Source organism: Sorex fumeus, unplaced genomic scaffold (genome assembly GCF_029834395.1).
Source record: "Sorex fumeus unplaced genomic scaffold, SorFum_2.1 ptg000019l, whole genome shotgun sequence".
Taxonomy (NCBI): Eukaryota; Metazoa; Chordata; class Mammalia; order Eulipotyphla; family Soricidae; genus Sorex; species Sorex fumeus.
In genome coordinates, this window is record NW_026606076.1 from 3,596,673 (window position 1) to 3,668,761 (window position 72,089).

A 72,089-nucleotide genomic window follows, 5' to 3' on the forward strand; every position below is an offset into this window, starting at 1 on the left:
GCCTGCCAGGAGTGGTCCATGAGTTCAGAGTCAGGAGTAAGTCCTGAGCACAACCAGGTGTTGCCCAACATTAACATAAGACAAAAAAACAAGTCAACAAATAAAAAACTATTTAAAGAATGGATAAACAGGAAAGAGTCTGCTATAACCCTAAGAAGTTACAGTATTAGACATGAAATTTGCCACAAAATAAAATACAGATAGGGCTGATAGAAAATGTTGTAAGAAGTATGAAGCCAGCTCTTATATCAAGCTTTACTCTACAAGCATTTCACTTCTTCATTCACTATAAATTAAGTTCCCAATGATAGAACGCAGAGATTCAATTGTTTTCATTTTTAAAGCATGTTTCTTTTGATCCTTAGTATGATCTGGCAATGGGAGAATGAGCGACAGTAAAGCGAGTAGGGTGTTCACACCTTGCAGGCGGCCAATGCAGGATTGAAGTACGGCATCCCATTTCGTCACCTGAGCAATGCCATTCCTGAGTGCAGAGCCAGAAGAAACCCCTTATCATCGTCAGCTGTGACCCCAAAATAGCCAAAAATATAAATTAAAAATTAAATTTATATATATATATATATATATATATATATATATATATATATATATATGGTCCCAGGACCCGCATGCCTTTGTTCCTCTGCCAGCATTTGCGGCCGCATGACATCTTACTATCTAATTCCTACTTTGGACAAACTGGCAGGCTACCAAATGTAGCCTGCCCACACGGCAGAGTCTGGCAAACTCCCCATGGCATACCCAATATGCCAAATACCAGTAACAATGATGAGTCTCATTCTCCTAACTCTGAAAGAGCCTTGAATATGGCACTTTATAAAAAAAACCCTCAGGGCTAGGACAAAGGAGATGTTACTGGGGCCTGCTCGAGGCAATCGACGATTAACAGGATGGTCGTGATTGTGATATATATGGTGTCCAGTGATCCAATTAAAATTCAGGATGATAGTTTTTATCATTAAGAATTATCATTTCTGCATACTGAAAGTAGACGATAGGTCAAACATGATGGTCACTTACTACATATATAGCAAATGATAACAGCCAAAACGAGAGAGTGAGTAAAAGGGTCTGTGCTTGTCATAGAAGCAGGGGCCAGGGGAATAGGGTGCGGGTGGCAGGAGGGGTAATGAGAACATTGGTGGTGGTAAATGGGCACTGGTGGAGGGTTGGGTACTCGATCATTATATGAGTGAAACTCAAACATGAAACCTTTGTAAGTCTGTAACTGTATCTCAAGGTGATTCATTAAAATTTTTTTTGAAATTTTAAAAAAGAATTATCAGGGGCTGGAGAGATAGCACAGCGGGTAGGGCATTTGCCTTGCACGCGGCTGACCCGGGTTCAATTCCAAGCATCCCCTATGGTCCCCTGAGCACCACCAGGAGTAATTCCTGAGTCCATGAGCCAGGAGTAACCCCTATGCATCACCGGCTGTAACCAAAAAAAAGCAAAAAAAATATCATTTATAATTCTTCTTTTCCTAAGTCAATTCAGACTTGGATGTTCCACAATAAACCCCAAATTGAGAGAAGCCTTAGAGAGAAGCAATTACTCTCCAAAAGTTGTCAGGGCTATTTGATCCGCTATGGGAACTTTTGATTTCTCTGCGAGAAGCCAATTATCCCCAAGTTTAATATCTGCTGTGCTCCTGCAGAACTCTGCGGACTCAGGCTGATGAAATGGGAACGTTTCTGAAGTTAACACCTGAGGGGACTTTGATTAAAAACTTTTCTAAATTGATCCATTTGCAACCCAGGCAGTAATTTGTAGTCCACGGATAGATCAGAAAGTTCCCTGAGCTCAAAGTATCGGGGTCTCTAGGGACCAAGTCACCGGTGTGTTTTGATAGCCCTGGATTAATACACAGGCATTCACCCGCAGCCTGGCTGAATGTCCCATCAACTTCACCAACCTCAGACTCAGTAAATATCTCCTGTTTCTGCTCCTGCTTGAAGAAAGAGACAGGGATTTTTCTTCAGGATTTTCTGCATGATGGTGGGGCTGTATCGAGAGCCAGAGAAAGAGCCAGAGGCTTGTGCCTGCAAGCCAAGAGCATTAACCGTCCTGCTCCCGCTGCAGCGACCCAAGCAGCTTGCTTGATCGTTAATGACCTTATATCAAACATTGAAGCAAAGAAATGGGCTGTAAATCTTAAGCGTGGGAAAAGTCGGGCAGCGGTAGTTCCGCCGAAATGCCACGAGATGGCGCTGTGGACGTTTCTGTTCCTCTCCACGCTCCTTTCTCTAAGAATTTTCCACCCTTGGGTTTGCTTCAGGGTTCAGTATGGGGTAATTAAGGATCAAGCAATCAGTTTCCACGGTTGCTTGTCTTTCACTTGAGTAATCTGGGTTTGATCCCAGTCTTCAGATATTTGTGGGGTGGATAGCTGAATCTCCTCGGGGATCGAGTGGGTTTCCCTACCTTTGTCTCTAAACCTCGAGGGGTGCAGCAAATTGAACTGATATTGTCTTACATTTATTGTTCTTTTCTCTCTGTACCAAAAAAGTTCTGAACGCACCTTATGATGCCTGTGACCATGACCTTTGAGGGTTTCCTGTTATGGGCAAGCCACACCCCATCATTCCACATTATGAGGGTACTCTAATCGTTTTGTACACCGACGTGGGGAATGGAAGAATAAACAGTTCTGACACCCTCAAGTCGGGGTGAGGGAATTCGCCATCAAGGAAATGAAGCTCTGTGTTTTACGTTTTTTCTTGTTTATTCCGTTATGGTTGTGGCCATACCCGGATATGTTCAGGGCCTTCTGGCTCTGCACTCAGTAATGAGTGATTGAAGAACCGTCTGGGAAGCCTATGAATATACCTGGGTCCTATGGATGCAAGGCAAAACCACTATCCACTCTGCTCCCGTTGCAGCGGCCCGAGCTGCGTGCTGGATCCTTAATGACCCCATTTAAGCAAATAGAAGGGCTGAAAATCTTAAACGTGGGAAAATTTGGACCATGCAAGTTATGCTGAAACGCCACAATATGGGGTTGTGGGCGTTTCCGTTCTCTCCATGCCCATTTCTCTAAGAATTTTCCACCCTTAACTTTGTTTCTGTGTTAAGTATAGTGTAATTAAAGATCAAGCACAGAACTTCAAAAGGGCGTGGTAGGAGAGCCTTGAGGTTGCTAGTTTTTCACACAGGTAACCAGCATTCGATTCCCGCCTACAGATCTTGTGGGGGACATAGCTGAATCACCTTGGGGGTCAAGTACGCTGCTCCCTCTTTGCCTCTGGACCACGACAGGTGCAGAGGATTGACCCTGACGTGGACACAGCAAGCAAAGCTGCAAGGCTGGAGCCATAGCACAGCGGGTAGGGCATTTGCCTTGCATGCGGCCGACATGGCCAACCCGAGTTTGATTCCTCCACCACTGTCGGCAAGCTACCGAGAGTATCTTGCCTAAAACGCAAAGCCTGCCAAGCTACCCATGACGTATTCGATATGCAAAACACAGTAACAAGTCTCACAATGTTACTGGGCCTGCTCGAGCAAATCGATGAAAAATGGGAGGAAAGTGACAGTGACAGTCTGAGCTGAAAAACATCAGAAGCCACTTTGTTATGTCTGTGACCAGACCATTTAGAAGTATTTTCTGCTATGGGTAACCCACACCTCATCACCCCCGTTCTGAGGGTACCCAACCCTCTTCTAGGAGGAAGAGGCAGCATGGATGCAGCAAGATACAGCTCAGAAACACCCATGATGTGGTGAGCTAATCCTTCAATAAGGGACTGAGGCTGTTTTGGTTTTATTTGGTTTGTTCATGGTTTGGGAGCCACAAATCCAGAAACGTGCAGAGGTTCTCCTGGCTCTGCACTCAGCAAACACTCGGGCATGATCCTGGGGCTGTATAGAGAGCCAAAGGATGCAAGTGCTTTCTTTCACTTGGGTAACCTGGGTTCGATTCCAGCATTCAGATATTGTGGGGTACATAACTGGACTCACTATAAACAGTGCTCCTCTCCCACAGGCCAGGAGCTTCTCTCCTGGGGTGGTTTGTGTTCATGAACTGAGCAGAACGTCTCCAAGTAGCTTTTCCCAGGGGAGCTCTTGTTTGCAGCATGGGCACTCATTTCCTACTGGTAACCCACAGAAGACATCCCACCTGTCTTGGCGTCCTCATGGGGCTGAGGGCATAACTGCTCACTCGAAATTTTGTCACAGTGTGCATGACCAGAAGAATTCCACCTGGGCTGTTGCTACCCGAGGAACAGCAGAGAAGGATTCCAATTACTGTGCTGTGCCTGATAGTCTTCTCGTCAAAAAAATTCTAGACCTGCAGGTTGGTTTCTAACATTTGCCCGATTCGGTTGCAATTCTGACACGTGGATCGAATTTCCAGGCAACGACCTGACATTTCAGCAAGATGGACAAGCAAAATAGACAGACAGCAGGTCACATAGCTGTGTAATTTTTTTCCAACTCAAAGAACAGACACAGTAAGTGAAAATAACTCCCTCTGCAGAAAATTGAAGCACCAGTTTAGAGGGAAAATAAAAGGGGAACGAGACTGGGTTTGGTACTAGCTTAGTGTGGAGCTTAGTGGGATAGCTTAGTGGGATACACGTGCGAAGACAATAATGCATCCCCACACAGCCGAGACAGACCTTTGAAAACATCTCACCTGAAGCAGATTCCTCTCGAGGATCAATGAGTTTTCTGTTATCTTGTTCTATTTACTTAGGTGGGGAGAGGGTCACACCAGCATTGCTCAGGGATTCCTGCTGCTGGGACTCTCGGGGCCGAGAGAGATAACCACGAAAAACCGACTTTCTTTGAACACTCTTGAATTTATTCGCCACCGTGGCTTGCACATGCCTCAGGCAACCGCAATGAACGTCCGAGCTCACAAAACAATGCAGAGAAGCCATCAAGGATGACCTAAAAGACAGGAGAACAGCGATGCTGGTAGATGTGGCAGAAGCCAGGAAAAGCATTCGTAATGCCTGCCTGTCCTTCACCAACTACAAGACAAAGATGACTGCTCTCCGACATCCTGATGGATCTATCACACCTTCCAGAAGAGCAATGGAGAAGATTATTCATGACTTCTATGCATATCACTTTAATAGCCACGTCCACTTGCCCACATACCACATTCCGCAAGATGGATATGTCGCTCCCAATGTTCTCCCTTCTGAAATTCAACACGCCATCTCGTTGGTAAAGAAACAAAGAGCACCTAGCCCAGACAAGATCAGTCCTGAACACCTGAAGAACTTACCATAAGTACTCATCAATACACTGCCTTGGCTCTTCACACGCTACCTACTGAATGCAAGGTTCCATCCCAATGGAAAACCAGCAAAACAGTACTACTATACAAGAAGGGAGACATTCACAGCATTGGCAACTATCACCCAAACTGCTTATTGTCTGTCATCTACAAACTGTTCACTCGAGTCATCCTGAATAGGATTAGCAGAACACTAGATGAAGAACAACCATATGAACAAGCCAGGTTCCGAAAAGGATTAAGTACCACCGACCATATCCACACGATTACTAAGCTCATTGAGGATTCTCATGAGTTCAAGATGCTGTTCTATCTAACGTTCATTGATTTAAAGAAGGCCTTTGATTCTGTTGAGAGAGAAGCGGTCATAGAAGCCCAAACCAATCAGGGTGTACAAACTCAATACATCAGGATCCTCCGTGAGCTCTATTACGGATTCACTACCAGGATCTCACCATTATAAAAAGAAGTAATCATCCATGTCAAGAGAGGGGTTCGGCAGGGTGATACCATTTCACCAAAACTCTTCAGTGCCACCCTCAAGAACATCATGCGACGACTGCAATGGGAAGAAATGGGAGTAAAGATAGATGGTCGGCAACTACACCAACTCCGCTTTGCTAATGACATCGTTCTAATAACACCAAACATCTGCCAAGCGGCACAAATGCTGACCTACTTCGACCGTAAGTGTTGAAAGGTCGGACTACAGCTGAATCTTACGAAGACAATGTTTATGAGAAACAGCCTCGTTCCTGATGCTCCATTCGCTTTCAATGGAACCACCATCTCTGAATGCAACAGTTATATATACCTAGTTCGAGAAATCAACATGAAGAATGACCTGGCACCTGAGTTGCGCAGGAGGAAGAGAGCGGCTTGGAATGCCTTCAAAAGAGTTGAAGAAATAACTAAGAGGACAAAGAACCTCCAGCTACGAGCACATCTCTTCAATTCCACTGTTCTTCATTCATTAACGTATCACTCAGAGACCTGGGCCCTACAAAAACAGGATGAGAACGCTACTCGGGTCTCTCAGAGAGAAAGCAAAAGAGCTATGCTTGGAATATCATGCATCACTCAAATGAGAGATAGAATCCGGAGTTCTGATCTCCGTCCACGGTCAAGAATCAGGGATGCTCTTTCATCTGCCAAGGAATCAAAAATCAGATGGGCTGGACACATAATGAGGTTTACAGACAACCACTGGCCTAGAGCATTACTGACTGGATTCTACGGGACGTCAAAAGATTGCATGGACGCCCACCTACAAGATGGTCAGACTTCTTCGTCAAGATCCTGAATGATCGGTTTGAGGCTCTGCATGTTCCTAGAACGAACAGATGCCATTGGGCTACAGTAGCACGCAACAGGCATGCATGGAGACGTTACTGGCATGCACGCGAATAAATTGATGAATAAAGGGGGATCAAGTGATCAAGTGATATATTTTTTAGGTTTTAGAATTACTGCTTTTATGCAGCAACATGGTTGGAACTGGAAGATACCGTCTTGAGTGAAGTTAGCCCGAAAAAGAAACAAAAACAGGATGATGTTCACTCATCTGTGGAATACCGAACAGTGGATGTGGAAATACTGTAAAGGGACTGCTTTAATCATCCCTGATTCCAGTGTTTAGAGAGAAGCCGGACAAAGAAGGAAAGAAATTTGGGGCGGAAGAGAAACAGAAGTTTACAGGGATCAGGGATTCATTTATGCCAGTGACATGAGTGGGGGGTGTAGCCATTTACCCAAAACACAGATGCAACAGAACTGAAAACAAGAGATCTAAGCTGTAACCACTGAAAACTAGTCATGTGCTTGTCCAGATGACAGGCGGGGGTAGAGTTGGGACTGGGATGGGGAGGGAATACGGGAACACGGGTGGAGGGAAGCTGATGCAGGGATCTGTGTTCAATTACTGTATGCCTAAAGACAACTATCAATAACTTTGAAAATCCTGGCACTTTAATGAAAACTTTAAAAAACAATACAATACATTTCCAGATTTCAGCACCCACTGAGGGTAAAGACCCTCTAGTCCCAGCATTAGGCTCCGATATTTTTCCTGTGATGTTGAGACCATAGATGTTGTTGTGAGGATGGAGCCGGACCCCACCTTTCAAGTCGTATGCTCGGTCCACTGAGCACTCTAATGGCATAATAGTTTCAACAAGAGAATCTTACAGCACACTTGTATGCAATACCCCTGTTCTCTAAAGAAATTGCTGTAATTCCACATCCTGAACCTGTGATTTGAGTTCTGAAATCAAACAAAATGCACAATGAGAATTAGTCCAATGTTGAATGGAATGCAGTTGAATGACCAAGCACGTGGAGGACATCTCCATAGTTCTAATAGTCCAAGCAAGCCTACAGAAATGGAAAATCTACAGGAAGTGTTGCTGGGAGGAGCTCGGCAATCACCCAAAACATCCTTTTGGGTTTTGTTTTTAATAAGACCCAGTGATGCTTGGGATACCATAGGGGATGCTGGACATCGAAGGTAGGCGGCATCTGTAAGGCGAGCACCCTCCGTGATGCACTGCTGTTGTGGTTCGAATTAGCTTCACGATGGGCTCACAGTCACAATTTAACATACACACAATAAAACAATTTTTGGTGCGTACAAGCGTACAGCAGGTAGGCATTTGCCTTGCACGAGGCTGACAGGGGTTGATCCTTGAACACTGTCAAAAGCAACTTACGAGAACCACCAGGAATAACTGCTCAGCATCCCCAGGCCCCAAAACAAAAGAAAACTAAATTTCTTCCCATATTCAAAAAACCATTGCAATGATCCAAAGGCAAAGATATGCATGGTGTCAGATTGACTGAGAGAAGTCCAGAAAGGGCACCCGACCCTTTAGGTGTACAGTCAAGCTAGTTATACAGCCGGGAACAGAAGAACTACTTGACATATCTGACAGATAAGGAAAAATGACAACAACGTCAAGAAAGCAAAGCACAGGATCTATCTGAAATGAACAGCTCCGGAAAGAAGACACCCCTACCCCATGCCACACCTCCACATCGCATGTTCTAGGGATGAGAAGGGGATACTCAATGTTCAATGAGCAACTCAAAGATGTTGTGGATTGGAGGACTCCTGGGTTGGCCACATGCAAGGCAAGCATCCTACTTGCCCTACTATTGCTCTGGCCATTTCTAAATAAATGGGAGAAAACAGGAAAAATGGAAGAGCAATTATAAAGCTTTCAGGTTTAATTCTCGGTCATTCAATGAAACACCCATCCCTTCACCGTGCCCATTTCCCACCACTAAAACCCCAAGTATACCGCCATTCCACAGTCTCCCCCTACCTGTGGGGCAGATAATTTCCACATTCTTCTCTCTACTTTGATTACATTCAATATTTTGACACGAGATCCACCATTATTATTTGAGATTTTACCCCAGCACTCAGATGTGGCGAAAACACAACAGTAGACAATTATTTTTTGATTCCTGGTTAAAAATAACATATGATTTTGGAATTCTGAAATTTTAACAACTAAATCTGCAGGGATATTCTGCCAAAACCTGCTGGGTTCCGAGATTTGTTCCTGAGTCTCTGGGACTATGGCCATTAAACAGCTTTACCACGAGCCAGAGAGGCAGTTCGTGGCAATGACATAGGCTCATCTTTGGGAGGGGAGGAATTGGCCGGCTCCACCCCATCCTGATAAGCCCCACGTATCTTCCTGAGTGTGGGCCCAAACCTGACTTTCCAAAGGCCTTGGAGGATGGAGGCCACCGATCCACCAAGTGGGAGCAGTTGTGGGGACAGCACCAATTCCCTCTGGGGTGGACCAGGGACAGTAACCTACTGCAGGGTCCAGATGCATTTCTGCTAAAAGGCGCTGGGTTTCGAGATTTTTCTCTGAATCTCTGATCATAGCCATTACGCACCTTGATCACGAGCCAGAGAGGTCAATCATAGGTGCCAGACAACTCGGGGTTTCCTTGGGGTGGGGAGAAAAGGGCCGGCTCCACCACCATCCAGTTAGGCCCTGCATGTCTCCTCACAGCAGTCCCAAACCTAACCGTCCAGAAGCCATAAGAGATGGCAGCCACTGAGCCACCAGGCACGAAACCTATTGCCACCTGAAATACCCAGCTTTAGTAACCTACTGTGTGGACCAGACACATTTCTGCTGCAAGCCGCTGGGTTCTGAGATTTGTTACTGAAACTCTGGGATCATGGCCGAGTGATCAAGAGCCAGAGAGTCCGTACATGGGCAGCGACTCGGGGTCTCATTGAGGTGGGGAGGAAAGGGCAGAGTCCACCCCAATCCCATGAGGCCCTGCATGTCTTGTCACTGCAGACCCAAACCTGTCTGTCCAATGGCCTCTGGAAGATGGTGGCCACTGATCCACAAAGTGGGATCAGGCAGAGACACACCCTTTCCCCCTTGTGGTGGTCTGTCACTGGTAGCTCATTGCGGGAACCGGGAGCATCTCTGCAAAAAGCTTCTGGGTTCCGAGATTTGCCTCTGAGTTCTGGGATCATAGCCTTTAAGCAGTTTGATCAGGAACCAGAGAACTTGCCTCCAATTATATAGCTGTGCCGGAAATGGTTTGTTGGTGTGTCACGCACATACCTAAGTTTGGCCGTTTACTTTCTTGGAAGACTTTGCCCAAAGTTTTTGTTGTCTGGCCAAAGGCACAGCATCAATTTCGGTGTATCTGGAAGTCTGACTGTGCCATCAGGCAGCTGATGCACTCGCCTTACAGGCACAGATTGACCTGCTGGTGGTACCATACACGCAGAAAGTAGAAAATCTATATATGAAAAAAACACCAATATTGGGGTTGGACTCACTGTAAAGCGAGTAGGATGCTTGCCTTGCTGGTAAAGGTAAAGGTAAACGTAAAGGTAAAGGCCCTCCCGTTGTTCGTCGATTTGCTCGAGCGTTCCTTGCTGATCCAGGTCAAACGTCCCCATCCCATAGTAATCCAGAAACACCACAGAATAATTCCTGAGATGCAGAACCAGAAGTAACCTTGAGCATCAAAGAATCCCTTCCAACTCCCCTGAATAAAAAAGCTATTAAAATTAATCCAAAGAGTGGCTGAAGTGATAGCAGAGCGGATAGGGTGTTTGACTTGCACGTGACCAACCCAGGTTCAAATTCCAGGAACAATATGGTCCCCTGAGCTTTACCAGGAGTAATTCCTGAATGCATAAGCCAGGAGTAACCCCATGTGCAATGCTGTGTGTGACCCAAGAAGCAAAAAAAAAAAATAATCCGAAGAGTAAATTTTCAGAGGCAAATACCTCTCACTTGTCCAAACCACAGCACAGAAGCCAATGAAAATGACCGACCGCAAAAGTGTCCCTTTCCTTTGTGGGCTGCCCATGAACATATCTGGAGTTTCGATAAGTGTTATGTCTAGTCCAAAGCCTCAAAACAGGGTCCTGCAGAGTCTCGAGTAGGGAGGAATGAGATGATCAAGACCCCCACTCTCTTCAGGCTCCTCACACCAAGGCCTGGAATCCATGTTCCCACCCTCCAGTACCATCTTGGACCTGGATGCAATTGTGGCTGCACGGGACCTCAGGATAACGCACCCTCACCCATGACACCTGCGCCACAGAACAGCCTCCAATGCACCCCTTAAAAGCTCGACATCCCCTAAAGCCTGGATGTCTGGAACAAGTAAAAAAGCGTGAAAGTGCCCTACAAGCTGGTGTGACCTGCCCCTCAAGTTCCCAAACCGGGATTTCCAGGGGGCTCAAGCATGCCAAAACCTCACACAGGAAAGACTGAAGAATGGAGGTTTTCCTGTTTTTCCATTTTCAAAGTATTCAATGCTGCATCTTGGTTGATTTCTGCCATAACTCCCGCTAACCAGCCCCTCCGGGCCAAGCCAGAAGCATAGCAAACTATAACAGAGTAGTGAGCCATAACAGCTCTGAGCAGGGAGATGTTTCTGTACCTGTTTATTCAGTCACCTTCCTCCTTATTTTCATCACCAGGACCCATTATTGACAAGTTAACACACAAACAATTCCAAGCACTAGAATACTGGCATAGGTGCAGCCCGGGTGAAAATCAGCAGGTACCTTTCATTGACATGAGGAGAAGCCTGTTCCAAACGGGCAGGCTTACTTCCCTCTTAACTGCACTTTTTTAACACCCTTGACCATAGTGTCCAAAGGAAACTTGCTTGACTGACTTGTTCTGTTCTGTCCTTAGAGACTGTTATTAAGGGATAAAATCATTCAGTATGAACTTTTATGTTTATTAAGGTGTGAGGGTTACATGAAGCCCTTCCCACATTACCGATATATATGCAGTTTGTCTCCAGAATGAATTCTCACATAATGAGTTAGAGAATAGCAGCAAATGAAGGCCTTCCCACAAGTCTGACACTGATAAGGTTTCCCGCAACTGTGAATTTTCCTCTGCTTAGAAAGGATTCAGAATGGCAGAAGGGCTTCCCACATTCCTCGCATATATAAGGTTTTTCTCTGGCACGAATGCTCCTATGTACACTAAATCTGAGGCTTCTCATAAGGCCTTTCTACATTTATTACAAGTATATGGTTCCTCTCCAGTGTGTATTCTCCTATGTACATAAGTATTGAGGCCATATATACGCCTTTCCACATTCCTTACATATACAGTTTCTCTCCAGTGTGAATTTTCGCTGGAGCGATAGCACAGCGGGTAGGGCGTTCGCCTTACAAGCGGCCAACATGGCCAACCCGAGTTCGATTCCTCCGCCCCTCTCGGAGAGCCTGGCAAGCTACCGAGAGTATTCGATATGCCAGACACAGTAACAACAAAGTCTCCCATGGAGACGTTACTGGGCCCGCTCGAGCAAATCGACGATCAACGGGAGGGCCTTTACCTTTACCTTTACCTCTCCACTATACGAATTCTCCTATGTACAGTCAATTGTTAAGATGGAGTAAAGGTCTTTCCACACTCCAGACATGTCTAAGGCTTCTCTCCAGTATGAATTCTCATGTGTAGAGTAAGGGAAGAGAACCGTGTGAATTCCTTCCCACATGTCTGACATTGAGGAGGTTTCTCTCTGAGATGAATTTTCATATGTGTAGTAAGTCTTGATGCTCCAGCAAAGGCCTTCCCACATTCTGTACATATATATGGTTTCTCTCCAGTGTGAATTCTCCTATGTACACTAAGTCTTGAGGCTCTAGCAAAGGCCTTCCCACATTCCTTACATATATATGGTTTCTCCCCAGTGTGAATTTTCCTATGTTCCCTAAGAGTTGAGGCTACAGCAAAGGCCTTCCCACATTCCGTACATATATGCGGTTTCTCACCAGTGTGAATTCTCCTATGTACACTAAGTCTTGAGGCTACAGCAAAGGCCTTCCCACATTCCTTACATATATAAGGTTTCTCTCCAGTGTGAATTTTCCTATGTTCCCTAAATGCTGATGCCCAAGCAAAGGCCTTTCCACATTCCTTACATATATATGGTCTTTCTCCAGTGTGAATATTCCTGTGTTTCCTAAGTGTTGAGGCTGCAGCAAAGACCTTCCCACATTCCTTACATATATATGGTTTCTCTCCAGTGTGAATTTTCATATGTTCACTAAATGTTGAGGCCCAAGCAAAGGCCATTCCACACTCCTTACATATATATGGTCCTTCTCCAGTGTGAATGTTCCTATGTTTACTAAGTCTTGAGGCTGTAGCAAAGGCCTTCCCACATTCCTTACATATATACGGTTTCTCTCCAGTGTGAATTCTCCTATGTACACTAAGCCTTGAGGCTACAACAAAGGCCTTTCCACATTCCTTACATATATATGGTTTCACTCCAGTGTGAATGTTCCTATGTTTACTAAGTCTTGAGGCTGTAGCAAAGGCCTTCCCACATTCCTTACATATATACGGTTTCTCTCCAGTGTGAATTCTCCTATGTATACTAAGGCTTGAGGCTTCAATAAAGGCCTTCCCACATTCCTTACATATATATGGTTTCTCTCCAGTGTGAATTCTTCTATGTACAGTAAGTTTTGAGGCTGTAACAAAGGCCTTCCCACATTCCTTACATATATGCGGTTTCTCTCCAGTGTGAATTCTCCTATGTATACTGAGGCCTGAGGAATGAGTAAAGGTCTTTCCACACTCCTTACATTTGTACGGTTTCTCTCCAGTGTGAATTCTCCTATGTATACTGAGGCCTGAGGATTGAGTAAAGGCATTACCACACTCCTGACATATATAAGGCTTCTCTCCACTATGAGTTTTCATATGTGTCTTAAGACTAGACATGTGAATAAAGGTCTTCCCACATGTCTGACATTCATGAGTTTTCTCTCCTGTATGAATTCTCCTATGCATAATAAGATGTGATGAGTGATCGAAGGCCTTCCCACATGCTTCACATGCAACAGGTTTCGCTCCTGAATTTATAATCATATGGTCATGATGGAGTAACCCTTGACTCACACTTTGTTCTTTGGACAGACTTTTCTGGGGATTCTGTCCACTGTGGTTTTCTAAGGGAACACCACAGTGCTGAGAACATGGGGAGGCTCCCCTGCATTCCTTACATGTAGAGGGGTTCTGCTCACGGTGACTGTGGTTGAGGGTATGTTGCTGTGAGGGACTCACTATAAACAGTGCTCCTCTCCCTAGCAGCTTCTGCACTGGGGGATTTTGTGCCTGTGAACTGAGAATAACACACTCCAAGGAACTTTTTCCAGGAGAGGGCTTCTTCTGAGTGAGGTAGCTCTCACCATTCTGATCACCCTCAGAAGACATCCCGCCTGTCTCGGAGTCCTCATGGGGCTGAGGGCAGGATTGCTCACTGGAGACATTGTCATACAGTGCAGGATCAGAGACATTCCACTCGGGGTGGCAGTTTTCCTGTAGAACAACAGAGGATTCTAATTATTGACTTATTCACTGAGTCTTTCTATCAAAAAACTGAGCCCTTCAGATGTGGTTTCACACATATGCACCACACAAATGCAATTAGCGACATATGGATTGTCTTACTATAGAATAACATCATGTTACTATAAGTTGGACGCACAAAATTGATGGATGCAGAGTCAGTAAATGCTGTGACTTCCCCCCCTTTAAATTAATGAAGGAATACAACTGGAAACAATTCTTTCTGTAGAAAACGGACGCATCCATTTCAAGAGAAAATGAAATACAACCTCATGTGGGTTTTGTTAAAGCTTAGTGTGGAACCTGTGATGCAGGGGTGAAGACAACGCTGCATCGTCACACAGCTGAGACAGACCGCGTGGCCATTGCAAAGCTCTCAACACAAGGGATGCCTTTCAGGATCAATGACGTTCTTTGTTCTTTCTGTTTTGTAGTTTCTATTTATTGGGGGTTGTATGGGTGGAGGGGCACACCATGCAGTCTCTAGGATCAGCTCTGTGGGTCTATGGTGTCTAAAAGGCGTGCTGGGTAAGGACCATCTATCCCTGAGCAAAGCAAGTATATTTTTCACTGCACCATCTCTTGGGCACACAAATTAGCTTTCTAAACAACTACCACTGTCAAGCAAATCAAAACTCACAGTATTTTTCTACATGGTTGATTTCAGCACCTAATAAAGCTAAGGGTCCTCTACTCCAAGCCTCAGGCTTCGGAATTCCTCACTGCCATTCCCAGCCCTCCACCTTATCAATCACATACTTGGTCCACTCCTGCTGGCATAATAATATTTATTCTCAATTAGCGAATCTTACCAACTCACTCGTACTTGCTGACCCCATTCCCAAAATAAAGTGCTGTAATGGCAAATCCTGAAGTCGCGGTTTCAGTTCTAAAACTGAACAAAACATAAGTCAAGCACTTGTCCAAAAATGTAGCAAAATGATGCCATGTAGATAAGAGTACATCTCTGTGGTTCTCAAAGTACAAAGACCCCACACTAAAGAAAAGATTTGAATAGTGGAAAACTGTGAGGATCTTGGTAATTCTACACTAGGGTTTGTTTTTGTTTTTGAGCAGACCTGGTAATGTTTGGGGAAAAAGGCTATTGAACAAATTATTGAACAGGTCATCTTCAGGCACTGCAAGGCACTCCCTGCTGTACTATCATTAAGATCCAAACTAGCTCTGTTATGGTCTTACTTATTCGAAAGCCATGGAAGCAAATCACAGGATCATTCTGTGACTGACAGTCCAGGGGAATGAAGAGCAGCGTGAGTGCGGCACAGACCCAGGGATCCAGGAGACCAAGGCCCCGGTCTCAGCAGCGTGTTTCATACATGCTCAGGGCACCCATACACTGCACAGGGCCTGAGCCAGGAAGGGTCCTCAAACACTCACCCGCACACACGCCTCTACTCCCCGACCTCAGGGCTCCTCCTTCCAGCCAGGAGATCACCGCAGGCTTCCTCCCAGAGTGCCCTGCCCCGACAGAGACAGAGGCATGGATAAATGACATGGAAAAGGTGACAGGTAAATCCCCATGTTTTCCTGATATAACTGGGCAAATATCTGAAAGGCATGAACAGAATGTCCATTTCCAAAATGCCACATATTTCTAGTTATTCAAGAGGTAAGACCCAAGAAAATACCACAAATACTCTAGACATGGCCATGTATATGGCCGACAGGGGGTTGATCAGCACAGTATGTTGTTGGTTTTTGTCTTGTTTGGGGTCTCCCCTGGCAATGCTCCGGGGTGACTCCTGACTCTCTATTCAGAAATCACTGCCTGTGGAGCTCAGGGATGACATGGCATGCCAGGGATTTAACCCACATGCACTGCTTGCAAGAAAATCACTTTCCTCCGTGTACTATCTCTCTAGGCCCAGCAGCATATGGAGTTTCCTGAGCCCCTCATGAAATTGTCACGGAATTCAGTAAAACTACGTGCATAATAAATCTGGAAATGGCCAAGGGTGGCCAGAGACCCTTATTTTTTAAGCTGAAAAATATGTCCAGAAAGAGAGCACAGCAGGAGTTTCTCACGGCCAATCCAGTTGTGATACCCGATATCACCTAGGGTCCCTCATGCCGCCAGGAGAGATCTCTGAGTGCAGAGTCCAGGAGCAAACCTTAAGTCCTGCTGAAGTCTCACAAGAACCATTAGAAGTAAATCCAAGCACTGATATAGGGCAGCGTCAAATGAGTTGAGAGATGAGATATCAAATCCCCTGTAGTGGGAGATAGATAGTACAGCACATAGGACAGAAGCGCTGCACACACATGTGGGTTTGATCCCAGGCAGCCCATATGGTCTTGAAGCAAGGCCAGGTGTGGATCCTGAATACACAGGCAGGAATAATCACTAATCTCTAAGGAGAAAATAAAATGCAAAAACCGTCTGACTTTAGTAACTGGTGCAAAAGTACTGGGGGTGAGGCACCAACATTTTAAGTTGCCAAGAGGTTTCAGTCCACGGTACCCCATGGCGCCTGAGCACTCTTAGGAGTCATCCTTTAGCACAGAGCCAGGAGAACTGTGGACTGTGCCCCCCAAACAAAGGCAACAGCAAAACCAATTAAACACACAAAAGTTCGTGTAGTACACAAAGTAAATTGATGCACCAATGGATGGATCTATTTAAAGGGACCTGAGCAATAACTGGGCAGATAGGGATCTTCCCATGGACACAGTCGAAACGGGTTGATATGAATCACCCCATAGGATCTGGCGACCCCACAAGAGTAATTCCTGAGGAGAAAGCTGAGAGTAAGCCCTGAGTATCCACAGGTGAACCCTTAAAAAAAAAAACGAGGGAGGGAACAGATACCGCACAGCTAACCAACATCCCAGCCCATCACAGAGGTACTATTGGACACATAGCTGCCTCCCAACCCCAGGGAGCCCACACGGTCGGTTCAGACACCGTTGGCTCCACACTGCTCTCACCGACAGCCTGCAGATGCTGGTAGGTCTCCAGCATCACGTCCCTGTAGAGCTTCCGCTGAGAGGCGTCCAGATATGACCATTCCTCCGGGGTGAAGTTCACAGCCACGTCATGGAAGGTCACTGCATCCTGAGTCAGCACACGGAGAGGGTGGGGGTCAGAGTCTATCTTAGCCTCATTGCCACTACTGTGAGGCCAGGACTCAGGGTCCTATATTGTCGCTGGGCCTCTCCGCTCCGAATGAACCAGCCTCCATGCACATGCATTGTTGACGGGCCCCAGAAATCACATAAGGCAGCTGGATCTGCTAAAGTGGGAGGACGTTATACAGAAGGTTCTTGGATGTATCTAAATTTCCTGGTAACCCCAGGGCCAATTCGAGCACCACTGGTGCAGTGAGCACTGTAGAGAGGATCACTTGAACACAGACTTGTACTTTCCAAAAGACTATCGCTGAGTGTAGCAAAAACCACTGCACGCTCACCACTGCACCCCCAGAGCTCATGACCAGTAGGATTGAGAACTTGGCAGTCCATATAGACAACTACTCACAGCGGTGCATGGCATGTGCGCATGTAGTAACTCACTGCTCAGGACCACCCCAAATCCCGCTCAAAGAAGGTAGAAATTTCTGGACCCCAACATCTCTACTGGCCTCAGAGATCCTTGGCTCTTTATCCTTGGGATTGGTGCATGCCCAGAAATCCACACACAAGATTATGTGAATGTAAGACTATATGACCTAACAGGTAGTGTTCCCAAAGTTGGAAGGACAAAACAGGAGAAAAGCAAGTCTGGGGGCCCAAGTCACTGTATTTGCCAGGGAGCAAACGGGGCCAGCACACCCCAGGGTGCTCTGAGGTCCATCAGTTGTGAATCCAGAGCACAAAGTCAAGAGGACAGTTGATGACAAAAACAATGCAAAAGAAACCGAAGCAGCAGGTCGGCGTAACAGGACAGCTGTTCCGGGGACAGCACATAGGACTGGCGATACCCAATATCCCATATGGTCCCACAGGCACTGCCAGGGGCAATGCCAGAGTGCAGCACAAGGAATGATCCTCTCTCTGCCTCCCCAAATAAAACATAAAACCCAAGATGACCTGCAGCATGCTGGACCTCCAGCATTCCATTTGTCACCTAGACCTGTCAGGAATGAGCATTGAGCACTGAGCTTTGAGTACTCCTCATGCACCACTGGGTCAGCCCCAAATCCAATTAAAACAAAACAAACATAAACAAAAGCAGCTTCAACAGGCAGAATGGCACGGTCCGATCGGAAGTCTCATCTTGGAATCCGTCCAAAAGAAACTCAAAACAGGTGGCCCAGGAAGCCTAGGCACACCTCGTACTACCTCATGTCATTCTATCCGTCTACCCCTACCTTGGTATGGTTTATCAGAAGCCGCATCACCATCTTCTCCTGTCACTGTTGTTCTAAGGATCAGCAGGAAGCTCCGAGCAAAGATCTGGAGAAGTAAGAACAGTGAGCACCTGAGAGCAGCACCTCCTCCCACTTCTGAGCTCAGACCAGCCACATCCTCGGGCATAGCCTCAGAATTCCACCTCTGGGAGACAATGGCAAAAGCTCCTGTCTCCAATGTGGATGCAAATTTTGTTGGCATCTGTGCTGCACTTCAGGAGAGGAGACTGGGCCCAGGCTACAGGGGAGGAAAAGACAGCCTTCTCTGATCCCCGGATTACTCTCTGGCTCCCACAGAAGAGTCCCCGTAGGACCTTCCAGGGGCCGACACTCAGGCCAGGAGCTCCCGAATACTAGCGCGCCCCTGCAGGCTGGCAGCAGTGCGGCCCCGTGGGTACTGTAGCCTGGAATGTGGCTCCACCATGTGACTTAGCGTGAACAAACCTTCGACACTCTCTTGCAGGGTAGACAAGGACATGCACCTGGGCACTCTGTCCTGGGGACCTCAGTATTTACCACAATGGCAGGTGTCATCTGCTCAGGGTAAGATGAAGGGTCGGGGGTGCTTTGCAGCTTGATGTGAGGGAGCTGAAATTCATGAACCAGAAAAAGATACAGCGGTATTGTGGTTAGAAGGCAACAATGTGAACTGGGTGGTTGACTAGATGAACTGATCAATCCTTGGCATCCCATGTGGCCCCCAGTAGCGCCAGGGATAATACCTGAACTTAGAAACTCGAGTAAGTAATGAGCATCTCCATGTATGTGTTCTCTATCCCCCCTAAAATATAAAGAACCAAAAATAGCCCCCGAAATACATTTTCATTGGCAAACCTCAGCCACCTGCTGGCCCCCTCCCCCCCACATACCCCACATGATCGCGGCAATCACGGCAGACAATGAAGATGACCAGCAATAGGTCTCCTGCCAATAGGTGGAGGGGCTGAAGCTCTGCCCCTCAAATCTGGAGATTCTACAGAAGCGAGCTTAGGGCTGATGGTTCAAACATTGGACTGCTGGGACGGTTGGAATAGCCAAGCCCTTGGATGATTCCCGCATTCACCCACTGTTGCCCCATCCTGGAGCTGGAGACGATCGTGGCCAAAGAGGCACCCCATAATCACGAACTCACAACTGTCACTACTGAACCCAAAGACAGCCCCCACTGCACCCACAAAGTTCTGTGTCCCCCTAAAACCTCCATCACTCCTCAGGATCCACCTGGATGTTGGCGAACAAGTAAAAAACCAGCGCAAAACTGCCCCCCAAGTTCGCTCGGCCCCTCGGCTCAGAGTGTGGAAACAGGAAGGCGCGGGGTGTTCACAGGAGGTTGCTCGAGTCCTGCAACTAAATCCTTCTTCAGAGACCCCCTTCCAGGATGGGGCGCAAATTTACTTGTCCTTTGCCAAGTGAGCAACAGCCCCAGTGTCTGAGTCAGGGACGGAAAATGAACCGTGACATTTATGACATCACTTATGACATCACTTCCGTTTCCATTAGGTACCTAAAAGAGCCAGAGTCTAGGCACTGAGAACATTTTTGCCACCCAGGTGAATCTGTGCTGCAAGGGGGATGGACTCGAATAAAGGAGTGGAGAGGCAAATGCTGGACTGTTCGGTCACACACTGGGGTCCTGGGGGTAAGGAGAAGTCCCCTGATCCTGCATTGTCAACTAACATCGAACCAATGATATCTAAACACAGAATGTTACCCTGACACTTGTCAAATGATCCCTTAGCTCAGAGACAAGAGTAAACACTGAACACTGTAGGCTGTGGTGAATAATATAACAAGAAAAAAGGCAAATTCTACTGAAGGGGGTAAAAATGATGTACAAAGACAAATTTTAAAGTGAAACATTAAAAGAGTCAAATTTCTGGTCCTTACAAATCCCCTATTCTTGGGGCTGGAGAGATAGCACAGCGGGTAGGGCTTTTGCCTTGCACGCAGCCAACCGGGTTCGATTTCCAGCATCCCATACGGTCCCCTGAGCAGAGCCAGGAGTAATCCCTGTGCATTTCCAGGCGTGATCCAAAAAAAGAAAAAAAATCCCCTACTTATGATCTATCCCTGCTACAGAAACTCACACATTCTGCTGAATCCCTATTGTTCTCTCACCATTGTTCATGCATGTATATGTGTATATATAAGTGTCACTTTGTATGATTCTTGTTTCTTGGCCACAACCAGCAGATTCAGGGATTACTCCTAGCTGTACACGCAGGAATCAATCTGGGACAGACCAGATGGGATGCAGGGGATAGAACCTGGGTTAATTCCTTGGATGGTTAAGTCCTTACCCACTGTACTATGGCTCTGTCCCTATAAGTAAATGTGCTCCTAGCACACCCAGTGGGATTCCTGAGCAAATGTCCTCACTCCTGAAAACCAGAACTTTCTTGCTTAAAAAAACCCTTTACCCTGGCTGGATTCTAGTTCTAAACAATGTAGCTTTAACATTGGTTCATCATTTCTCCTCTGCTACAAGGAGCTGAGGCTTACTGAGTAACACCCATCCCAATCACTCCCATTTCCTTAGTATTCATCTTTAACATCCCTGTGTTCTGCTTCCACTATACGTCAATCACCCATTTCCCATAACCACAACATGTGAATTGTAAAGTCAGACTCTTCAGAGATCTCTGGATTTTGTATTTGGAAATGAAATTTTGACTTTCTCTTTCCTTTATATCCTCTACAGTTTACTTTAGACAAATATCCTTTTTTTGCTCCTGAACAAGGACCAGTGCAGTCCCAGGTTGGGAGGATTGTGCTAGGAGCATTGGGATGGCCATGCCCCCATCCCTCAGCTTTGTATAGACAAAGGAAGGCAATATTATGCTTTTGTAACTTCAGAGATAATTGACTGCAGATACTATATACTCTTGGGCATTTCATGTTTATGAGATTAAGCCTCAGCTGCCCTTTGTTCTTAGCACCCTAAAAGCAAGAGACTGGATGGACCCAGGATAGCTGTGAGATACTCTGGCATCAAAAAGGGACAGATAAACACCATAACATAGGAGTGACTGATCATTTACGCAGATAAACATTTGGAAGAGGAAATTCTCATGGGGAGATTCACCCAAGGATACACTCTGTCTCCCAGGGAAATCTATATTGCTTTTATCTTTTCCTCTAGTTGTATAAGTTATCAACACTTGTAGTTGTTTGAATAAACACAGTAAGAGGCAAAGATCCCAACACTTAGTTCTCTGGGCTTTGACAGCAAATAAGGATTTTTTTTGCTTTTTTGGTTCACACGCAGTGATACAAGGGGTTACTTCTGGCTCTGTACTCAGGAGTTACTCCTGGTGTTGCTCAGGGGACCACATGGGATGCTGGGAATCGAACCCAGGTAGGCCGCGTGCAAGGCAAACACCCTACCCGCTGTGCTATCTCTCCAGCACCCAGAGTAAATAAGGCTTTTAACACTTACTTCTCTGGGCTCTGAGAGCAAGCAAGGCTTTTACTGTAAATCCCAGACTAAGTCTTCAGGCCAGTTCACCTTGTATTTCCCCATGGGGATCCTGTCTCTAACGTTGTAACAGTTTCATCAAAACCATGCACACTTGCTTTCTAGAATGTTCCATTTTGAAGCTGGGGTAGTTTTGCCAATTGCCCCAGGTCCATCCAAGTCCCACGGCAGAACGTCCCTGTTGGGGTGTTAGGAACTACAGCAACTGAAGCCCGAGTCAAGTAATGATCACCAAGCAATTATGCCCTGGAGTAGATGACGTCAGAGTCAATCAACTCCCAAATATTAGGAGCATAGCATTGATGGTCTTACTCTGTTTAACCAAAGAACATTCTGTATAGTAAAATTATAAATAATCTATTGGGGAAATAGAAAAGCAGGTACAAATACACAACCCTTCAACAACAAAGCAGTACAAATACAAACTTGAGAATTACCAGAAAGTTATAGTTTATAAATATACAAGACTGACTTGGGGAACTGAGACAACACAAGGGAAAATACAAAGGAAATGTTTAAGGTAATCTTTAACTAAATTAGGGGTGGTAGCAAGGACATGATAAGCTTCTCTGGGAGGAGGAAAAGGGGCAATTCACAGATGAAGCCTAAAACACTTTGGGTTAATATCCAGCAGATCACCAACAGCCTGGCCCCTGTTTCCTTCTTCGATCCTCTGTCACCCTTCACCGGCCAGGGTGGGGAGACCAATCATGGCCACCAAATGCATGCAGCACATGCACAGACATTATTTCAACTCAACTCTCAGTACTCAGTGTAATACCGAGTTTTGCCTGATCAGGGAGAGAGGAAGACTCGGGTGCAATTTTCAAGTTGATTTTAGGATACAGAAATTCTCCGTTAGAAAAAACAACAATGTGGAGTCAGAGACAGTAAGCTGGGAGGGGCGCTTCCCATGCTGACCCTGATTGATATTCAGCATCTCATATGACCCAGAAAGAACTGAAAAAAGAGAAAAAGAATTCCAGAGTGCTGCTCCCAAAGTAATTCCACATATGTGCCCAAAATACAACCAAAAATAGGTTGTAAATTTTCATTTTCAAACCGCAACCACCCCAAGAACCTCGCCCAAGGGATGGTCTGGAAATCAAGGGTACTAATGAATAGTGACCGAGGGCTACAGTGTCATTTGCCGTTAGGGATCTGCCCCCCCCCCCCACTGAAAACTGAACAGTCCTTTTATAGTTTTGGAGGCAGCACCTGCGATATGGATGAGGAAATTGACTCTGCGCTCAGGCACCCGTCCTGCTCGAGCTCGGAGATCGATCTTGGGTGGGTCAGGTGCAAAGCAAACGCCCTAACCCTGTGCTATCTCTCCGGTCCTCTAAGTGAATCTGCAGGTTTTGCAGCAGGGAGGTCCGGGCCAAAGCGTCCAGGACAGGGCCCAGCTCAGTCCCGTGCTGGGAGGGTCAGGACGGCCCAGCCCAGACGCTCTGCAGCCCCCGCGCTCAGCCCCGCGCCCACCCGCCACCGCCCCACGGCGGAGCTGCAGGGGATCCCCAGAACCACGCACTCACCCCCGCGACCCCTGCGCCCCGGCACAACCCCCACTGCCCTCACCAAAGCTCCGCGTCTGCCACCAAACTCTGGCAGGCTCAGGAACCACCTGGATATTGGTTGAAAAGGGGGCTTAAAAGTGTCTTTAGGGCTGGCTTGGCCCCGCCCCTCAGTGCAGACACCGGGAGGCGCAGGGCCGGGCGCTCACGGGAGGCCGCTAGTGACCTGCCACGAAACCGGCTTTTACAGACCCCTTGGACGGGGTCAGCCTCTTCCCCCTTCACCTGCGTAACAAACGGTTGCCAGATCCAGCGGCTTGCACGCAAACACGGAAATCCCCTGCTATGACGTCACTTCCGCTTTTGCAAGCAGCCTTAAAGGGCCAGACACTAGCTCCGCAGAGAACAACTAGGAAAGAGCAGGTAAATGCTGGTTGGCTGGAGCGAAAGCACGGTGGAAGGGCGTTTGCCTTGAACGCAGCACACCCAGGTTCAATCATCTGGATTCTATATGGTCCCATTTTGGTGTATAACACATTGTTAGGATTTTACTGCTTCCAAAGTGTAAGTCTCAAAACATTTACCCTCAATGTTTGTGTAAATCCAACGGAAAGCTGAATACAATGAGTGCAGATACGCTACAGGGAGTGATGTGCTTCCTTGCATGTGGCTGGCCTGAACACAAATTATGGACAGCACAGTGGGATGTGACGACCAGAACAGAACACAGAAGGGCCTGAAGAATGGAGGTTTGGCTGTCTATACAATGTCAAAAGGGCTCACCACAGCATCCTGGTTGAACTCTGCCATGAACCTCTGCAAACCAGTGACTCTGAGCCAAGTCAGAATCACAGCAAAGAATGAAACCATGGTGAGTCTTGACAGTACCCAGAAAAATGCAATATTTGTACCTATTTACTTCTTATTTAATTCCTTCCATCTTGCTTTATCACTAAGAACCATTATTCACCAGTTAACATACTGGGAAGTACACATGCCAGGACACTGTCATAACCATGGTGCAGGGGATAATCAGCAAGTACCTTTCACTTACGGTACTAGTATCACAGGAAGCTTTCACACATAACAGGATTATTTCCTTCCTTACTGTCCTTTTGTATCCATACCTCAAGCACTTGTTGAAACTAAAATTGTTTTACCTCAGGGCCCTTTTCTGACGCCGGCCATTCTTATTATGGAAGTGATTGATCCAGCACAACTTTTATATTTACTAAAGCTTGAGGGAACATGAAGGCCTTCCTATATTCCTTACCTACAGGATTTTCTCCAGGATTCTCTTTAAAGTCACAGGTGCAAATAATGCGCTTTTTACATTCTTACATAAATATATAGATTCTTACATATATATAAATATGTATATTTATATATAGCTTCTCTCTATTGTGAATTCTCCTATTAATAATAAAGCCCGAGGATCCAGGAAAGTCCTTCCCACACTCCTGACAGATATAAGGTTTCACTGCAAAATAACTTTTCACATGCCCAGTAAGGGCTGAAGACAAACTGAACACCTTTCCACATTCCTTACGCTTATAAGGTTTCTCTCCACTGTGAATTTTCCTGTTCAGAAAGCTATACCAATTGCATCAAAATTTTCCTTCAGCCCTTTCATATATAAGGCCTCAATCCAGGATAAATTTCTCTCACACAGCAAAGCTTGAGGATTGAGTAAAAAATCTTCCCACACCACTACATATGTTTTCTTTGAGTATGAATTTTTCTATGTTTAATAAGGAGTTAGGAGGAAGTGAAGGTTTTGCCAAAGTCTTTACAAACATAAGGTTTGTCTCCAGTATATTTCAGTGCCTCAAAAGGATTGCAAAATACGCAAATGCCTTGCCACACTCCTTACATACATATATATATATATATATATATATATATATAGAGAGAGAGAGAGAGAGAGAGAGATTCACTGCAATGTACGTTTTCTTATGGACAGAAAAGTTTGAATAGTAAGTGAAGGCCCTCCCACAGTAGTGACAGGAACAGTGTTTCATTCCCCTGTATGAACTTTCCCATGCTCAGAAAGACCTGAGAGGAAATGAAATGCCTTTCCACCTACCTCACATATACAAGGGTTTTCAACGAAACAGAAATTATGAAATTAAGACTTCAGGAATAAGCAAAGGCCTTCCTACATTGCTGACAATTTATCTCTCCAGTGTGAGTTTTTCTGTTTACTAAGGCTTGTGGAATAAGCAAAGACTTTCCACTCCGTATATGCATGTGGTTTCTTTCCAGTGTGACTTTTTCTTTGCATACTAAGATGTGTTGAGCGATAGCACAGCGGTAGGGCGTTTGCCTTGCACGCAGCCAACATGGCCGACCCGAGTTCTATTCCTCCGCCCCTCTCGGAGAGCCCGGCAAGCTACCGAGAGTATCTTGATTTCACAGCAGAGCCTGGCAAGCTCCCCGTGACGTATTCGATATGCCAACACAGTAACAACAAAGTCTCCAATGGAAACATTACTGGGCCCGCTCGAGCAAAACGAAGATCAACGGGTGGGCCTTTACTTTTAGATTTTTACTAAGATGTATAAGTCAGAGAAAGGCTTTGACACACTGCTTACATGCATACAGACTCTCCAGTATGAAATCTCCTGTGTATGAGGTATGAGGATCCATTGAAGGCCTTCCCCCAGTCCTTACACTTAAACAGTTTCTCTCCTGTGTGGATGTTCACATACATAGTCCCACCGGAGTGATGCTGGACTCAAAAGTTTGTCCTCAGTGCTTACATTTCTGGGGATTCTGTCCAAAATAGGTTTTATCGGAAAGTGATGGTGCTGAGGACATGGGAAGGGTGATCTTCAGATCACCCTCAGAAGACATCCCACCTGTCTCGGCATCCCTGGGGGGATGAAGGCCAAATTGCTCACTTGAGCCTTTATCAAAGTGTGCAGGAAGAGACATTCCACCAGGGCTGGCTGCATCCATGTAGAACAGAGCATTCCAATTATTAGCCTATGCCATGAGAGTTATCATGTCAAAAGAAATCAAGCTCTGCAGGTAGGTAGCTGGTAGGGTACAGGACAATGAGTTTCTTAGGGAAGTAATAAATCGAGATGGGGATGAAAGCAGTGACTCCGAAGCCAACCCTGGGGATTCAGAGAGGAACTCGCCTAGTAGAAACACAGAGATCTGGAGACATGGAACAGGAGCAAAGGCTGGTAAGAACATCAGAGAACAAGGTCTGGCCAATGCTCTACCCCTTGACAACACGTGAGCAGTGGACTCTCAGCTACAAAGAAAACCCCGGGAGGCAGGTTCGGAAACATGATTTCAAACTGACAGTTTCAGGCTAGTACAGTGTGCTGCATGCAGTCAATCTAGGTACAATGTCCAGAATTCCAATTGGTCCCCTGAGCACCATCTGACTCATAGATGGATGGAATTTTGCTCTATACAATCATAAATGTTTCCTTTTTTACCTCTAATATTAGTAAAGGGACCTGGGTGGGATCTAGGAATGTGACCAACCTAGTGAGTAATCACAGGTAAACGGAATGGTCGGCTGAGATGTGGGGAGATTGGGACCTGACCCATATTCCCACTTATAAAAGATTTCATCAAGGCGTGCCTTCATACTTTCAAACGGCATTCTGTGCACAGTTACGTGCATCTAAACTCTCCAACTGAGACCAGAGCAACTGTAGATCTGGGAAGGGTGTTGCTTGCACATGGCCAAGCTAGGTTCAATCCCCAGGATCCTGGAGAGTCTCCCGGAGCACCATCAGAAATAATACCTGAGTGCAGAGCCAGGAGAAACCACTGAGGATCACTAGGTATTGTAGGATAATAGTGGTCTGCCCTTTCTCCCTGGCTGGTGAGAGCTTATGTTTGTTGATTGCCCATAACCTTTCAATGACCTTTGTCTCCTGATAAGACTTTGACTTGTAATTATTGTCTTTCTCTTCTCCTTAATGTCTTTTGCATGGTTAGCTATTTCAGAGGAATTGCTTTTTGTATGGATACAGGAGGACAGTTACAAAGACAAGCCTGAACTTGAAAGTTGATGGTCTCCAGATAATATTACCTCCTGGACATCTGCTCTCTTGACTGAAGCCTCGGTTGCCCTTACTTCCTCGATCTCATAAAGAAGGGTCCGATGAGGGAATAGATGGACCCAGGGTAAGTGGTGAGCTAGCTACCCTGGCATCGAAATGGGCCTGGCCAAAGTACCATAATGCTTATCTATAAGAGCCTGGTGATGGACAAATTCTGTCACGAATCAAAAAGTAATAACTAGACTTGGACGCTCCTGAGATTAGGAGTGATTGATCCGGTCTGAGCACTGGAGTCTGAATCTGTGGTGAAAAGTCCCCAGGAGAGTCACCACAAGCCTAAAAGTGTCTTTGACTGTGTCCATACACAATGGTAATCATTAGGAAGTAAAACTAAATATGTCCATTAAGTTGCTGGTCTACGGAGAGGAATAACACACCTTAAAGGCTGCTTTGCCTTCGTGGGTTGCAGGTGATGGGGAAGTCTAGAAAACCATTTTTTATTGGGCGTCCCGTGGGGAGCCGTGGATTGGGGTCGTGGTGAGAGAACAAAAAGAGCAGCTTCAGGGAGAGAGGGGGAATGAAGGAATCTGAGAAAAGGGATGGTCCTCCTCCACCAAGCTCCCCTATCTTACAGTATGTAGGCGTTACACCCACCAACTGTCCCCGGTGCAGTGTAATGCCATCAATGGCCAAGATCCAGAGACCATAAAACCCTGCTCCTGGAAGAGAATGGCAGTCGCCTGCCTCCAGGTCTGGCTGTCTTACAGTGGCCTTTTGGAGGAGGGTGTGTTGAATTTCCCTCCCCACCCCGAGCAGAGCCCCGGCAGCTGAACACCTCTATTTCGAGCCTCAACCATGCTTAAGACCACTCTCCACAAGTTTGGATGAGCCTCACACATGAAGGAACCGGCAGAGAAACCCACGTGTGCTTGACCCGGGGCTTAGATCTCCAAGCTGCTCATATTGGGACTGGGCCTCCTCCACCCAGATCTCCCATCTTCCAGTATGTAGGCGTTACACCCACCAACTGTCCCCGGTGCCGTGTAATCCCATCAATGGCCAAGACCCAAAGACTATAAAACCGTGCTCTGGGAAGTGCGAGGCCACACAAAATTTTATTATCTACTCTTACTCTGGAAAAACTGGCAGGCTACCCGAAGTATCCTGCCCACACCGCAGAGTCTGGCAAACTCCCCGTGGTGTATTCAATATGCCAAAACCCAGTAACAATGATGGTTCTCATTCTCTTGACCCTGAAAGAGCCTCAAATGTGGCACTTATAAAACTCTCAGGGATAGGAAGAAGGAGATATTACTGGGGCCTGCTAGAGTCAATCGATGGCCAACAGGATGACAATGATACAGTGAGAGAAGAATAGCCACAGAGTTAGAGGACGTGGTTGCGACTTAGAGAGAAAGGCTGAGAGCTGAGAGTAAGAGTGGCTGGGGAGATTGGAGAGGAGTCACCGAGAACATTGGAGAGTGAGTTAGAGAGAGGGTTGGATAGAGCTGGGAGAGACAAGAGACTGAGTAAACGGCAGCTAATAAGCAACCAGTCTGGTCCTCATTCTACTTTCATCGGTCCAAAGCAACAGCTGTCCAGGATGGATAAGTGGCTCGAGAGCACCAAATGTGGACAGTGAGAGAGAGCCGCCAGGAGAGACCGGGAACATCTGTTAACGTGTAAATCTTGTTCAAACCCCCACTTCTCATAGGGTACCCCAGGCCCCGCTGGATTGACTCCTGAGTGTAGAGTCAGGAGTAAGCCCAGGGCACTTCTGGCTGTGATTCGAGGACAAAAACACAAAAAGTGAACTTTGGGGACAGCAGTGATAGCACAGCGGGTAAGGTGTTTACCTTGGACACGACCAATGCAGGTTTTATTCCCAGCATCCCAAATGGTCCCCAAAGAACCGCCAGGAGTAATTCCTGAATGCATGAGCCAAGAATAACCCCTGTGCATCACTCGGGGTGACCCAAATAACAAAAAATAGTCAATTGTGTAGTTAATCAGAAAAATAAAACAAATTTCTCGACTTAGCATAAAAGCATTTTTATGAAGGCTACAGAGATAGCACAGAGCACGATTTTCTTGTCTGGCATACAGCTGACTACTGTTCAATCCCTATCACTTCACAGGGTCCCCAAACCTAGAATTATCAATGAGAACAGAGCCGGGGTAAACTCTAATCTCCACTGGGTGAAGCCAACCAAAAATAAATCAATAAATTTAGGTGCCAGAATTATAGTCTGGTAGGGTACTGGCCTTGCACATGGCTGACCTGTATAACCCGGCACCACACTGAGTACCGTTTGGTACCTTTTGGCAGCAAACACAGTGTATGACCATATGAGCTGACAGTGAGTGGGAGGGCACTTGTCATGAACGCAAAGGACTTAACTTCATAAATTGAATTGCCAAGGAGTGATCCCGGAGCACTGCTGGGTTTGGCTAAAGCCCGCATAGCCAATCCCCTTCCTGCCCAAATAAAGGCAATGAGGAGTTATCTTCCAACAGAAGAGGCGTGAAATCTAGTAATATATTCTGAATGGTCAGTCGTCTGGGTTTGTTGTTTTGTTTTGGGACCACATCCAGAAATGCTCAGATCTTAGAGGCCAGGTTTTCAGACCACGATTTTACTCCTATGATACGTGACTTTACAAAAGAAAAAGAGGTTGAAAAATTATACTTGGAAACGGAGTGATAGTACTGTTGGCAGTACATATGTTCGGTCCTCGGCTTCACATACAGTCCCCCAAGCACTCCCAGGAGTGATTCCTGAGTGCCAAGCCAGAAACAACACCTGAGCATTACCGCTGTGTCTCAAAAACAAAAAAGAGAAAGAGAGAGAAAAAAATTAAATTTAGCCCAAACAAGATTTTAAAGTCCATAATTTTGCTCAGAGACTCCAACTCCTTCATTTCCCCCTAACAGCCATCTGTTGAAAGGGCTCAAGAAATTTCACGTGTAAGAACTTTTCATGAAGGTATAAACAGGAGAGAGCACACCAGACTGAAGAAGATGCCAGCCACCTGGAAGCCCAGAGGGCCTTCGCTGGTATCCAGTGTCCACTAGTGCCCTGAGCACAGAGCAGAGCACAGACCTCAAGTACTACCAGGTGTGGCCCCAAATCTCACCTCATCTGCTCCCCAAGTAATGAGATACAACCAAGGAGAGGAGCTCAGAGGGCTGTGCACCTGATTTACCTTTGGGCGGCATGGTATGGCTCCCCCTGCATCTCAGACACACAGACACAAGAGGGGGAGAGTCTCTGACTATCTCCAAGTTTGCAGCAAATAGAGCAGGGGAGGGGAGGAGAGGGAAAGACAGGAGAAACACTCCAACTCCAAAAAGATGCTCAAAGAATGCTCATGTGTCAAGACAAATTCTGGAGTGGGAGGGTTGGAGTCATACCTAGTGATGATCAGGGGATAGTATCACCTAGTGATGTTGTGGCAGGGATAATTCTGGTCACCGCAAGAAAGACAAACGCCCTCCTGGCTGTACTACTGCACCAGCCCCTAAGAGTGAGACATTTAGAACCTATTGCAGCTGGTCCCTGGAACACCCCTTTCTGCAAGTACTCACTTCAACAGCAGGGCACATCCCTGGTCTTGGAGAGATGGACTGTGGAGATGCTTGTTATCTGGACAGGTGAGGCAGAAATTTTTTTCTGAGGAAATATAATCACATAGGGTTAGCAAAGCTACTAAGTTGACAGGGTGCTTTTCTTTCAAGCAGCTAAGCCGGGGTCAATATGCAACAGGACATAAGCTCACCCACTCCAGCACTGCTGAAAATGATACATGAACTCAGAACCAAGAGTAACCCCTGAGCACTGAGTGCTGCTGTGGTCAAAAAAGTTCAATAAATAAAGTAATGAAGACATTTCTGGGGTCGGAACGATGGTACAGCAGGTAGGAAGTTTGCCTTCCATGAGGCCAACCCGGGTTCGATTCCCGAAATCCCATATGGTCCCCCAGCACTGCCAGGAGTGATTCTTAAATGCAAAGCCAGAGTAAACCCTGAGCATCGCTGTGTGTGACCCTAAAAATCCAAAAAAGAGAAAGTTTTGTGGAAAGAGATTGGAGACACAGTATAGCAGGTGAGGTGATTGTCTTGCACTCGGCCAACCCATGTTTGAATCCTGGCATCCGCTACGGTGACCTGAGCCCAGCCAGGAGTGATCCCTGAGTGCAAAGGCAGGGTAAATAACTGAGTCTTTCAGTTGTATTTCCTAAAGACTAAATAATTAATTCATTTAAATGAATAAATGTATGGTGGCCAATAGTGATCCTAAATTGCATTATTAGAGGGTTTAGGACACACTCTGGCAGTGCCCAAGCTACTTCCTGCTAAGACTGCATATTTTATTGCAAGACCCACTGTAACACCACCCTGATGCACCCATCCAGACCGTAACCTGAGTTGTCTTAAAGCTCCACACCTTGGGACCTGAGTGACAGCATAGACAAATGAGCATTTCTTTTGAAGGTGGCCAACCTGGGTTTAATTCTGGGCATCCCTTATGGTTCCTAGCACCACTAGAAGTGCTTGCTGGATTTAGAGCCAGGAGTAACCAAAATGCCTCGATGGGTGTGACCCAAAATGCAAAATAAATATATAAAAAGGAAAGAGTAGCGTCCCACATCCCTGAATTCCCCAAAACCCCTGAATGCACAAGAACCAGTGAAAATCAAAGGCTCTACCAAATTCTTTTGAGCCCCACGCACATAAAGAATATGCCGTGCCCCTCCCCTATCTAGCCCCGACACCCCCCAAGAATGACAGGACAGAGGGGAGGGTGTTTTTTCCTTCATGCTGCTGACCCAGATATGGGGTACCCTGAGCAACCCCATGAGTGACCCCTGAACACTGCCAGGTCGGGCTCAACACCCCCCATGAGGAAAAAGAATGTGCCCCCAGGTCCCTTTGATGAGGGAATCCCATGCTTTAGACCTACTCCACAATCTGCCTAAGGAACAAAAGTGGACGAGTAACGGGATGTCCCGGGGACACTGCTGTGATGAACCACCCACCCCTATGCCTGATCAGGTGCTGGTCATCGCTGCCAAACTAAGATAACGCTGAGTATCCCTCACCTGCCCCATCAGATCTGGGGGGAGACTGAGGCTCCCTTTAGCTCTGACTCTTTCTGCTTTGTGAGGGGCCCGAGCCATGGGTCAGCAGGGAGGGCGCTGGCCTCACATCCCGACACCCCGATGGGTCCTCGGATCCCCAGGGAGGGGGTCCTGAGCACCACCAAGTAAGGGTCTAAAAGACATTTAAAAAAACAACTTTTTTTCCACTTTTGTTTGTTCGGTTATTGTCCTTGTTTCTGGAACTTTCAGAACGACCTTAGTGCTTCCAATTCGTTTTTCTCCTCGATCATGTGCTTCCTCTACCCATCCCCCTTTTTTGGGAGTCTGGAGGGCTTTGCCCAGGGATTTCTCCAGGCTCTGGGCTTACTCCAGGCCGTGATCGGACGCTGTTGGGTGCCAGGATCGAACCCGGGCGGCCGCGTTCCCCCCTTATGCATCTTCCAAAATAAGTTCTTCTCAGTAAAAACGACCGTATTTCCCTCAAAATCAATTTATAAACAAGACAAAGCTTTCGGCAGGAGCGCTCGTTGCGTCCCGATGAGGGGCCGCCACCCCGGGCCACCGCCACGGAGCGACCACTGCCCACAAGACGGAGACCGTGGACGTTCAGGCGCTCAGAGCGACCACTCGGGCGGACGTCGGGGAAACCGAAATTCGGGGACCTCCCTGCCCCCCTAGATGCCCCCTCACCCGCCCATCACCTTCCTCAACCATGCGACCCGCAGGTACTTCCACACCAAATGCCAAGGCCGGTGGATAAAGGTTGCGGATTTTGTGACATAACTTGCACGTTCGCCCAGAGCCTTAGAGGGCCAGGCTTCAAATATTCCTGACCAGGTACTTGCCTGGTCAGGAAGGTTCATTTTTCCTCGTTTTCTGGATAGGATCAGATGATCTAGACATCAGGGTGTCACCAGGTCTGGGATAGATGGAGAGGTATGAGCTGAACAGATAACATGTCGAGCAGAGAGTCTTTGTATTGACGAAGAAATAAAATTCACAAAAATACTTTGCAAACAGCCGCCAAGACCATCTCTCTGAGTCCCAACGTTCATTTATTTATTCTTTTACAACCCTCAGCCACATGCTAGGATCAGGCCCCCAGGATTCCTCCTGGCAGGTGCCAATGAAAAAGTCTGGCTTCAACAAGATCTCTCACCATTGGGAGCTGTGGAGCGGCCGCTCAAAGTGATCTGGCAGTTTTACATACACACGTCTACACAGAAAGCTGCAGGATAGGGCCACGAACAACCCCTGGTTGAGAAGGTTGGGATGGTCAAGGCTTCTGCCAACAGCAGGTCCGGCATCCTCAAGAACCACAGCCTCCGTGCTCAGCTCTGCATCCTTGCCATGCTGCCCCAATGCAGAGCTGGAAGTGAAGATGCCCCCAAGGATAATGCACTCACACCCGAGATCCCTGTGCCATGCTAAATCCCCCCCAGAGCTCCCAGCAAAGCTCTATATCCCCCTAAAGACTCTGGAGCAAGACAGACCCCAGTAAACCACTGGATATGGATGAGGGGGAGTGAAAAACAATCACAAAAGTGCCCCCAAAGCTGGCACAATCTTGTTGGTCACATTACAGGCACTGGAGGTGAGAGGTCCTCATGTCCTGCCACTAATTGCCTTCAGTGCCCCCCTTCGACTGAAGTATCACTTTGTCCTTTAAATGTGTGCCCCGAGGAGGCCTGATCCACTGGACATCATTAGGAAGTAAAGGTGCACATGGAAGACTCCCTTCTGTGACATCATCCGTTTCACCAAGGAGCCTTAAAGTGCCAGGTTCCAAGTGCAGACACACAAGTGCCAGATCAGGTGATTCAGTGCAAGAGAAATGAGCTCAGATAAAGGATAGGAGAGGTAAGTGCCGGAGGGGATGGTCACAGAGTTCAGGGCAGTGAGTTAAGGCAGACTCCCTTGGTCCTGTACTTGTCAAACATGGAACCAATGCTCCCACAGACATGTCCATCATAAAAACAAAAGCAGATTGATTCAAAATACAACACTCAAGTAGGTTGTGAATGGGTCATGGGACAGTGACTTTCTCTGGGAAGTCATTCATCAAAATGGGTGCAGTGACTCTGAAGCCAGCCCTGAAGATGCAGAGGAACTGGCCTAGCAGCAACCCAGAGAGCTGGAGAGACACTGGACAGGAGCAAAGGCAGGGAAGAACATCAGAGTGCACTGTACAGTGAACAGTCTACCCCTTGAAAACACACTATATAAGAATATACAAGGAAACCCCAGGACACAGCTCTAGAAACACGTTTTCAACCAAGAGTATGGGGAAAGAGCTTAGTATTGTGGCTTAATGCTTGTGTTGTCACTGTCACTGTCTTCCCACTGTTCATTGATTTGCTCGAGCGGGCCAGTAATGTCTCCATTGGAGACTTTGTTGTTACTGTGTTTGGCATATCAAATACATCACGGGTAGCTTGCCAGTCTCTGTCGTGTGGGCAAGATACTTTCAGTAGCTTGCCTGGCTCTCCATGAGGGGCAGAGGAATCAAACTCAGGTCGGCCATGTTGGCTGCGTGCAAGGCAAATGCCCTACCGCTGTGCTATCGCTCAATCCCTTGCTTGTGTTAAACATGGTTTTTCTGAGTTCCATTCCTGGCATCCAAAACAACACAACCTCCTAAGACCTGCGAAGAATGGCATGAATTACATAAAACATATTTCAATAAATAAATTAATGTATGGACCTACCCTAAGAATGGAGGCACATAGGAGCTAATGGGCACCAAAGTGTACTAGATCATTTTGTAGACTCCGTCTTTTGGACAGACCAAAAACATTTTAATCATTCTGGTGGCTAGTAGGGTTGAGATTTTACCATTTGCAAATGCAACGTTTTGTCATCTTTTCTCCTAATATAACTGAAATGAGAAGAGTCAAATCCAGGAATGTGACGAGCCTTTATAGTTAGTCATCACAGCTGATGCTATTGCCTGCTGAGATGGGAGTTTGGGCATTCTGCCAAGTTCCCACCATTTGTAAAATATTTTGATCAAGGGGCCTGTTCCATCCTTTCATAGAACCATCAGAAATCTTTCTGTGCATATTCAAGTCCATTTCAACTATCTCTAATCCAACCCATTGCAGAATAATGGCAGAGCCATTATCCTAAACTTTTCAGAAATATTTATCCAAATGTTAAGGGAAATCTAATAAAAATCTGAATACAACAGTACAGTGCAGAGCTGATACAGCGGGAAGGTGCTTGATGGCAGAAGACTGATCCGGATTCAAAGTCCAGATCCCCATAAGTATATCTATGTCATCCCTCACAGGTATGGATGAGCTCAGACCCAAGAGTGCGGCCTGAGCAAAACAGGTGTGACTCCTCAAAACATAACAGAGGAAGGCCTGAAATGTGAAAGTTTGTCTCTTTTTCCATTCCAAAGGATTCACTGCAACATCCTGGTTAATCTCTATCATAAACCCCGCCAACCGGGGTCTCTGCCTCAAACCAGACTCCAAGCAAAAATGAGACACTGTGCTGGAGTGATAGCACAGTGCGTAGGGCGGTCTCATTGCATGCAGCCAACCCGGGTTCAATTTCAAGCACTCCATAGGGTTCCCCACGAACAGCCAGGAGTAATCCCTGAGTGCAGAGCCAGGATTAACCCCTGTGCATCTCTGGGTTTGACCAAAAAAACAAAAGAAAACAAAAAGAGTGACACTGACAGCTGTGACCGATGGGTGGGTTTTGTACCTATTTACTTAATTCTTATTTAATCAGTTTTCACCTGGATTCCATCATCAAGACCAATTATTTACAGGGGCTAGAGCAATAGCACAGCGGGTAGGGCATTTTCCTTGCATGCGGCCGCCCCAGGTTCAATTCCCAGCATCCCATATGGTCCCCCGAGCACAGCCAGGAGTGATTCCTGAGTGAAAAGCCAGGAGTAACCCCTGTGCATCTCCGGGTGTGACCGAAAAAGAAAAAAAAGAAAAAAGGACCCATTATTTACAGGTTAACATACACATCAAGTCCAAGTGCTGGGACACTGGCATAGGAAATAGTAATCATTACTATTATTATTATGGTTTGCTATATAAGATAACTTAGGAGGTTAATTCCGGTTCATAAGGAACTCAGGCCTTAGTAGGCATATGAAAATACACAGTGGCAAAAACTCTTAAAAGCGTACAGAATGGGAAGATCTTTGTCTTTCCCTGAATTGCAATCAGCAATTCCCTTTTCCTCATAGTACTGAAGTCACCAGTTTAATTTGAACTTGAGAACTGTAACATAAAGAATGAACAAGGAGTGTATATTTAAGACATCAAAAGGTTGAAGTCGAGTGTTTGCCATAGGATCCCCCAAGCACGACACTCCCAGAGTAATTCCTGAGTGCATATTCAGGATTAACCCCTGAGCGTCACCCAGGTGGGACACAAAAATGAAAAAAATATCGTCAAAGGGCAAGCCATGAGGAACCCGAGATAATGGAGGCCTTGTGTATCCCACCCAAGGCTTGGGGGAGATTGAATGATGCATTCAAGGTAAATTGAAATTCAGATTTTAGGGACTGCTGGGCGTTTGTCTTGCAGGGGATGATGGGATATGATCCCTTTCCCTCCCAGGCCCACCTGCAGTGATCCTGCCTGAGGAGCCAGAAGTAACTCCTGGGCATTTCTGGTTGTGCCTTACCCCCGCCCAAACAAAAAAGTACTTGTTTTTTGAACTGAACAGAAAGTGCTATGTCAGGGGGATCAGGATTATGAATGACAGATGTGAGCGATTTTAAGGTTTTCTCTGCCTGTAGATGGTTTTTCTGAGCTCACCTACAGTATCACATGGACCCCTAGTACCACAGGGAGTAATCAGCTACCTGTGCAGCAATGGGAGCCTTAGGATATGCATCTTTGGGGAGGGAAACACAGTCAGCAATGTTCAGGGCTTATTTATTCCTGCCTTTGCACTCAGGAGTCACTCCTCTGGGACCAGGGTTAAGGTCTCCTAAAGTCCTAACATCCAGCTACTACTAATTGTTTGGAGGGAATTGATGGAGGCATGCAGGCAGATAGAGAAGTTCCCCCCTCCCAAGGCAAAGGCAGTAAATTTCCTGGGAATAGCTCTGAAGTTGTGAAGGCCAACCTTGCAAAAAAACAGGAATTAAGGCCTGATCACGCCCTCACCTATGGCCAGCAACAGACCCAGAGAAGCTCCTGCTGAAACAAAAGGCCAGGAAAGGAATTTCAAAGAAGATCATCACCACTCCCAACCTGCCTAGGCAACCTCCTTAGAAACGGGACTTTGACCTAGGTAAAAGCCTAGATTGGATTCCCTTCTGTTCGAGGGAGACAGTCATTGGCTTTCCCAGACATTTGCAGGAGCAGGGCAAGTGGGGGTACCCTGAATGTGGGAACCAAAGCCGGACTCCAGAAGGATGTGGAGCCCCCCACCACTGCTTCCGACCCCCTTCCCCAAAATTATATAGTCAGATCAGGAGGTGTGGACCCGGTGGGGTGGGGTGGGGGTTGGGGGATGACCCAAGACCTCATTGTGGGAGCACCCCAATGGTTCTGCTTCATTCTCGAGGGGTCCGTGTGACAAGAGGAGGCCGCATCTGGTGGATTCAACTCTCTTACACCCGCAAAGAGCTGGAGGGGATGAGAGTGTCCAGCATCTTCCGGCCCTGCCTGCGTCCGACTGGGCCTTGGGTCAGAGAATAAACTGGGGATCTGTGTCCGGGTGTCCCTACTGCCTGGGGCTCGCCCAACTCAGTCTATGTGTGGAGGCACACCCAGTGGGCAGTGCTCCAGAGCCAGCTACCCGAGAGCGAACAGGGTGACACAGGAGAGGCTTGCCTTCCCGCAGAACGATGTGTCCAATCAACTCAGTTCTAAAAGTCTCCAGACCCCATGTCCGCATATCACAGCACCCCACATTGCTGAGGGTGCCATCTTTCGTCCTGAATTTTGAGGTTCCTATACACATGAGAATGCCCATGTCTTCTGTTCTCCTTGGAGGAGGGTGGCAGCGGCCAGATTCAACTCCTGCATCTCCAGATGTCTGGGGTGAAGGTAACAGCCATCTGAGGAACTAGGGTGTGTTAAGAAGAATTTTAATTAACACAGAAATATTGAGCCTAAAATTGGGCAATCTCCTTCTGTGGAAAATCTAAATACATCACTTCTTCCAAGGAATTTTTTTTGCTTTTGGGGTAATAAACAGCAATGCTCATGTGTTTCTCCAGCCTCTGCACTCAGAAATTACTCCTTGTGGTAATTGGGGGACCATATCCGATGCCGAAGATTGGACACAAGTTGGCAGTATGCAACGCAAACATCCTACCAGCTCCACTGTAGCTCTGGCTCCGAGGGTTTTTTTTTGGGGGGGACTGTTTTGGTGTGTGCCCACAGGGTTCTGGGAAACATCTAGTACCTGGGATTGAACCTGGTCGGTTACAAGCAGGGTGAGATTATTTTGTTGTTGTTCAGTTCATTTTGAACAAGAAAAGTTATGAGCCCTCTTTGCTCTGTCTGTGGCCCAGCTCTTTGGAAAGGTGTCCAGTTATAGTCCACCCCACGTGCCATCACCCCACATTCTGAGGATGCCCCAACACTCTTCTACAAAGAAAAGAGTTCAGGGATACAGCAAGATACAGCTCAGAACCCACCAAGTTAGGGTGGGGGAATCTGCCATCACAGGACTGAGGCTGTTTTGGTTTGATTTGGTTTGTTCATGGTTTGGGGGCCCAACACCAGCAATGCTCAGGGTTACTCTGGCTCTGCACTCAGGAATCACTCCAACATGATGGTGGGCTGTATGGAGAGCCAAACAGAGAACCAGGGACCTGTGACTGCAAGCCAAGAGCAATAACCGCCCTCCTCCCGCTGCAGCGACCCAAGCGGTTTACCTGATTAATGACCCTATATCTAACACTCAAGCAAAGAGACGGGCTGGAAATCTTAAGCGTGGGAAAGGTCGGCAAGCAGCAGTTCTGTGAAGCGCCATGAAGTGGAACTGTGGGCATTTCCGTCCCTCCCCAGGCCTGTTTCTCTTACGAATTTTCCACCCTTCGGTTTGCTTCAGGGATAAGTATGGGATAATTAAGGATCAAACAAGTCGCTACCACAGGTGTTGCTGTACAAGAACCTCGTGAGTGCTTTCTTTTACTAGAGTAACCTGGGTTCGATTCCAGCCTTCAGATCTTATGGGGTACATATCTGAATCTTCTTGGGGGTCGAGTAGGTTGCTCACGCTTTGATTCTGGACCAGAAGGGGTGCAGAGGATTGAATCTGACGTGGGAAGAGCAAGGCAAAGTCATTTATTTTCATTTTTGTTCTCTTCACTGAGATAGAAACTTTCTGTAGCCACTTTGCTATGTCTGTGACCAAGCCATTGAGAAATATTTCCTGTTATGGGCAACCCACACCCCAGCACCCCACATTCTGAGGGAGCCCAAACCTCTACTACAAGGAAGATGCAGCATGGATACAGCAAGATACAGCTCAGAAACTCCTCGTTGGGGTATGGGAATCCTCCAAGAAGGGATGGAGACTGTTGTGGTTTTATTTGGTTTGTTCATGGTTTGGAGGCCACAAATCCAGCAATATGAAGAGTTTCTCCTGGCTCTGCACTCAGGAAGCACTTTGGCATGATGGTGGGGCTGTATGGAGAGCCAATAAATGTGAGTGCTTTCATTCACTTGGGTATCTGGGTTCAATTCCAGCATTCAGATCTTGTGGGGTACATATCTGGACTCACTATAAACAGTGCTCCTCTCCCACAGTCCAGGGGATTCTCACCTGGGGCAGTCTTGAACCATGGACTGAGCAGGAGAGTCTCTGAGTAGCTTGGCCCAGGGGAGAGCTTCGTTGCAGGGTGGGCGCTTACTTCCTACTGGTAACCCACAGAAGACTTCCCACCTGTCTTGGCATCCTCATGGGGCTGAGGGCATAACAGCTCACTCGAGATTTTTTCACAGTGTGCATAACCAGAAGAATTATACCTGGGCTGGTTGCTACCCGAAGAACAGCAGAGAAGGATTCCAATGACTTTGCTGTGCCTGATAGTCTTCTCGTCAAAAAAAATTCTAGACCTGCAGCTTGGTTTCTATCATTTACCCAACTTGCTTGCAATTCTGACACGTGGATGGATTTTCCATGCAACAACATAACGTTTCAGCAAGATGGACAAGCAAAATAGACCGACGACAGGTCACATAGCTGTGTAATTTTTTTCCAACCTAAAGAACAGACACAGTAAGTGTAAATAACTCCCTCTACAGAAAATTGAAGCAGCAGTTTAGAGTGAAAATAAAAGGGGGCTGAGACTGGGCTTAGTTCTAGCTCAGTCTGGCACCCGGGATACACGTGCGAAGGCAATGATGCATTCCCACACAGCCGAGACAGAAGACCTTTGAAAACATCTCACCTGAATCATTCCTCTCCATGATCAATGAGTTTTTTGTTATCTTGTTCTATTTACTAGGTGGGGAGAGGGTCACACCAGCATTGCTCAGGAATTCCTGCTGCTGCGACTCGTGGGGGCATGTGGGGTGCTGGGATGGAAACATAGTTTTCTTCCTGGTGCCAAACAAGTGCCTTTCCTAATGCAAAACTACTACTGCTGAACCATCAAGCTCTTTTCAACAGTCACCACTTGTCATTGTTGTCTATCAAATGTAAAGTCACAGTATTTACCCTAGAATAAGAAGAATTTTGGTTGGGTTGGTTTCATAGTAGAAAGATAAGCATTTGCATTGCACACAGCCGGCCCAGGTTCAATCCCAGGCATCCCATACGGTCCCCCAAGTACCAGTAGGAATAGTTCCTGAGTGGAGAGCTAGGATTAACCCCTGAGCATCGCTGAATGTAACCCCAATAGAAAAAAAATTGATAAATAAAAATATATATACCTTAGGTGTTAGAATTACTGCTTTTATGCAGCAACACGGTAGGAACTGGAAGATACCGTCTTGAGTGAAGTTAGCCAGAAAAAGAAACAGAAACAGGATGCTGTCACTCATCTGTGGAATACCGAACACTGGATGTGGAAATGTACTTTAAAGGGGCTGATTAAATCATCCCCCATTCCAGTTTTTAGAGAGAAGCCAAAGAAGGAAAAAGAAAGAAGGGCAAAGAAGGACAAAGAAGGAAAGAAATTTGAGGCGGAAGAGAACCAGAAGTTTACAGGGATCAGGGATTCATTTATGCCAGTGACATGAGTGAGGGGTGTAGCCATTTACCCAAAACACAGATGCAACAGAACTGAAAACAAGAGATCTAAGCCATAAGCACTGAAACCTAGTCATGTGCTTGTCAGATGACAGGTGGGGGTAGAGTGGGGACTGGGGTGGGGAGGGAATACGGGAACATGGGTGGAGGGAAGCTGATGCAGGGATTGGTGCTCAATTATTGTACGCCTAAGTACAACTATCAATGACTTTGAAAATCCTGGCACTGTAATGAGGTAAAGGTAAAAGGTAAAGGCCCTCCCGTTGATCGTCGATTTGCTCGAGCGGGCCCTGTAACGTCTCCATTGGAGACTTTGTTGTTAATGTGTCTGGCATATCGAATACTCTCGGTAGCTTGCCGGGCTCTCCGAGAGGGGCGGAGGAATCGAACTCGGGTCGGCCATGTTGGCCGCTTGTAAGGCGAACGCCCTACCCGCTGTGCTATCGCTCCAGCCCACTGTAATGAGAACTTTAAAAAATAATAAAATAAAATAAATTTTCAGATTTTGGCACCCACTGAGGTTAAAGACCCTCTAGTCCCAGCATTAGGCTCCGATATATTTCCTGTGATATTGAGACCATAGATGTGGTTGTCGGGATGGAGCCAGACACCACCTTTCAAGTCGCATGCTCGGTGACTGAGCACTCCAATGGCATACTATTTAGTTTTAACAAGAGAATCCTACAGCACACTTGTATGCAATTCCCCTGTACCCAAAGCAAATTGCTGTATTGCCACATCCGGAACCTGTGGTTTGAGTTCTGAAATCAAACAAAACGCACAATGAGAATTAGTCCAATGTTGAATGGAATGCAGTTGAATGACCAAGCAGGTGGAGGACATCTCCATAGTTCTCACAGCTGAGCCGGAAATGGTTTGTTGGTGTGTCTTACACATACCTAACTTTTGGCCGTTTACTTTCTTTGAAGACTTTGCCCAAAGTTTTTGGAGTCTGGCCAAAGGCAGAGCAGCAATTTTGAGGTATCTGAAAGTCTGATGTTGCCATCAGGGTGCTGATGCACTCGCCTTACCGGCACACATTGACCTGCTGGCAGCACCATACTCCCAGGAAGTAGAAATTCTATATATGTAAATAAAAACAATAGTGGGGTTGGACTCACTGTAAAGATAGTAGGATTCTTGCCTTGCTGATCCAGGTCAAACCTCCTTATCCCATAGGAACCCAGAAGCACCACAGAATAATTCCTGACCTGCAGAATCAGAAGTACACCTGGAGCTTCAAAGAGTCCCTTCCAACTCCCCTGAATAAAAGAACTTATTAAAATTAATATAAGAGGGGCTAAAGTGATAGCCGAGCGGGTAGTCCGTTTGACTTGCACGTGACCAACCCGGGTTTGAATCCCAGCAACAATATGGCCCCCTGAGCTTTACCAGGAGTAATTCCTTAGCGAATAAGCCAGGAATAACCCCATGTGCAACGCTGAGAGTGACCCAAAAAGAAAAAAAAATCCAAAGAGTAAATTTTCAGAGGCAAAATATCTCTCACTTGTCCAAAAACGACCCAAAGTCCCAACCCCAGAACGGAAGCCAATGAAAATGACCAACCACAAAAGTCTCCCTTTGTTTTGAGGGCTGCCCGGGAACATATCTGGAGTTTCGATAAGTGTTATGTCCAGTCCAAAGGCTCCAGGGTCCTTCGCACTCTCGAGTAGGGAGGAATGATATGGCCAAGACCTCCACTCTCTGCAGGCTCCTCAAACCAAAGCCTGAAGTCCACGTGCCCACCCCCCAGTGCAATCTTGGACCTGGATGCGATCGTGGCTGCAGGGGCCCTCAGGATAACGCATCCTCACCCATTACACCTGTGCCACAGAACAGTGTCCAATGCACACCTCAAAAGCTCCACATCCTCTAAAGCCTGGATATCCAGATCAAGTAAGAAACAAGCGTGAAAGCGCACTACAAGCTGGCGTGACATGGCACTCAAGTTTGCACCAGGATTTTCAGGGCACTCAAGCATTCCAAATCCTAACACAGGAAAGAATGAGAATTAAGGTTTTCCTGTTTTTTCATTTTCAAACTATTCAATGCTGCATCTTAGTTGATTCCTGCCATAATTCCCGCTAACCAGGCCCTCTGGGCCAAGCCAGAAGCATAGCAAACAACAAAAGAGTAGAGAGCCGTGACAGCTCTGAGCAGGGGCTGTTTCTGTACCTGTTCATTCAGTCACCTTCCTCCTTATTTTCATCACCAGGACCCATTATTTCCAAGTTAACACACAAGCAATTCCAAGCACTAGAATATTGGCATAGGTGCAGCCACGGTGAAAATCAGCAGGTACCTTTCAATGACATAAGGAGAAGCCTGTCCCAAGCAGGCAGGCTTACTTCCCTCTTAACTGCACTTTTTTTTAACACCCTTGACCATCGTGTCCAAAGGAAATTTGCTTGACTGACTTGTCCTGTTCTGTCCTTAGAGACTGTTATTAAGGGATCAAACCATCCAACATGAACATTTGTTTATTAAGGTGTGAGGGGTACATGAAGCCCTTCCCACATTCCTGACATATATGTAGTTTGTCTCCAGTATGACCTCTCACATACTGAGTAAGAGAACAGCACCAAATGAAGGACTTCCCAAAAGACTGACACTGATAAGGTTTCCCTCCACTGTGAATATTCCTGTACTTAGCAAGGATTCAGAACGGCAGAAGGGCTTCCCACATTCCTCACATATAAAAGGTTTCTCTCCGGTGTGTATTCTCCTATGTACATTAAGTATTGAGGACATACAGAGGCCATCCCACATTTCTTACATATACAATTTCTCTCCAGTTAATTCTCCTAAGTACTCTAAGGCTTGAGGCTTCAGCAAAGGACGCCCCACATTCCTTACCTATATACAGTTTCTCTCCACTGTGAATTCTATGTACAGTCAATTGTGAGGATGAAATAAAGGACTTTCCACACTCCAGACATATCTAAGACTTCTCTCCATTATGAATTCTCATGTGTAGAGTAAGGGTAGAGAACCGTGTGAATGCCTTCCCGCATGTCTGACACTGATGAGGTTTCCCTCTGAGATGAATTTTCATATGTGCAGTAAGTCTTGAGGCTCCAGCAAAGGCCTTTCCACATTCCTTACATATATATGGTTTCTCTCCAGTGTGAATTTTCCTATGTTCACGAAGTCTTGAGGCTCCAGCAAAGGCCTTCCCACATTCCTTACATATACATGGTTTCTCTCCAGTGTGAATTCTCCTATGTACACTAAGGCTTGAGGCTTCAGCAAAGGACTTCCCACATTCATTACATATAAATGGTTTCACTCCAGTGTGGATTTTCCTATGTACACTAAGTTTTGAGGCTACAGCAAAGGCCTTGCCACATTCCTTACATATATACGGTTTCTCTCCAGTGTGAATTCTCCTATGTGCATTAAGTGTGGAGGCCCAAGCAAAGGTCTTTCCACATTCCTTACATAGATGTGGTTTCTCTCCAGTGTAAATTCTCTATGTACAGTAAGTTTTGAGGCTCTAGTAAAGGCCTTCCCACATTCCTTACATATATATGGTTTCTCTCCAGTGTGAATTCTCCTATGTACACCAAGTCTTGCGGATTCAGCAAAGGCCTTCCCACATTCCTTACATATATACGGTTTCTCTCCAGTGTGAATTCTCTTATGTACACTAAGACTTGAGGCTACAGCAAAGGTCTTCCCATATTCCTTACATACATACGGTTTCTCTCCAGTGTGAATTCTCCTATGTATACTGAGGCCTGAGGATTGAGTAAAGGTCTTTCCACATTCCTTACATATATATGGTTTATCTCTAGTGTGAATACTTCTATGTATACTGAGGCTTGAGGATCGAGTAAAGGCATTACCACACTCCTGACATATATAAGGCTTCTCTCCACTATGAGTTTTCCTATGTCTATTAAGACTAGAGGTGTGAATAAAGGCCTTCCCACATGTCTGACATTCATGAGGTTTCTCTCCTGTATGAATTCTCCTATGCATAATAAGATGTGATGATTGATCGAAGGCCTTCCCACATGCTTCACATGCAAAAGGTTTCACTCCTGAATTTATATTCATATGGTCATGATGGAGCAACCCCTGACTCACACTTTGTTCTTGGGGCTGACGTTTCTGGAGATTCTGTCGACTGTGGTTTTCTAAGGGAATACCACAGTGCTGAGAACATGTGGAGTCTCCCGCACATTCCTTACATGTAGATGGGTTCTGCTCACGGTGACTGTCGTTGAGGGTATGTTGCTGTGAGGGACTCACTTTAAACAGTGCTCCTCTCACTAGCAGCTGCCGCACTGGGGGATTTTGTGCCTCTGAACTGAGAATAACACACTCCAAGGAACTTTTTCCAGGAGAGGGCTTCTTCAGAGTGAGGTAGACCTCGCCATTCTGATCACCCTCAGAAGACATCCCGCCTGTCTCGGCATCCTCATGGGGCTGAGGGCAGGATTGCTCACACGAGACATTATTGTACAGTGCAGGATCAGAGACATTCCACTTGGGGTGGCAGCTTTCCTGTAGAACAACAGAGGATTCTAATTATTGACTTATTCACTGAGACTTCCTGTCCAAAAACTGAGCCCTTCAGATGTGGTTTCACACATATGCACCGCACAAATTCAATTACTGACATATGAATAGTTTTACTATAGAATAACTACATGTTACTGTAAGTTGGATGCACAAAATTGATGGATGCAGAGTCAGTAAATTCTGTGACATCATCCCCTTTAAATTAATGAAGGAATACAACTGGAGCGATAGCACAGCGGGTAGGGCGTTTGCCTTACAAGCGGCCAACATGGCCGACCCGAGTTCGATTCCTCTGCCCCTCTCGGAGAGCCCGGCAAGCTACCGAGAGTATTCGATATGCCAGACACAGTAACAACAAAGTCTCCAATGGAGACGTTACTGGGCCCGCTCGGGCAAATCGACGATCAACGGGAGGGCCTTTACTTACTTACTTACTTACAACTGGAAACAATTCCTTCTATAGAAAACGGACGCATCCATTTCAAGAGAAAGTGAAGTACAACCTCATGTGGGTTTTGTTAAAGTTTACTGTGGAATCTGTGATGCAGGGGTGAAGACAACTCTGCATCATCACACAGCTGAGACAGACCATGTGGCCATTGCAAAGCTCTCACCACAAGGGATGACTTTCAGGATCAATGAAGTTTTCTTTTCTTTCTGTTTTGTAGTTTCTATTTATTGGGGGTTGTGTGGATGGAGGGGCACACCATGCAGTATCTAGGATCAGTTCTGTGGGTCTATGGTATCTATAAGGCGTGCTGGGTAAGGACCATCCATTCCTGTACAAAGCAAGTATATTTCTCTCTACACCATCTCTAGGGCGCACAAATTAGCTTTCTAAACAACTAACACTGTCAAGCAAATCAAAACTAACAGTATTTTTATACATGCTTGATTTCAGCACCTAACAAAGCTAAGGGTCCTCTACTCCAAGCATCAGGCTTTGAAATTCCTCCCTGCCATTCTCAGATTTCCACCTTAACAATCACATACTTGGTCCGCTCCTGCTGGCATAATAATATTTATTCTCAATTAGCGAATCTTACCAACTCACTCGTACTTGCTGACCCCATTCCCAAATCAAAGTGCTGTAATGCCAAATCCTGAAGTCGCGATTTCCGTTCTGAAACTGAACAAAACATGCAATTCCAGCACTTGTCAAAAAAATGTAGCAAAATGATGCCATGTATTTAAGAGTACATCTCTTTGGTTCTCAAAGTCCAAAGAGTCCCACACTAAACAAAATATTTGAATAGTGGAAAACTGTGAGGATCTTGGCAATTCTACAAAAGGTTTTGTTTTTGAGCAGACCTGGTATTGTTCGGGGAACCAGGTGATTTAACAAATTATTGAACAGGTCACCATCGGGCACTGCAAGGCACTCCCTGCTGTACTATCGTTCAGATCTAAACTAGCTCTGTTATGGTCTTACTTATTCGAAAGCCATGGAAGCAAATTACAGGATCATTCTGTGACTGACAGTCCAGGGGAATGAAGAGCAGCGTGAGTATGGCACAGACCCAAGGATCCAGGAGACCAAGGTCCCGTTCTCAGCAGCGTGTTTTATACATGCTCAGGGCACCCGCACACTGCACAGGGCTTGAGCCAGGAAGAGTCCTCAGACACTCACCCGCACACACACCTCTCCTCCCCGACCTCAGGGCTCCTCCTTCCAGCCAGGAGATCACCCCAGGCTTCCTCCCAGAGTACCCTGCCCCGACAGAGACAGAGGCATGGATAAATGACATGGAAAAGGTGACAGGTAAATCCCCATGTTTTCCTAATATAACTGCGCAAATATCTGAAAGGCATGAACAGAATGCCCATTTCCATAATGCCACATATTTCTAATTATTCGAGAGGTAAGACCCAAGAAAATTCCACAAATACTCTAGACCAGGCCTTGTGGATGGCTGACAGGGGGTTGATCAGCACGGTATGTTGTTGGTTTTTGTCTTGTTTGGGGTCTCCCCTGGCAATGCTCCGGGGAGACTCCTGACTCTGTCAAGAAATCACCTTTGGTGGAGCTCGGGGATGACATGGGATGCCGGGGATTTAACCCACGTGCGCCCCTTGCAAGAAAATCAATCACTTTCCTCCCTGTACTGTCCCTCTAGGCCCAGCAGCATATGGAGTTTCCTGAGCCCCTCATGAACTCGTCACGGATTTCAGTAACACTAAGTGCATAATAAATCTGGAAATGGCCAAGGGTGGCAAGAGACCCTTATTTTTTAAGCTGAAAAATGTATCAGAAAGAGAGCACAGCAGGAGATTCTCACAGACAATCCAGTTGCAATACCCGATATCACCTAGGGTCCCTCATGCCAGCCAGGAGTGATCCCTGAGTGCAGAGTCCAGGAACAAACCCTAAGTCCTGCTGAAGTCTCACAAGAACTATTAGAAGTAAACACAAGCACTGAAATAGGGCAGTGTCTAATGATTTCAGACGAGATATCAAATCCCCTGTGGTGGGCACTGTAGAGAGGATTTGATTTGAGCACTGTAGAGAGGATCACTTGAACACAGACTTGTACTTTCCAAAAGTACAGCACATAGGACAGAAGTGCTGCACACACATGTGGGTTTGATCCCAGGCAGCACATAAGATCTTGGAGCAAGGCCAGGTGTGGATCCTGAATACACAGGCAGGAATAATCCCTAATCCCTAAGGAAAAAAGAATATGCAAAAACCGTCTGACTTGAGTGACTGGTGCAAAAGTACTGGGGGTGAGGTTTCAGTCCACGGTACCCCATGGCCCCTGAGACTCTTGGGAGTCATCCTTTAGCACAGAGCCAGGGGAACTGTGAACTGTGCCCCCCAAACAAAGGCAATAGCAAACCAATTAAACACACAAAATTTCGTGTAGTACACAAAGTAAATTGATGCACCAATGGATGGAACTATTTAAAGGGACCTGAGTGATAACTGGGCAGATAGGGTTCTTCCCATGGACACAGTCGAAACGGGTTGATAGGAATCACCCCATAGGATCTGGCGACCCTACAAGACTAATTCCTGAGGAAAAGGCTGAGAGTAAGCCCTGAGTATCCACAGGTAAAGCCTAAAAAAACCCAAACAAACAAACAAACAAAAAAAATGAGGGAGCGAACAGCTACTGCACGGCTGTCCAACATCCCAGCCCGTCACAGAGCTACTGTTGAACACACAGCTGCCTCCCAACCCCAGGGACCCCACCCGGGTCTGTTCAGACACGGTTGTCTCCAAACTGCTCTCACCGACAGCCTGTAGATGCTGGTAGGTCTCCAGCATCACGTCCCTGTAGAGCTTCTTCTGAGAGGCCGCCAGGAATGACCATTCCTCCGGGGTGAAATGCACAGCCACGTCATGGAAGGTCACTGCGTCCTGAGTCAGCACATGGAGAGGGTGGGAGTCAGATTCTATCTTAGTCTCATTGCCACTACTGTGAGGCCAGGAGCCAGGGTCCTATATTGTCGCTGGGCCTCTCCGCTCCGAATGAACCAGCCTCCATGCACATGCATTGTTGACGGGCCCCAGAAATCACATAAGGCAGCTGGATCTGCTAAAGTGGGAGGACGTTATACAGAAGGTTCTTGGCTGTATCTAAATTTCCTGGTAACCCCAGGGCCAATTCGAGCACCACTGGTGCAGTGAGCACTGTAGAGAGGATCACTTGAACACAGCCTTGTACTTTCCAAAAGACTATCGCTGAGTGTAGCAAAAACCACTGCACGCTCACCGCTGCACCCCCAGAGCTCATGACCAGTAGGATTGAGAACTTGGCAGTCCATATAGACAACTACTCAGAGCAGTGCATGGCATATGTGCCCGTAGGAACTCACTGCTCAGGACCACCCCAAATCCCGCTCAAAGAAGGTAGAAGTTTCTGGACCCCAACATCTCTACTGGCCTCAGAGATCCTTGGCTCTTTCTCCTTGGGATTGGTGCATACCCAGAAATCCACACACAAGATTATGTGAACGTAAGACTATATGACCGAGCATGTAGTCTCTCCAACGCAGGAAGGACAAAACAGGAGAAAAGCAAGTCTCGGGGCCCAAGTCACAGTAGTTGCCAGGGCGAAAACGGGGCCAGCACACCCCAGGGTGCTCTGAGGCCAGTAAGCTTTGAATCCAGAGCCCAGAGTCAAGAGGACAGCTCATGACAAAAACAATGCAAAAGAAACTGAAGCAGCAGATTGGCGTAACAGGACAGCTGTTCCCGGGACAGCACGTAGGACTGGCGATCCCCAACATCCCATATGGTCCCAGAAGCACTGCCAGGGGCAATGCCAGAGCGCAGCGCAAGGAGTGATAGCGAGAATCCTTGCTCTGCCACCCCAAATAAAACAGAAAACCCAAGATGAAGCCTTTGGACCTCCAGCATCCCATTGGTCACCTAGACCTGTCAGGAATCAGCATTGAGCACTGAGGTTTGAGTACTCCTCATGCACCACTGGGTCAGCCCCAAAGCTAAATAAAACTACACAAACATACACAAAAGCAGCTTCAAACAGCAGAATGGGATGGTCCGATCGAAATCTCATCTTGGAATCCATCCAAAAGAAACTCAAAACAGAAGGCCCAGGAAGCCTGGGCACTCCTTTTACTAACTCATTTCATTCTATCTGTCTACTCCTACCTGGGGACGGTTTACCAGAAGCCGCATCACCATCTTTTCCTGTCACTGTTGTTCTGAGGATCAGCAGGAGGCTCCGTGCAAAGACCTGGAAAGTCAGAACAGTGAGCACCAGAGAGGAGCACCCCCTCCCACTCCTGAGCTCAGACCAGCCACACCCTTCCGCACAGCCTCACAATTCCACCTCAGGGAGACAATGGCAGAAGTTCCTGTCTCCACTGGGGATGCAAATTTTGTTGGCATCTGTGCTGCACTTAAGGAGAGGAACCTGGGCCCAAGCTACAGGGGAGGAAAAAACAGCCTTCTCTGATCCCCGGATTCCTCTATGGCTCCCAAAGGAAAGTCCCTATAGGCCCTGCCAGGGGCCGACTCTCAGCCCAGGAGCTCCCAAATAGGCTGGAAGCAGTGCTGCGCTGTGGGAACCGTAGCCTGGCATGTGGCTCCACCATGTGACTTTGAGTGGACAAACCTTCGACACTCTCTTGCAGGGTGGACAAGGATATGTCCCTGGGCACTCTGTCCTGGGGACCTCAGTATTATCCACAAATGCAGGTGTCGTCTGCTCAGGGAGAGATGAAGAGTCAGGGGTGCTTTGCAGCTTGATGTGAGGGAGCTGAAATTCATGAACCAGAAAAAGATACAGCGGTATTGTGGTTAGAATGTAATAATGTGAGTTGGGTGCTTGACTAGATGAACCCATCAATCCTCTGCATCCCATATGGCCCCCAGTAGCTCCAGGGATAATACCTGAGCTTAGAGACTCGAGTAAGTCATGAGCATCTCTGTGTATGTACCCTCTCCCCCCCAAAATCTAAAGAACCAAAAATAGCCCCCCAAATACATTTTCATTGGCAAATCGCAGCCACCAGCAAGTACGCTTCCCGATCCCCAGCCTGACCCGGGCTCTCACGACAAACAATGAAGATGACCAGCAACAGGTCTCCTGCCATTAGGTGGAGGGGCTGAAGCTCTGCCCCTTGAATCTGGAGATTCTACAGAAGCGAGTGTAGGGCTGATGGTTCAAACATGGGAGTGCTGGGAAGGTTGGTACGGCCAAGCCCCTGGCTGAGTCCCACATTCACCCACTGTTGCCCCATCCTGAGCCGCAGAGGATCGTGTCCAAAGAGGCACCCCAGAATCACGAGCTCACAACTGTCACTCCTGAACCCTGAGACAGCCCCCACTGCACCCACAAAGCTCTGCCTCCCCCCAAAACCTCCATCACACCTCACGATCCACCGGGATGTTGGTGAATAAGTGAAAAACCAGCGCAAAATTCCCCCAAGTTGGCTCGGCCCCTCGGCTCAGAGTGTGGAAACGGGAAGGCGCGGGGTGTTCACAGGAGGTTGCTCGAGTCCTGCAACTAAATACTTCTTCAGAGACCCCCTTCCAGGATGGGGCACAAATTTACTTGTCCTTTGCCAAGTGAGCAACAGCCCCAGTGTCTGAGTCAGGAACGGAAAATGAACCGACATTTATGACATCACTTCTGACATCACTTCCGTTTCTATTAGGTACCTTAAAGAGCCAGAGTCTAGGCACTGAGAATCTTTTTGCCACCCAGGTGAATCTGTGCTGCAAGGGGGATGGACTCGAATAAAGGGCTGGAGAGGCAAATGCTCGACTGGTCGGTCACACACTGGGGGCCTGGGGTTAAGAAGTCCCCTGATCCTGCATTGTCAACGAACATCAAACCAATGATATCTAAACACAAAATGTTACCTTGACTCTTGTCAAATGATCCCTGAGCTCAGAGACAAGAGTAAACCCTGAGCACTGTAGGCTGTGGTGAAAAATATAACAAGAAAAAAGTCAAATTCTACCGAAGAGAGGGGGAAATGATGTAAAAAGACAAATTCGAGAGTGAAACACTAAAAGACTCAAATTTCTGGTACTTAAAAATCCCGTATTATTGCGGCTGGAGAGACAGCACAGCGGGTAGTGTGTTTGCCTTGCACGCGACCAACCCAGATTCGATTCCCAGCATCCCATATGGTCCCCTGAGCATTGCCAGGAGTAACTCCTGAGTGCAAAGCCAGGAGTAATCCCTGTGCATTGCCAGCTATCATCCAAAAAAGAAAAAAAAATCTCCTATTTTTGATCTATCCCTGCGACAAAAACTCACCGTTTCTCCTGAATCCCTATTGTTCTTTCACCATTGTTCATGCATGTATATGTGCATATATAAGTGTGACTTTCTGTGATTTTTGTTTCGGGGCCACAACCGGCAGATTCAGGGCTTACTCCTAGCTCTACACGCAGGAATAAATCTGGGACAGACCAGATGGGATGCAGGGGATAGAACCTGGGTTGATTGCTTGGATGGTTAAGTCCTTACCCAATGTACTGTGGCTCTGGCCCTAAGGAAATGTGCTCCTAGCACACCCTGTGGGATTCCTGAGCTAATGTCCTGACTCCTGGAAAACCAAAACTTTCTTGCTTAAAAAAACAAAACCCTTTACCCTGGTTGGATTCTAGTTCTAAACAATTTAGGTTTAACATTGGTTCATCATTTCTCCTCTGCTACAAGGAGCTGAGGCTTACTGAGTAACACCCATCCCAATAACTCCCATTTCCTTAGTATTCATCTTTAACTTCCCTGTGCTCTGCTTCTCCTATGCGTTAATCACCCATTTCCCAGAACCACAACCTGTGAATTGTAAAGTCAGATTCTTCAGAGATCTCTGGATTTTGTATTTGGAAGTGAAATGTTGACTTTCTCTTTCCTTTATATCCTCTGCAGTTTACTTTAGACAAATATCCCTTTTTGCTCCTGGACAAGGACCAGTGCAGTCCCAGGTTGGGAGAATTGTGCTGGGAGGATTGGGATGGCCATGCCCCCAGCCCTCAGCTTTGCATAGACAAAGGAAGGCAATATTATGCTTTTGTAACTTCAGAGTTAATTGACTGCAGATAGTGTATAGTCTTTGGGATTGTCATGTTCATGAGACTTAAGCCTCAACTGCCCTTTGTTCTTAGCACCCCAAAAGCAAGAGACTGGATGGACCCAGTAGAGCTGTGAGCTACCCTGGCATTGAAAAGGGGCAGGGAAGAACCATAACATAGGAGTGACTGATCATTTATGCAGATATTTGGCAGAGGAAATTCTCATTCACCCAAGGAGACACTCTGTCTCCCAGGGACATCTACGTTGCTTTTATCTTTTGTTCTAGTTGTATAAGTTATCAACACTTGTAGTTTGGATAAACACAGTAAGAGAGAAAGATTCCAACACTTAGTTCTCTGGGCCTTGACAGTAAATAAGGCTTTTTTTTGGCTTTTTTGGGTCACACCCGGTGATTCAAGAGGGTTACTCCTGGCTCTGTACTCAGGAGTTACTCCTGGTGTTGCTCAGGGGACCATATGGGATGCTGGGAATCGAACCCAGGTTGGCCGCGTGCAAGGTAAACACCCTAACCACTGTGCAATCTCTCCAGCCCCAAGAGCAAATAAAGCTTATAACACTTACTACTCTGGGCTCTGAGAGCAAACAAGGCTTTTACTGTAAATCCCAGACTAAGTCTTCAGGCCAGTTCAGCTTGTCCTTCCCCATGGGGGTCCTGTCTCTAATGTTGTAACAGTTTGCATCAAGACCATGCATACGTTCTTTCTAGATTGTTCCATTTTGAAGCCAGGGTAGTTTTTCCACTTGCCCCGGGTCCATCCAAGTCCCACGGCAGAACCTCCATTTTGGACTGTTAGGAAGTACAGCAACTGAAGCCTGAGTCAAGTAATGATTACCAAGCAATTATGCCCTGGAGAAGATGACTTGAGAGACAATCAAATCCCAAATATTAGGAGTATAAGCATTGATAGTCTTTCTAAGTTTAACCAAAGAACAGTGCTGTAGAGTAAAAATGTAAAAAAGCTATAGGGGAAACAGGAAAGCAGGTACAAATACACAGCACTTCAACTACAAAGCAGTACAAATATAAAGTTGAGAATTACCAGAAAGTTATGGTTTATAAGTAATCAAGACTGACCTGGGGAACTGAGACAACACGAGGGAAAATAAAAAGGAAATGTTTAAGATAAACTTGAACTAAATTAGGGATGTTAGCAAGAACATGATAAGCTTCTCTGGGAGGAGGAAAAGGGTCAATTCAGAGATGAAGCTTAAAACACTTTGGGTTAATATCCAGCAGATCACCAAGAGCCTGGCCCCTGTTTCCTTCTTCGATTCTCTGTCACCCTTCACTGGCCAGGGTGGGGAGACCCATCATAGTCACCAAAGTCACGCAGTGCATGTCCAGACATTATTTGAACACAACTCTCAGTACTCAGTGCAATACCGAGGTTTGCCTGATCAGGGAGAGAGGAAGAGTCGGGTGCAATTTTCAAGTTGATTTTAGGATACAGAAATTCTACGTTAGAAAAAAACAACAATGTGGAGTCAGAGATAGAAAGCTGGGAGGGGCGCTTCCCATGCTGACCCCGATCGATATTCGGCATCTCACATGACCCAAAAAAAACCTTAAAAAAATTCCAGAGTGCTGCTCCTGAAGTAATCCCTGAGATTCCACATATGTGCCCAAAATACAAGCAAAAATAGCCCCAAAGTAAATTTTCATTTGCAAACCGTAACCACCCCTAGAACCACGCCCAAGGGACGGTCTGGAAATCAAGGCTACTAGTGAATAGGGACCGAGGGCTACAGTGTCATTAGCCATTAGGGAGCTGCCCCCTGCCCCTCAAAAATGAAAAGTTCTTTTATAGTTTTGGAGGCACCACCGGCGATATGGACGAGAAACCTGACTCTGCGATCAGGCACCCATCCTGGTGGAACTCCGAGATTAAACCTGGGTGGGCCAGATGCAAAGTAAACGCCCTAACCGCTGTGCTATCTCTAAGAGAATCTGCAGGTTTTGCAGCAGGAAGGTCCCGGCCAAAGCATCCAAGACAGGGCCCAGCGCAGACCCGTGCTCAGAGGGTCAGGCCGGCCCAGCCCCATTCACTCTGCGGCCACGGCCCCAAGGCGGACCAGAACCACGCACTCACACCCGCGACCCCTGAGCCCCGGCACATCCCCCACTGCACTCACCAAAGCTCCACGTCCCCACCAAACCCTGCAGCGCCGCAGGAACCACCAGGATATCAGTTGAAAATGGAGCTTAAAAGTGTCCTTAGAGCTGGCTTGGCCCCGCCCCTCAGTGCAGAGACCTGGAGGCGCGGGGCGGGGCGCTCACAGGAGGCCACTAGTGTCCTGCCATGAAACCGGCCTTCACAGACCCCTTCCACGTGGAACAGCCTCTTCTCCCTTCACCTGCGTAACAAATGGACAGAAATGTGCATGCAAACACATAAATGCCCTGCAGTTAGGTTACTTCTGCTTGTGCAAGCAGCCTTAAAGGGCCAGACACGAGCTTCGCAGAGAACAACTAGGAAAATGCAAGTAAATCTGTAAGGCTCGTTGGCCGGAGCTAAAGCACAGTGGACAGGGTGTTTGCCTTCTACGCAGCTGACCCAGGTTCAATCATCTGTATTCTATGTGGTCCCATTTTGGTGTATAATAGATTGTTAGGATTTTACTGATTCCAAACTGTGAGTCTCAACACATTTACCCTCAATGTTTGTGTAATTCCAATGGAAAACTGAATACAATGAGTGCAGATATGCTACAGGGAGTGAAGTGCTTCCTTGAATGTGCCTGACCTGGACACAAATTATGGGAGCACAGCGGGATGTGACTCCCAGAACAGAACACAGAAGATCCTGAAGAATGGAGGTTTGGCTGTCTATCCAACGTCAAAAGGGCTCACCACAGCATCCTGGTTGATTTCTGCCATGATCCTCTGCAAACCAGGGCCTCTAAGCCAAGTCTGAGTCACAGCAAAGAATGAAAGCATGGTGAGTCTTGACAGTACCCAACAAAATGCAATGTTAGTACCTATTTACTTTTAATTCCTTCCACCTTGCTTTATCACTAAGAACCATTATTTACCAGTTAACATACTGGGAAGTCCACATGCCAGGACACTGTCATAACCATGGTGCAGGGGATAATCAGCAAGTACCTTTCAGTTGTGGTACTAGTATCACAGGAAGCTTTCACACATAACAGGATTATTTCCTTCCTTGCTGTGCTTTTGTATCAATCCCCCACCCACTTGTTGAAACTAAAATTGTTTTACCTCAGGGCCCTGTTCTGATGCCAGCCATTGTTATTATGGAAGTGATTAATCCAGCATTTGCTCGAGGCCCTCCCGTTGATCATCGATTTGCTTGAGTGGGCCCAGTAACGTCTCCATTGGAGACTTTGGTGTTACTGTGTCTGGCATATCGAATACTCTCAGTAGCTTGCCGGGCTCTCCGAGAGGGGCGGAGGAATCGAACTCAGGTCGGCCATGTTGGCTGCGTGCAAGGCAAACTGCCCTACCTGCTGTGCTATCGCTCCAGCATAACTTTTATATTTACTAAAGCTTGAGGGAACATGAAGGCCTTCCTATATTCCCTACCTACAGGATTTTCTCCAGGATTCTCTTTAAAGTCGCAGGTGCGAATAATGCTCTTTCCACGTTCTTACACACACACACACACACACACATATATATATGTATACACACATATATATATTCTTACATATATATATACATATGTATATTTATCTATAGCTTCTCTCCTGTGTGAATTCTCGTATGCATAAGGCCCGAGGATCCAGGACTGTCCTTCCCACACTCCTGACAGATGAAAGGTTTCACTACAAAATGACTTTTCACATGCGCAGTAAGGGCTGAAGACAAACTGAACACCTTTCCACATTCCTTACACTTATGAGGTTTCTCTCCACTGAATTTTCAAGGTTCATAAAGCTATGCCAATTGCATCAAAATCTTCCTGCAGTCCTTTCATATATAAGGCCTCAATCCAGGATAAATTTTTCTCACACGGCAAAGCTTGAGGATTGAGTAAAAATCTTCCCACACCACTGCATATGTTTTCTTCGAGTATGAATTTTCCTCTGTTTAAAGTTAGGGGGAAGTGAAGGCCTTGCCAAAGTCTTTACAAACATAAGGTTTGTTTCCAGTATGAAAATCTCAGTGTCACAAAAGGATTGTGAAATAAGCAAAGGCCTTGCCACACTCCTTACATATATATATATATATATATATATATATATATATATATGTGTGTGTGTGTGTGTGTGTGTGTATTCACTGCAATGTGCGTTTTCTTATGGGCACAAAAGTTTGAATAGTAAGTAAAGATCCTCCCACAGTAGTGACACGAATAGTGTTTCATTCCTATATGAAATTTCCTATGCTCAGAAAGACCTGAGAAGAAATGAAAGGCCTTTCCACCTACCTCACATATAAGGGTCTTCTACGAAACAGAAATTGTGAAAACTTAGACTTCAGGAAGAAGCAAAGACCTTCCTACACTGCTCACAAGTATTAGTTATCTCTCCAGTGTGAGTTTTTCTGTGTACCTAGGCTTGTGGAATAGGCAAAAACTTTCCACTCCGTATATGCATATGGTTTCTTTCCAGTGTGACTTGGAAAGATTGTCTTTCTCTTCTCCTTAATGTCTTTTGCATGGTTAGCTATTTCAGAGCAACTGCTTTTTATATGGATACAGGAAGACAGTTACAAAGACAAGCCTGAGCTTGAGATTTGATGGTCTCCAGATAATATTACCTCCTGGACATCTGCTCTCTTGACTGAAGCCTCAGTTGCCCTTACTTCCTCGATCCCCAAAAGAAGGGTCCGATAAGAGACTAGATGGACCCACGGCAAGTGGTGAGCTAGCTACCCTGGCATCGAAATGGGCCTGGCCAAAGTACCATAATGCTTATCTATAAGAGCCTGGTCATGGACAAATTCTGTCATGAATCAAAAAGAAATAACTAGACTTGGACGCTGCTAAGATTAGGAGTGATTGATCTGGCCTGAGCACTATAATCTAATCTGTGGTGAGACATCCCCAGGAGAGTCACCAACAAGCCTAAAAGTGTCTATTACTGTGTCTATACAGAATGGTTATCATTAGGAAGTAATAGGAAATATGTCAATTCAGTTGCTGGTCTAAGGAGAGGAGTAACACACCTTAAGGGCTGCTTTTACTTCGTGGTCTGCAGGTGATGGGGAAGTCTGGAAAACCATTTTTCATTGTGCTTCCCGTAGGGAGGCGTGGATTGGGGTCGTAGTGAGAGAAGAAAAAGAGCAGCTTCAGGGAGACAGGGGGAATGAAGGAGATTGAGAAAAGAATTGATCCTCTACCACCCTGATCCCCTATCTTCCCGTATGTACGTGTTACACCCACCAACTGTCCCCGTTGCCATGTAATCCCATCAATGGACAAGACCCAGAGACTATAAAACCCTGCTCCTGGAAGAGAACAGCCCAGTCTCCTGACTCTGCGTCTGGTTGTCTTACTAGGTGTGTTCAGTTTCCCTTCCCATCCCGAGCAGAGACCCGGCAGCTGAACACCTCTGGTTCAAGCCACAGCTCTGCTTAATACCACTCTCCAAAAGTTCGGACGAGCCTCACTCATGAAGGAATCGGCAGAGGAACCCAGGTGTGCAGGACCTGGAGCTTAGATCTCCAAGCTGCTCGTATTGGGACTGTGCCTCCTCCACGCATATCTCCCATCTTCCAGTATGTTGGCGTTACACCCACCAACTGTCCCCGGTGCCGTGTAATCCCATCAATGGCCAAGACCCAAAGACTATAAAACCGTGCTCTGGGAAGTGCGCGGACACACGAAATCTTACTATCTACTCTTACTCTGGAAAAACTGGCAGGCTACCCGAAGTATCCTGCCCACACAGCAGAGTCTGGCAAACTCCCCATGGTGTATTCAATATGCCAGAAACCAGTAACAATCATGGTTATCTTTCTCCTGACCCTGAAAAAGCCTCAAATGTGGCACTTCTTAAAATCTCAGGGATAGGAAGAAGGAGACATTACTGGGGCCTGCTTGAGTGAATTGATGAACAACAGAACAATAATGATACAGTGAGAAAAGAAGAGACATAGAGTTAGACGACACGGTTCTGTCTTAGAGAGAAGGCTGAGAGCTGAGAGTAAGAGTGGCTGGGGAGATTGGAGAGGCGTCACAGAGAGCACTGGAAAGCGAGTTAGAGAGAGGGTTGGATAGAGCTGGGAGAGACAAAAGACTGAATAAACTGCAACCAATGAGCAACCAGCCTGGTCCTCATTCTACTTTCATCGGCCCAAAGCAACAGCTGTCCAGGGTGGAGAAGTGGCTCGAGAGCACCAAATGTGGACAGTGAGAGAGAGCCGCCAGGAGAGACCGGGAACATCTGTTAACATGTAAATCCTGTTAAAAGCCCCATTTCTCATAGGGTGCCCCAAGCCCCCTCGAGTGACTCCTGAATGTAGAGTCAGGAGCAAGCCCAGAGCACTTCTGGTTGTGATCTGAAAACAAAAACACAAAAAAGTGAACTTGGACACGACCAACACAGGTTTTATTCCCAGCATCCCAAATGGTCCCCCAAGCACTGCCAGGAGTAATTCCTGAATGCATGAGCCAAGAATAAATGCTGTGCATCACCGGGGTGACCCAAAAAGCAAAAAAAAAATGAATTGTGTAGTTAAATAGAAAAAAGAACACAACTTTCTCGACTTAGCATAAAAGCATTTTTATGACGGCTACAGAGATAGCACAGACCACGAGTTCCTTGTCTGGCACATAGCTGACCAGGGTTCAATCCCTATCACCTCACAGGGTCCCCAAACCTAGCATTATCAATGAGAACAGAGCCGGGGTAAACTCTAATCTCCATTGGGTGTAGCCAAACAAAAATAAATCATTAAATTTAGGTGCCAGAACTATAGTTTGGTAGGGTAGTGGCCTTGTACACGGCTGACCTGTATACCCCGGCAACACACTGAGTACCATTTGGTACCTTTTAGCAGCAACCAGAGGGTATGACCATATATATATATATATATATATATATATATATATATATATACACACACAAATATATGCGTGTATGTGTGTGTATATCTATATCTATATCAATACATGTAATTTGTTCACAAGTCAACCTCCACCAACCAGTTTTATAGAATGCAGGTTTGGATTTTGCTACAGGTGGCAGAACTTTGAGCTTACCTGAGTGGTGCTTGGGGAATCCTGCGTTGTACAGGAGACTGTACCACGGCAGACTGCTTGCAAGGACAGGTCTTGCATTGCTGGCCTATCTCTGACCACAGGAATTCAAATTCTATATAAATAATGTGAACCTTGTGAGAAAGATACAGGCAGGGGGCAGGGATGAGGCCCAGCTGGGAGATAGAGGTCAGGGCAGGGTTGCTGGCACCTGGGGCCTCCTGGTGCAAACCTGAGCCAGAAGTACAGGCTGCAATTTCAAAGGTTTGCAGCGGCGTGAAAGAGCTGACAGTGAGTGGGAGGGCACTTGTCATGAACGCAAAAGACTTAAATTCACAACCTGAATTGCCAAGGAGTGATCACGGAGCACTGCTGGGTTTGGCAAAATCCTGCATAGCCAATCCACCTTCTGCCCAAAAAAGGCAATGAGGTGATATCTCATTGAAATTACTAGTGAAATCTAGTAATATATTCTGAATAGTCAGTCCTATGGGTTTGTTGTTTTGTTTTGGGACCACATGCAGAAATGCTCAGAGCTTACAGGCCAGGTTTTCAGACTATGATTTTACTACTATGGGTACATGATTTAATAAAAGAACAAGAGGATGAAAAATTATACTTGGAGCAAGAGTGATAGTACAGTTGGCAGGGCATATGTTTGGTCCCCGGCATCACATACACTCCCCCAATCACTCCCAGGCGTGATTCCTGAGTGCCAAGCCAGATATAACACCTGTGCATTACCGCTGTGTCCCAAAAAGAAAAAAGAAAAAAAAGAAAAGAAAAATTAAATTTAGCCCAAACGAGATTTTAAAGTCCATAATTTTGCCCAGAGCCTCCAACTCCTTCTTTTTCCCTTCACAGCCATCTGTTGAAAGGGCTCAAGAAATTTCACATGCAAGAGCCCTCAATGAAGGTATAAACAGGAAGGAGCACACCAGACTGAAGCAGATGCCAGCCATCTGGAAGCCCAGAGGGCCTTCCCTGATATCCAGTGTCCACTAGTCCCCTGAGCACAGAGCAGGGCACAGACCACAAGTACTACCAGGTGTGGCCCCAAATCTCACCTCCTCTGCTCCCCAAGTAGTGAGATTTACTCAAGGACAGAAGCTCAGAGGGCTGAGCACCTGATTTACCTTTGGGGGACATGGCATGGCAACCCCTGCATCTCAGACACACAGACACAAGAGGGGGAAAGTCTCTGTTTATCTCCAAGTTTGTAGCAAATGGAGCGGGGGCGGGGGAGAGAGGGAAAGACAAGAGAAACACTCCAACCCCAAAAAGATGCTCAAAGAATGCTCATGTGTCAAGACAAATTCTGGAGTGGGAGGGTTGGGGTCATACCTAGTGATTCTCAGGGGACAGTGTCACCAGTGAGTGATGATGTGGCAGTTATAACTCTGGTATCCTCAAGAAAGACAAATGCCCTCCTGGCTGTACTACTGCACCACCACTAAGAATGAGACATTTAGAACCTATTGCAGCTGACCCCTGGAAAACCCCTTTCTGCAAGTACTCACTTCAACAGCAGGGCACACCCCTGGTCTTGCAGAGATGGACAGTGGAGATGCTTGGAATCTGGACAGGTGAGGCAGAAATTCTTTTTTCTGAGGAAATATAATCACATAGGGTTAGCAAAGCTAATAAGTTGAAAGGGTGCTTTTCTTTCAAGCAGCTAAGACGGGGTCAATATGCAACAGGACATAGGCTCACCCACTCCAGCACTGCTGAAAATGATACATGAACTCAGAAACAAGAGTAACCCCTGAGCACTGAGTGCTTCTGTGGCCAAAAAAGTACAATAAATTAAGTAATAAAGACATTTCTGGGACCGGAACGATGGTACAGCAGTAGGGAGTTTGCCTTCCATGTGGCCAACCTGGGTTTGATTCCCGAAATCCATATTGTCCCCCAGCACTGCCAGGAGTGACTCCTGAATCCAAAGCCTGAGTAAACCCTTAGCATCGCTGGCTGTGACCCTAAAAATAAAAAAAAGAAATTTCTGTGTAAAGAGATTGGAGACACAGTATAGCAGGTGAGGTGCTTGTCTTGCACTCGGCCAAGCCAAGTTTGAATCCTGGCATCCCCTACGGTGCCCTGAGCCCAGCCAGGAGTGATCCCTGAATGCAAAGGCAGGAGAAGTAACTGAGTCTTGAGTTGTACTTCCTACAGACTGAATCATTATTTCAGGTGTGGTGGCCAATAGTGATCCTAAATTGCATTATTAGAGGGTTTACGGCACACTCTGGAAGTGCCCAAGCTACTTCCTGCTAAGATGGCACATTTGGTTGCAAGACCCACTGTAGCACCACCCTGATGCACCCCTCCAGACTGCAACATGATTGGCTTAAAGCTCCACACCTTGGGCCCTGAGTGACAGCATAGACAAATGAGCATTTCTTTTGATGGTGGACAACCTTGGTTTAATTCTGGGCATCCCTTATGGTTCCGAGCACCACTAGGAGTGCTTGCTGGATTTAGAGCCAGGAGTAACCATAATGCCTCGTTGGGTGTGACCCCAAATGCAAAATAAATAAAAAGGAAAGAGAAGTTCCCCACCTCCCTGAACTCCCAGAACCCATTGAATGCACAAGAACCAGTGAAAATCAAAGGCTCTGACAAATGCTTTTGAGCCTCAAGCATATGAAGAATATGCCGTGTCCCTCCCCCCATTCAGCCCCGCCATCCCCCAAGAACGACAGGACAGAGGGGAGGGTGTTTTTTCCTTCATGCTGCTGACCCAGTTATGGGGTACCCTGAGCAACCCAATGAGTGACCCCTGAACACTGCCAGGTGGGGCTCAACAACCCCCACGAGGAAAAAAAATGTGCCCCCCAGGTCCCTTTGATGAGGGAATCCCATGCTTTAGCCCTACTCCACAATCAGCCTAAGGAACAACAGGGGGCCAGTAACGGGATGTCCCGGGGACACTGCTTGGGATGATCCACCCACCCTGAGACTGACCAGGTGCTGGTTGTCGCCCCCAAACTAAGATAACGCTGAGCTGCCCTCACATGCCCCATCAGATCTGGGGGAGACTGAGGCTCCCTCTAGCTCTGGCACTTTCTGCTTTGTGAGGGGCCCGAGCGATGGTTCAGCAGGAAGGGCACTGGCCTCGCATCCCGACACCCAGAAGGGTCCTCGGATCCCCAGGGAGGGAGTCCTGGGCGCCACCGGGAAAAGGTCTAAAACACATGAAAAAAATTAAAATTTTTATTTTCACTTTTGCTTGTTCAGTTATTGTCCTTGTTTCTGGAACTTTCAGAACGACCTTCGCGCTTCCAATTCGTTTTTCTCCTCGACACGTGCTTCCTCTACCCACCCACCTTTTTGGGGGGTCTGGGGGGCTTTGCCAAGGGGTTACTCCAGGCTCTGGGCTCACTCCAGGCCATGATCGGACGCTGTGGGGGGCCGGGATCGAACCCGGGTGGCCGCCTTCCCCCCTTATGCATTTTTCTAAATAAATTCTCCTTAGTATCAACGACCCTGTTTCCCCCAAAATCAATTTATAAACCACTCGGCAGGAGCGCTCGGTGCGTCCCAGGGGAGGGGCCGCCACCCTGGGCCACCGCCACGGAGCGACCCCGCAGCCCCCAAGGCGGAGCCCGCGGAGGTTCAGGCGCTCAGAGCGACCACCAGGACGGGCAACGGTGAAACCGACCTCCTGGGACCCCCCTGCCTCCCCTGGGTGCCCCCTCACCCGCTCCTCACCTTCCGCAACCTTGAGACCCGCCGGCACTTCCGCCCTGAACGCCAAGGCCAGCGATAGAGGTCGCGGATTTTGTGACGTCAACCGCACGTTCGCCCAGAGCCTTAAAGGGCCAGGCTTCAAATATTCCTGACCAGGTACTTGCCTGGTTAGGAAGGTTCATTTTTCCTCGTTTCCGGGATAGGATCAGGTGATCCAGACATCTGGGAGTCACCAGGTTTGGGATAGATGGGAGAGAGATGAGCTGAACAAATAACATGTCGAGCAGAGAGTCTTTTATTTAAGAAGCAAATAAAATTCACAAAAATACTTTGCGAACAGCCGCAAGACCATCTCTCTGAGTCCCGACATTCATTTATTTATTCGTTTACAACCCTCAGCCACATGCTAGGACCAGGCCCCCAGGATTCCTCCTGGCAGGTGCCAATGAAAAATACTTGCTTCAACAGGGTCCTGCACCATTGGGGGCTGATGAGCGGCTGCTCAAAGTGATCTCGCAGTTTTACATACACGTGTCTACACAGAAAGCTGCAGGACAGGGCCTGGCACAACCCCTGGTTGAGAAGTTTGGGATGGTCAAGACTTCTGCCATCAGCATGTGCGGTATCCTCAAGACCCACAGCCACCCATGTTGATCTCCACCCCAGGCCATGTTGCTCCATCGCAGAGCTGGAGGTGAAGATGCCCCAAGGATAATGCACTCACAATCGAGACACCTGTGCCATGCTAAATCCCCCCAGTGCAACCAGCAATGCTCCATATACTCCTAAAGCCTCTGGAGCAAGGCAGACCCCAGGGACCCACTGGATATGGATGGGGGGAGTAAAAAGACAACCACAAAAGTGCCCCAAGAGCTGGCACAATCGTGTTGGTCACATTATAGGCACTGGAGGTGAGAGGTCCTCATGTCCTGCCACTAATTGCCTTCAGTGCCCCCCTTCGACTGAAGTATCACTTGTCCTTTAAACGTGTGCCCGGAGGAGGCCTGATCCACTTGACATCACTAGGAATAAAGGTGCACATGGAAGACTCCCGTCTGTGACATCATCCATTTCACCAAGGAGACTTAACGTGTCAGGTTCCAAGTCCAGACAGACCATTATGGCAGCCCAGGTTAATCAATGCAAGGCGGATGAGCTCGAATCAAAAAGAGGAGAGGGAAGTGCTGGAGGGGCTGGTCACAGAGTTCAGGGCAGCGAGTTAAGGTGGAGTCTCTTAACTGGTCAAACATAGAGTCAATGCTCCCCAATACATCCATCATAAAAAGAAAAGCAGGTTGATTCAAAGTAAAACAGACAAGTACGTTGTGAATGGGTCCTGGGACAACTAGTTTCTCTGGGAAGTCATTAATCAAGATGGGTGCAGTGTCTCTGAAGCCAGCCCTGAAGGTGCAGAGGAACTGGCCTAGCAGCAACCCAGAGAGCTGGAGAGACACTGGACAGAAGCAAAGGCTGGGAAGAACATCAGAGAGCACTGTACAGTGAACACTCTACCCCTTGAAAACATGCTATATAAGATCCTACAAGGAAACCCCAGGACGCTGCTCTAGAAACACGTTTACAACCAAGAGTATGGGGAAAGAGGTTAGTACTGTGGCTTAATGCTTGTGTTAAGCATGGTTTTCCTGAGTTCCATTCCTAGCATCCAAAACAACACAGACTCCTAAGAACTGCCAAGTATGGCATGAATTACATAAAACATATTTCAATAAATAAATCCGTGTATAGACCTACCCTAAGAACGGAGGCACATAGGAGTTAATGGGCACCAAAGTGTACGAGATCATTTTGTAGACTTCGTCTTTTGGACAGACCAAAAACTGTTTTAATCATTCTGGTGGCTAGTAGGGTTGAGATTTTACCACTTACAAACGCAACGTGTTGTCGTCTTTTCTCGTAATATAATTGAAATGAGAAGAGTAAAATCCAGGAATGTGACGACCCTTTATAGTTAGTCTTCACAGCTGATGTTATTGCCTGCTGAGATGGGAACTTGGGCATTCTGCCAGGTTCCCACCATTTGTAAAATATTTTGATCAAGGGGCCTGTTCCATCCTATCATAGAACCATCAGAAATCTTTCTGTGCACATTCAAGTCCATATCAACTATCTCTAATCCACCCTATTAAAGAAGAACGACAGGGTCATTACCCTAAAGTTTTCAGAAATATTTATCCTCAATTATTATCCTCAATCCTTTATTAGGGAAATCTAATGAAAATCTGAAAACAAGGAGTGCAGAGCTGATAAAGTGGGAAGCTGCTCGACTGCACAAGACTGATCTGGATTCAAAGTCCAGATCCCCATAAGGACACCTATGTCCTCCCTTGCAGGTATGGATGAGCTCAGAGCCAAGAGTACGGCCTTAGCAAAGCAGGTGTGGCTCCTCAAAACATAACAGAGGAAGGCCTGAAGGGTGGAGCTTTGCCTCTTTTTCCATTCCAAAGGATTCACTGCAACATCCTGGTTGATCTCTATCATAAACCCCGCCAACCGGGTTCTCTGCCTCAAACCAGAGTCCACGCAAAACTGAGACACTGGGCTGGAGTTATTACACAGCACGCAGGGAGTTTTCATTGCATGCAGCCAACCCGGGTTCAATTTCCAGCATAGGGACCCAAGAACAGCCAGGAGTAGTTCCTGAGTCCAGAGCTAGGAGTAACCCCTGTGCATCTCTTCGTTTGACCAAAAAAAAAAAGAAAACATAAAGAGTGACACTGATAAGTGTGATCGAGGGGTGGTTATTGTACCCGTTCACTTAGTTCCTATTTAATCAGTTTTCACCTGGATTCCATCATCAAGACCCATTATGTACAGGGGCTAGAGCAATAGCACAGCGGGTAGGGCGTTTGCGTTGCATGTGGCTAACCCAGGTTCGATTCCTAGCATCCCATATGGTCCCCCGAGCACAGCCAGGAGTGATTCCTGAGTGCAAAGCCAGGGATGACCCCTGAGCATCTCCATGTGTGACGGGGAAAAAAAAGAAAAAAAAGACCCATTATTTACAGGTTAACATACACATCAAGTCCAAGTGCTGGGACACTGGCATAGGAAATGGTAACCATTAGTATTATTATTATGGTTTGCTATATAAGGTAACTCAGGAGGTTAATTCAGGTTCATAAGGAACTCAGGCATTAGTAGGCGTATGAAAATACACAGTGGCAAGAACTCTTAAGAGTGTACAGAATGGGAAGATCTTTGTGTTTCCCTGAATTGAAATCATCAGCAATTCCCTTTCCCTCATAGTACTGAAGTCACCAGTTTAATTTGAACTTAAGAACTGTAACATAAATAATGAACTAGGAGTGTATATTTCAGACATCAAAAGGTTGAAGCAGAGTGTTTACCGTGGAATCGCCCAAGTACCACACTGCCAGACTAATTCCTGAGTGCATATTTAGGAGAAACCCCTGAGCATCACCCAGGTGGGACACAAAAATGAAAAAAATGGTCAAAGGGCAAGCCGTGAGGAACCCAGAGATAATGGAGGCCTTGTGTATCCCACCCAAGGCCTGGAAAAGATTGAATAATGCATTCAAGGTAAATTGAAATTCAGATTTTAGAAACTGCTGGGCATTTGTCCTGCAGGGGATGACGGGATATGATCCCTTTCCCTCCCAGGCCCACCTGGAGTGATCCTGCCTGTGGAGCCAGAAGTTACCCCTGGGCATTTCTGGTTGTGCCTTACGCCCACCCATACAAAATAGTACTTGTTTCATGTATTGAACAGAAAGCGCTATGTCAGGGGGATCAGGTTTATGAATGACAGATGCGAGCGATTTCAGTGATCCCTGTCATCAAGGCTTTCTGTGACTCTAGGTGGCTTATCTGGGCTCACCTCCAGTATCACATAGTCCCCTGGTACCACAGGGAGTAATCAGCTAACTGGGCAGTACTGGGAGCCTTAGGATATGCATCTTTGGGGAGGGAGACACAGTCAGCAGTGCTCAGGGCTTATTTATTCCTGCCTTTGCACTCAGGAGTCACTCCTCTGGGGCCTAAAGTCCTAACGTCCAGCACCTCCTAATGGTTTGGAGGGAATTGATGTAGGCATGCAGGCAGATAGGGAAGTTTCCCCCTCCCAAGGCAAAGGCAGTAAATTTCCTGGGAATAGCTCTGAAGTTGTGAAGGCCAAACTTGCAGAAAACAGGAACTAAGGTCTGCTCATGCCCTCATCTATGGCCACCAACAGAACCCAGAAAAGCTCCTGCAGAAACAAAAGGCCAGGAAAGGAATTTCAAAGAAGATCATCACCACTCCCATCCTGCCTAGGCAACCTCCTTAGCAACGGGACTTTGACCTTGTTAAAAGACTAGATTGGATTCCCTTCTGTTCGAGGGAGACCGCTCATTGGCTTTCCCAGACATTTGCGGGAGCAGGGCAAGTTGGGGGGTCCCCGAATGTGGAACCAAAGTCGGACTCCAGAGGATGTGGAGCCCCCCACCACTGCTTCCGACCCGCTCCCCCAAATTATATACTCAAATCAGGAGGTGTACACCAGGTGGGGTGGGGTGGGGGTTGAGGGATGAACCCAGACCTCAATGGGGGAGCACCCCAATGGTGCTGCTTCATTCTCAAGGGGTCCTTGTGACAAGAGGAGGGCGCCACTGGTGGATTCAACTCTCCTACACCCGCAAAGGGCTGGAGGGGATGAGAGATTCCAGCATCTTCCGGCCCTGCCTGCGTCCGACTGGGCCTTGGGTCAGAGAATAAACTGGGGATCTGTGTCTGGGTGTCCCTGCTGCCTGGGGCTCGCCCCACTCACTCTATGTGTGGAGGCACTCCCAGTGGACAGTGCTCCAGAGCCAGCTACCCGAGAGCGAACAGGGTGACACAGGAGAGACTTTCCTTCCCGCAGTACGATGTGTCCAACCAACTCAGTTCTAAAGGTGTCCATACCCCATGTCCACGTATCACAGCACCCCGCATTGCTGAGGGTGCCATCTTCCATCCTGAGTTTTGAGGTTCTTATACACATGAGATGTCCCATGTCTTCTGTTCTCCGTGGAGGAGGGTGGCAGAGGCTCGATTCAACTCCAGCAACTCCAGATGTCTGGGGTGAAGGTAACAGTCATCAGAGGAGCTACGGTGTGTTAAGTAGAATTTTAATTAACACAGAAATATTGAACCTACGACTGGGCAATCTCCTTCCCAGGAAAATCTAAATACATCCCTTCTTCCAAGGATTTTTTTTTTGCTTTTTGGGTAATACCCAGCAATGCTCATGCTTTACTCCAGGCTGTACACTCAGAAATTACTCCTGGTGGTACTTGGGGGACCATATGGGATGCAGTAGATTGGACACAAGTTGGCTGTATGCAACACAAACATCCTACCAGCTACACTGTAGCTCTGGCTCCGAGGGTTTTTTTTGGGGGGGGGCTGTTTTGGTGTGTATCCACAGGGTTCTGGGAAATATTGAGTACCTGGGATTGAACCTGGTCGGTTACAAGCAGGGTGAGTTTATTTTGTCGATGTTCTGTTCACTCTGAACAAGAAAAAATATTAGCTCTCTTTGCTCTGTCTGTGGCCCAGCTCTTTGGAAAGGTCTCCAGTTATAGTCAACCCCATGTGCCATCACCCGACTTTCTGAGGGTGCCCCAACCCTCTTCTATAAAGAAAAGTGGTCAGGGATACAGCAAGATACAGCTCAAAACCCACCAAGTTAGGGTGGGGGAATCTGCCATCACGGGACTAAGGCTGTTTTGATTTTATTTGGATTGTTCATGGTTTGGAGGCCCAACACAAGCAATGGTCAGGGTTACTCCTGGCTCTGCACTCAGGACTATCACTCTGACATGCTGGTGGGGCTGTATGGAGAGTCAAAGAAAGAATCTCCTTGGGGTCGAGTGGGTTGTTCCTGCTTTGTTTCTGGACCAGGGGGGATGCAGAGGAATGAATTGACGTCAAAAGTGCAAGGCAAAGTCATTTATTTTCATCATTGTTCACTTCACTGAGCTAGAAACCTTCTGAAGCCACTTTGCTATGTCTGTGACCAAGCCATTGAGGAATATTTCCTGTTATGGGCAACCCACACCCCAGCACCCCACATTCTGAGGGAGCCCAAACCTCTACTACAAGGAAGAGGCAGCAAGGATACAGCAAGATACAGCTCAGAAACCCCCACGATGGGGTGAGGGAATCCCCCAATAAGGGACTGGGGCTGTTTTGGTTGTATTAGTTTTGTTCATGGTTTGGGGGACACAAATCCAGCAACGGCAGAGGTTCTCCTGATGTTGCATTCAGGAATCACTCCGGCATGACGGTGGGGCTGTATGGAGAGCCAGAGAAAGTACTGGGGCCTGTGACTGCAAGCCAAGAGCACTAACCGCTCTGCTCCTGCTGCAGCGACCCAAGCAGCTTGCTTGATCCTTAATGACCTAACATTGAAGGAAAGAAATGGGCTGGAAATCTAAAGCGTGGCAAAGGTGGACTGCAGCAGTTCTGGCGATAAAAAACGAGATGGCGCTGTGGGTGTTTCTGTCCCTCTCTGGGATCGTTTCTTTGTTATTTGTTTTTATATTAGTGAATCACCATGAGGTACAGTTGTAGACTTACAAATTTTTGTGCTTGGGTTTCAACTATACAATTATCGAGTACCCGTCCCTCCACCAGTGCCCATTCTCCACCACCACTGATCCCAGTTAGTCCCTTCCATTCCCATTCCCCCATTCCACCCTGCCTCTGTGGCAGTGCATTCCTTTTTGTTCTCTCTCTCCTTTGGGGGGCTGTGGTTTGCAAATGAGGCATTGACTGTCAACCATGTTCGGTCTATGGTTAACTTTCAGCATGCATCTCCCATCCTGGGAAGATCCTCCCAGCACCCTTTATTTGGTGCTCCCTTCTCTATCTGAGCTGCCTTTTTCCATAGCGTGTGCGGCTGGCCTCCATGAGATGGAGTAAACCTCCTGGCACTTGTTTCGGTTATTCTTTGGTGTTAGTCTGAAAGAAAGGGACAGACATAGAAAGATCGTTTTCATCTGGGGAACATAAATTAACAAAACGTGCTCGTTTCTCTAAGAATTTTCCACCCTTGGGTTTGCGTCAGTGTTCAGTATGGGGTAATAAAGGATCAAGCAAGCCTCTTCCACAGCTGCAGCAGGAGGAAGGAAAGCCTGTGGTTGCTTGTCTTTCACTTGAGTAATCTGGGCTCGATTCCAGCCTTCAGATCTTTGTGAGGAGGATATCTGAATCACCTTGGGAGTCGAGTGGGTTGCCCTAGCTTTGTCTCTAAACCTGGAGGGGTGCAGAGGATTGAACTGAACCTTTAATGAGCAAGGCAAGGTTATTTTCTCACATTAAT